The 72089-nt window shown below is 30.3% G+C and overlaps 1 protein-coding gene and 1 long non-coding RNA gene across 2 annotated transcripts; one reads left to right on the forward strand and one right to left on the reverse strand.

Moving 5' to 3' along the window:
* The first annotated feature begins 7893 nt into the window (after positions 1-7893).
* Positions 7894-17742, forward strand: LOC142327645 (uncharacterized). The gene is made up of 2 exons (XR_012757048.1): positions 7894-7936; positions 17503-17742. It is a non-coding gene; the product is annotated as an uncharacterized LOC142327645 (long non-coding RNA).
* Positions 9751-20759, reverse strand: LOC142327644 (uncharacterized). The gene is made up of 7 exons (XM_075370862.1): positions 20668-20759; positions 19358-19424; positions 17578-17880; positions 16479-16702; positions 15743-15944; positions 13436-13730; positions 9751-10200 (listed from the first exon to the last, which is right to left on the reverse strand). The coding sequence occupies exons 2-7, from the start codon at positions 19422-19424 to the stop codon at positions 9891-9893; spliced, it is 1401 nt and encodes a 466-aa protein (XP_075226977.1). The 5' UTR covers positions 20668-20759; the 3' UTR covers positions 9751-9890.
* Between the last annotated feature and the right edge of the window lie 51330 nt (positions 20760-72089).

Raw genomic sequence — 72089 nt, forward strand, 5'->3', positions numbered from 1 at the left:
ATGAATGGTTTGAAAAGAGAATCATTAGATCTATCGAAATTTATTAGTGACATTTCTTCATTTGTCTAGTCACTTGAAGCAACGAAACTTCAAGTTTACATTTTCCAATTCATAGTAATTTAATTTCTAACCTCAAAACTAGATTTTAATACTGCAAACTAAGGAACAAAAGATTATCAAAGAAGACCTGTCCAAATTTTCAAGAGTTCCTAGAATTTCATGAGACCAACCGACATATACTGAGAAAATTTAGATTAAGTACTACAATCTCACAATTCAGTATTGGAAATGAAAAGTACAACATTACAACAATGCATATAAATTTCATCGCAACATCCCACTTCAAACGTCAACAAGAATCATAAACCACATAATGTTAGTTATTATTCTACATCTAACTTTAAACATTGTTTAATTTGTAAGCTCATTCAACTGTTAGAAAAATGTTATAAATTTTTGAATTTACTAATGATGAACGAAGAGACTTTTTAGACAATAATAATTGTTGTCTCGTATTTTATCACAAAGGTCATAGTAACAAGCAATGTTACTCAAATAACTTGTGTGTTTTACATCAACAAAGACACAAAACACTAGTTTATACTGATAAAACTGATTTTAAATTAAGTAATCATTATTGAAAAATTATGACTATTATTTACAATTAAACAAAAATTAATTTTGTCTACTGCTGTATGTAATGTAGATAATGTTTTGGGCCATTCTCAGTTATTAACTTCCAGATTCTTGTTAGACTCTGGCAGTCAATAAAACCTTTGCACATATATGTTTGCTCGCAAGTTAGGACTTCCAAATCAATGTAGAAGAATTCCCATTTCAAAAATAAATATTGCATTAGTCAAATTTGATTATAGTGTAAAATTAAATTCACGATACCAAAAATTTTCATTCAAAGTGCATTGTTCTGTTTTGCCAGAGAAAACAAATAATCTTCCATTACAATCATTTAAAACTTCTCATCTTAATCTACCCCACAATATATTCTTTGCAGATTCCAAATTTAATATATCAAATAATATCGATATTTTAATCGGAGTCCAATTTTATTTAAATCTTATTTTGCCTTGTAAACTTATTCGATATTCAAGATATCCTATTGCTCAAGAGACTAAGCTAGGATATATTCTTAGCGGTTGTCTTCATACCAAATTTAAACATAGGGATGCTGGTACATCCCTTTTTAGAAGCAACAATAACTTGGGTCATTCAACTATATTTTATTCTGATGTTACAGCATAACAAAGAATATGCAACAATTCTAATCTTAAAGGAGAATATTCCGCCTTTATGCAAGAATACTTAAGATCATATGTCATTACTTAATTCTGACGTTATATTAACTAATGAATCAGATATGCATTACTTATCTCACCAACCAATATTTAAGCTCACTAATTAAACTAATAAAATGTGACTTTTCTGGATTGTCTTTGATGGCTCAGCTAAAACTTTTAATGGTTTATCTCTTAATGATTCTCAATAATACTTAGAATTAGAATAAAAAACTATGACTTCTGACATAGCAAAAATGTGTTGTCAAATACTAGTTAAACCTGATTGACATTAAATTACAACGAATCTTGTGGCGTGAATCTCCAGATCAACAATAGTATTTTGCACTTAGAAGTATAACATAAGGAACCGCATGTGCTCCATACTTAGCAACTAGATGTCTAATCCAAATATCAAATGGAAACCAAAGTAAAATTATTTCAATGACCCGATTTCTGGATTACTTAGGACTCTTACGTGTGGGAGGTAGATTACAACACTCATTATTATATTAATCTAAACATGATATTATCCTACACTCAAAGGCAAATAAAACTAAATTAATTATTATTGCTGAACATTTACGTCTTTTACATTCTGGTATACAATTAACGCATCATTAATTATAACACAAATACTGTAAATGCTAAACCAAGCATTTCATCAATCATTAAGAATTATTTGAATTGTTTTCGTTTTAACGAAAATACTCAAGTGTAACAATTAGGTCAGTTACCACCTTTCAGAGTAGTACATACTCTTTCCTTCTCTGTCAGTGTAGTAGACTATAGAAGTCCACTTCCAATTTGTCATGATAGGCAGCGGTCCAAAGCCATAAGTCAATCTTACATCGAACTTTTTATATGCATCAATACTAACACAGTTCATTTAGAATTAAGTCTCTGATTTGAATACAGTCATTCATTGCAACTCTCAAGGGAATTAATTCACGAAGAAGTCTTCCTACCTAAATCTTATCCGTTAATGGTTCAAACTTCCGTCCTGCCAAGAATATTTAGTCTGACCTATTTAAATTCATGGATTCAGAAAATCTAATATCTAACATTCAAGTCTTTTCACCCAAACAAAACACATCATGGTCATTCATTCCACTCTCTTCGTCCCATTTTGGTGGCTTATGGGTGAGCGCAATTAAAAGCGTGAAATATCATCTAAGTCGTTTTGTAGAACACACACTTGTAGAACACACTTGAACTTTGAATAATTGTCTAAGATTTTAACACAGGTTGAAGCCTGTGTTAATTCTTTTCCCAGTTTTACTGTTTCTACAAATCATAGGGACCCAGAACCAATATCGCCTTGACATTTTGTTATTAGTTGTCAGTTCTGTCTTTACCTGAACCCGATTACAAATAAATTCAAATTAACCGCCTAGGTCGTTGGCATATACTCCAGAAATTCGTCCAATCTGTCTGGAAACGATAGTCTAAGGACTATCTTCATTGTCTCCAATAGATAAATAAATGTCGTTTTCCTTCGAGCAATCTGTCTATTGGAGATGTAGTAAGAAAAACTGTTCAGCAATGCAATGGAAAATAGAATTATCACTAAGGTTTTCCAGGTGCGGAAAAATTAGAGTCGTTGATTTAAAGATTGCTGACGGTCAGCTCCTTAGATCTGTGCATAAGTTGATTGCTGCCAGTGTCTGATAATTAATAGAATATTATTTATTTGAAAAAAAATATATAAAAAAAATACTTCATGAGTTACTAATCGAAAATATTGATAAAATAATTTTGTTAATTAACATTATACTTATTATTGTAATTTATTTATTGTATTTTATTAATTTGCTTTAAATTGTGATTTATATTATGTTATTTATTATTAACGTAATATTCTGTATATTTATATCTTACACATATGCTCTTCTAATATTCTACACTGCAGACTAATTATTATAATATATTTACATGTACATCTACACTACACACAAACCCGTATGCAGAACACACAGACATTGTATGTATGTTAGATGCAATACGTCAGTAAATGTGCAATAAGTCATCATTATTTAAACTGTAAATCCAATGAAACCATGGTTATTCGGAACAACACATCTATTCCTGCGTCACGAAAAAACATTTAGGAAATCCTATTCAGTATAGATTGTAAATACAAGAGTGCAAAAATATATATATATATATACATATTATTACAAAGTTACTAATATTCTGAGCATTATGAGGTTATTCTTATATTCTTATTGTATTGATATTCTGATAGATTCAGATGATCACCATTATTATACATTATATTGATAAAATACATGTATACAATTGTATTATAACAATGTACTTAGTTTATTTTCTATTACTGAATAATATTAATCATATTTATATTTATATTAGGGTAACATTTATATGCCTCATCTTATATTATGTACCTTATTGATAGTTTCATGTTATAATAAGAAAAAAGAACCTCTTTTCTGTCGGGCAGTATGTTCATGAAGTGCCCCTTCATCCGCCACTATGTCCTTTCAGAAACCTACAGTAGGGTGGAAAGGACGGAGTTCTTGTATTAAATAAGGGGCCATAATACGGATGTTTTAATAGACCTTTTAATAATATAATAACTTATTCTCCGCACAATCTTTCCAACCATCTAGTCGGAAGCAATTGTCGTAACTTTCCTTAAACCTGGTAGAAATAAAGCTCGCTCCTCAGACTTTTGACCTATCCGTTGACGAGCGTTTTGTGATGCAAAGGTTTGGAGAGAATAATGAACCGAAGGCTCAGCTGGTACTAAGGGAAGCACACTCTGATATCTCTAGAATAGTGTGGTTTCCACCAAGGACGATCTTCCATTGATCATCTAGTATCACTTGAAACAGCTATCTAAAATGCCGTTTTATCTACCTTCAACTCGTCCCTATTTTCTTTGGCATCAGTCGTATTCAAATTAATTTCGAAGCATTCTTTTAATGTTGCTAGAGAAAGAAGAACAATGGACAAACTATCCATTAAATAGTAATTTAAAGGATTTCACAGTGGCTCTTAGAGATAACATAAAAAAAAATACAAATAAAATGTGAAAAACTAAAAGGAACATGTTTGTATTTTTATTTTTACATGTTTAAAATAAAAGTTAAACTTAAGGATAAACGTTATTAACTTTTAAAATATTAATATTTTTATTCGTAATTCATCAATTTCTAATTGAAATAATTTTTTTTTTTTGAGTGCGTCATTTCTTGTCCCTACCTATAGCCAGACACAAAACTAAGCCTTATCAAACTCCAGAAGTGCCTTCACCCAAACAGCCTCATGGAGAACTAATATTACCCCCAGGCAGCCGGGACTTGGTCTTGTGGTGATATATCATGCCTGTAATAACGATACCCCAAAGGAATCCCCCACCAGGACTACGGTCTTACTTTACCCCCAAAATCCGAAGCCTAGTTGAAGTCCCCGCCAATCATCGAGTGTGGGACACGTAATCGGCCCACCCCTCCTGGATGGGACAAAAGTGAAGACTTTTGTGATGAAATGAATCGCCCGGATTCATTTCCGGGCGCCGGCCCTGCAGTCACGTCCCACAAGAGCGTGCTCACGAGCATTGCAGTACGAACAGGATACCCGCCTTCAAAAGATTCATTTCACGTAGAGGTATACCTACTAAAATATATTCTGATAACTACTAACGTTCAGACAAATTTGAAAAAGATATTAAACCTTTTCTACGTAACAAGGAATTAGTTGGTTATTATTTCCTCTAAATCTCCTCATTTTGGTGGTTTATGGGAAAGTTCCAGACCCGAAACCAAGCATGAACATTGCTCCAGAGGCTGCCATCGCCAAAAACAGCCTAGTCGAGAAAAGACGTTTCCCCCAGAGAGCCGGAACTCGGTCTTTAATTAGTCGCCATGTTTCTAATGAGGGAATCTCCTGGAGAACTCCCCACCAGAACTCCGATCTCTCCGCCACACATCAAATCAGGAAGCCAAATAGGATCCCCTACAGGAACAACGGCCTTATTTTGCTACCCTCGTCAAAGTTCGATCTGAACACTAAGGGAATCCACTCCCTCTAGTAACTATGGTAGGTTCAGGCCCGCACCGTAGACAAACATAAAGGACATGGTCCCAAGTATCATCGACCCTACAGTCCGGGCACAAGCCCGAATCAACCAAGCCAAACCTAGGTAAACTATTCCTAAATCCTCCATATCTTGAAAGGAATCAAGTTGTTTACCGATTGGGGGACACCCACCCGATTACTCTCAGCTTCCTAACATTTGGAAATATATCATGCGTGTATCGACCAGTAGAAGAATCATTCCACTAACTTTCCACGAGTCATAAAAACTTGGTCTTCAATCTATAGCATACGCTCAAAAGTAAGAAGACCTCTCTTCTTAGAAACATAAAGCTTGCTACATTCCGTAGCCGTAATGTCAGTGGGTTTTATGTAGGCGATCACAGAGACTGCATCTCTCGAGATCTATTGCCCCCGACGACATCTAACAATAGAAGACGCTGAGCTCACAATAAAATATCATCATTGGAATTACAGACGATGAGACCAGATGGGCGCAGCGTTCAACATTATAGCCTCACAGATACCATTGAAAAGAATGCGCATGGTACGATAATTCAACCCCCCAATCAGAATGAATGACTCTATGAACACCAAAGAAGGTATCATAAGCCTTCCTTGCGACAAACTGAAGATGCTTCTGAATTGAAGCCTCTCATCAATGATGACATCCAGATATTTCTGAACGGTGACATACCTAATCGGTAGGCCATCCATCTGAACCCACCGGTGAACGGGCCGTGGGTAAACGGCCTTTAAGAGACATCATAGTGGTTTTATTCGCACTGAAAACCATATTATGCTGAAGAGTCCACAACATTAGTATCTTGCATGCCTGTGACGCTCTGAGTTCTAACTCAGCCCGCAATTCATCATCGTCGGAATTATCCACGATGCGGCAGCCACTGGAAATTCGTAACCAATTAGAAAGTCGAACTCAACAAACCAGATGAGTGGACCTAGAACTCTGCCTTGTCAACCGCCTTATGAGAGGGTCTTTCCTACTTCAGAGCCAGGCACACGAAGGGCGACGGTTCTGATGCTAAAATAGCTCAGGTGAGTCTCAATCTCATTTTTCGTGCAAACACGGTGTTGTAACTTAAACAAAGTTGAGGTCCACCACAAGCTATTGAAGCCCACAGATAACCAAATAGACGCCTAGTACATACATGTACTCGGTTGTCGAAGCCAAATCCATTACCATAAGAATAGCGTCCTCTGTGCACTTGCCGGGGCGAAAACCATACTGGATGTTCATCAGCATATGGTTAGAAGTCAACCTACGATTAATGAGTAAATACAAGACCTTCAGGAAGACCTTACCTAGTACAGGCAACAACGTCAGAAGCCAGTAAGAAGAGTTAAGAGATTTCACCAACCACAGTATCATTTGGAAGTAGATCGATCATCAGAAAGTTGAGGACACGACCTTTGTCTATTACAACTCCATCCTGGATCGAGAGAGCCGACAGAAGAGTGTCTTTTTTCATCTTATGACCAAGAACTCTATAGATGACAGCCCTTGTTTCATTATTTCCCTCCTCTTGTACAAAAGAGCGACAGGAATCACGATTTGAAGATTTTGATTTTTATCCCTTCTTCCCCATGAGACCAGACCAAAGCCGGAGAAGCACGACTCAATCCCAAGAGTGTCTTTATCTCAAAAACTTGTGAGTTAAAATGCTGGAACTGGCTATGCCGTACCCAGCACGGGGTACCATCCGGTGGGTCGAGACTGGGTCTTTTCTAATGCCTTGCCTCTAAGCGAACGTCCCCAAAGATTGACCTCCACCCGGGACTCTGGTCTATAATTTTAACTCCCTAACAAATCCCATGGAGTCCTGTATCACACATCGTCAGTGAGAAATTTAGGCATCCCACGCCAAATGAAAGGGGCTTTTCATATAACACCTAATTTATAAACCCCAAATCTCCGTTTTTGACGTCCCCCCTACTATCCTCATCATCTTCCACATCATCCCTACCCTTAGTTTTCATAACACGGATGACCATATTACTAATAGCGTCTCAATACCACCGATTGAACAACATCGTTGCCACCACGAATTTGCACAGTAGATGAAATGCTTCCTCGTTTTCTTGGTTTTGATTTTACTAGTGTACCGGTACCAGAAGAATTGCTAAATTACCATATATTTTTTGTCAGTACATTACGAGGTAATACAAGAAGATTCCACGATCGTTTTCAGTGTCTAGAAAGAATGAAGTTGTATATTCAAAATTTTCTTTACACCGGAAGAAAACTATAGTTTCTTATAGCTCAAAACAAGGAAAAGGCTAAACGACTAAACAGATGTCTACCGACGGAACTGAAGTCAGGTACAATGCAATCACTCACTGTAGAAGAATTCGTAGAAGAGGTTTCGGAAAGAAGAGAAAAACAAGGAAGATTGTCGATTTGTCACAGACATAAAATAGGAAAAAAAATCGTTGTGTTTCACATTAAAAATAGTCCGAGTTAAACTCAAAATAGACAGATCTTTGTATTAAATGTTTAAAAAGTTTTTTTTTTTTTCAGCGTCAAATGACAATCGCTATGTTATAGGTATTTTAAATAATAGGTAAGCTTAAAAATCAATAATTTTATTAATAAAGTTTGTTTTCTTTAATAATTTGGGTACATAACTTTATTAAATACTTCTTGGGTGCTCATTCACCCCGCTTTGCATGCATGTGTGTCAATTTTTCCTTTGCGTTCAAAGGCCAATTATATAAGTCCAAATATTCTCCCGATATTGAATGTTTTCCAATTCGTTAGTAGTAAATCAAGACACCCATTCATAATGAGCAATGCGATACGTGTATAATTTTTATGTAATAATTGTAAATGCCTAATTTTTACAAAAACAGAAAAATGTTAGATGACATAACTCGCAATAAAACCATGTCTTTTTCCATTGCATAAGTTTAAAATGTAGACCCACAATTTCTAAAAGACAGTAATAATTATATTTTCAATGTTTTTAGTATTGTGTTATAAGGAAAAAATAAAATACAAGTGTAACAATTTGGACTACTCTAGTAGTTGGATAAAAGGGCTGGTGGTACGACTACAGGTGTTATTTTTTGGCAAAAATTTGTAAATATTTACTTATTTTTCTTCTTTTATGCTCTTTTCTGTGTATATCTCTGGTGTTAGTTTAAATGAGTTTGCTGTAAACATAATTAAATTTCGATTAGTCTCAAGTTCTTCCCATAGATCTATTACGTGAAGAAACCGACCTGATCATTTTTCAAATATTCAAGGTTGTCCCGTACTGCGGATCAGATTATTCATGGTTACCGGTTCACAATCTTTAGCTTTATTTCTTGTAAATATTCGTCTGGTGGACGATGACACAACAAATGACAGATGATAGAACAGGTCATTCTCGATTCACCTCTAATTACGACATGCAGTCGCGTTTTCTAAACAACGTAATCATCAGATATTGCTTCAAAAAAACCGGATTTTCTTGAACTTCTATACGAACGAATTACGGTTTCCTTTACTGTCCGGACCTTTTGACTTTTTAATTTGGCTCTAAGCAAACAGTAAACAGACCATTTTCCCTAAATTTCTCTAATTTTTCGTATAACATCTCCCCCTTGAGAGGCGGGCGCGATAAATGTTTCTAAGAACTCTCATTGTTAAGGAACTGACTCGTTACCGCAATCGTGAATGTTACTACGAAATCCAAGTTTTTCTGTTATATTTTCGATGCAATGCCATTGGTTTATTCTTTTGATTTATTAGTTAAATGATTAATCCGTTTTAATATTATTGTTGTATCTCACATACGGGAAAACATAATTTTCTCGGGGTATAGACTAGATTAGTTGCACACTATAGATATTAATGAAGTAATATTATTCTTCATGAAGAAGAAAATATGGGAAGAATTCTACATTTGCTTCTTCTGATATTATTATTTTTAATATTCTTATTAGTATTTATATTATTATGTTTTTTTTTCTGCATCACGGTTTTTTTTTTTGTTCTACCAAGACATACACTACCGCAGTCACGGTTTTAATCACCTTCCAGAAGCTTTCATAATGTATATTACATTTATATTACAACTTTTTAGTATATTTAATTTTCAATTCTTATATTTTTTATTTCTCATATCTTCGATACAGAGCATATGTATTTATAGTAAATTTGCAAAATTGATCTATGAACATACTTATATGTATAAATATATATATGATTAATCATAAACATTATTTTACCAGAAATAGATTCAGTTATTTGAATTTATCTTCTATAAGTGTTTTTTCCTTTTTTTTAAACACATGTGTTAGTAAGGAAGGCAGAAGAATTGAGATACCAGTGAATGCTGATTTCTATTATTTAAAAGAGGCTCTTTGGTAAAAGAAATGAAAAAATAAATAAATGTTTTACAACAAATACCAGCAATTTTATTCCATGTATTTGAGTTACACCAATAATATAATAATTTTTTTTTCACCAGTTTCTAACAAAAATAAATTAACAACATAAATCATTACGTCTTTCCATCAAAACAAAAATTAACGGAATATAGTTTGATAATATTCATCATTATTAATATTAAATTTAATACATGTTTTATCTGGATATTCGTTCTCTGAATTAAAATAATATTTACCAATATTCCATCGAATTGCCTGTCTTATAGTTCCCATGGCCTTGTAATCGTTTGTTACTAGTATATTCATTTTTAAACCTATTTCTTTTCTCATAAATATACTGTATAATGTACTTTCTTGAGGATGTATTTTTTTTAAATAGTAAGAATACTTATCATTATTTACGGGAATGAACAGTTGTATATCCACAGCGTGAGCAATATCTTTAAGTCTGCAAAATAAACCACCTTTTAAATTTACATGACATATACAACAATTAAATAATGCTTAATAATTTTATATATATATATAGAAATAATATACATTCATATACATGTACGGTATAACAATTACTTAACAGGTTAACTTCTAATTAAACTTCCAAATAAATGAACGAATCAAAATAGGTTCATTCATTTATATAGTATTTTATTTCTAATTGTGGAAAAAATATATGAATTCCTTTAGTATTTTATTAGAAAAATTATGAATGAATATAAACTAAGAATGAAAGAAAATAATAACTCTAAAATTAACAATATTAAATAAAAACAAATTTTTATTTCTTAACCCAAATTTAGTCGAAGTTTATTGTGAAGAATTCAACAGATAAACGATCGGAGATAAACGATCCCAACCAAGTTCCTGACTATGGAGAACCATAGGCGTCAAAAATCTACGCCGAGAAATTCAGATATGTCAAAATCCCTTCAGTGGAGGGTTACTCGTATCGAATATACTGTTGTTAAGTAGCATCCCATGAGGGAACTCGAATATTTTGTACCAATTGGAATCCTTCAAGCCTCCACCGATCAAACTCTACTTAAAGACAAACGATGTGCTTACAATGTGAACAATTAATTTGTGTCTTTGAGTTGAAGTACAAAGCTAACTCCAACGCGTTATTCAAAATTCTGTGAAACCCACAAGCCTCATGCAGAGCATTAGATATGAATAGTACGCTACACTGGAAACAATATCAAGAGGTCCTACCACTGACACTTATGTAGAAAGCCAAGGAAAAACCGATTTCCTCAGAACGGACAGGAACACATCTGCAACCTGTGGTTTACAGCAACATGAACATCTGGCAAACTAACGGGGTTGCAGAATCTACGAAGAGATATTAGAGAGAAAACAAAGGGAAAAGCTTATTGAAGTTCAGCTTACTATACGTGTCATTTCCTGTGACCGTAGAACATCCGTTGATGATGACAATTACCCCACCTTAGTAGATGGAACACCTTTTAATGTCGGCATGAAGCCTGACTCTCTCTTCCCGAACAAGATGCGGCAGATGGCCGGAGTGATGAGAGTACGTGGACAAATTAGAGAAGTTTTCTTTAAATAGAGATTTCCTAGTTCACCAGATATGAAGTCTAATATGTTTTCTTACTCTGGTACTCTCGGGAATCTGTCAGTAGCAAATTTCTTGGTGTCCGTCCGTGCAAATATAACGGAATAATTTCTAAGTGACTAGAATTTAAGACATGGCAGTTACTGATTCCCAGGATTTTTGACTATAATAATAACAAATGCTTCTGACCACGAAACTGGAAAAAACTGATCAGAAAATATTCTATTACTGATATACAATAGATGTCGTATTGCAGTATCCGGAAGATGTGGCATCATATTGATCCCCATATTATCATTTTCGGGGAAAATGTACGGGAATTATTCAAGTAATTTCTTAGCTAATCAAAATTGAAAGGTATATTTAATTCTTTTCCTGATTCCTAAATCACAAATTGAATGATATATCTATTATTCCTCCAACTTATACCTCCTGAACGACAGCGTGATGATATAAGTGAAACTGACATGGACGGGTCTCCAAAAGTGTTCGCCACGGCAGTTGGTGTGGTGACGAAGATGCCGATGCTTTCCAATAAAATTGGTGACTGTCCAGATCCACACGCAGCCTGAACTTTTCTCCACACAACCGATGATTGAGTTTTCCGAGAAATGGTATCAACATAATTCAGTCTTGATTTCCACTTAGCTTACCGGAACACACCATAGCATATAGCTTTCTCATTGCGTAAAGTATGGAGTATTTCTGTCGTAGGTCGTCGGTTGAATCTAGTAAAGTCTTGCGACGATCCCTTAGTATATTCCTGGAGTCTTCGTCCCATAAGAATAAAAGGTCCCATTGGTTTTCCAGATGTTAGAGGGATAAATTCATTTGTATTGTCGAGCGCCGGATGTGTAAACATGTCATATTGGTGAATCACGCTACTAATTCTGTAGTATTGACCTAATGAATCTTAGTATACTTTCAATCCGCTTTCTCAACTACCTATCCTTAACAAAAGGATAGATCGATACCCAAAATGTACCTCACGAAGATAACATAAATGTGAACGATCCATCTTTCAATAGGCAGTTATCCAATTTTTGTCTCAGTCGATCCATTATAATACCTGGAGAAGAACATCATTATTTACACGAACATTGATGGTAGTTGAAATCACCAATTATTAGGCAGGGCAAAGTAATCTGTTAAAACATATTGGAGAGTATATCTTCACTGAAATTAAAATTTTGTGGAAGGTTTAATTAAGTGGAAGGTTTAAACGGTGTTAATCCCTTCATTCATATCGCTGGGATGTTTGTAAACAGTGAAGCCCGCGTAGCTAATACAATTTCCTTCTGGAAAACAGCCACTGCTTTACGTCATCTTCAGTTCGGTTCGATAGTCGTATGTCTTGCAGACGTAGCCACATAAATATCTTTCATCCTTGAGACGGAGATGAGTTTCCTGCAGACACAATTATAATGGATTTTCCTCTTTAATAAGGATTTCGAAATACTCACGGTGAAAACTGAGACCGGAAACATTCAACTGAATAACATGTGTACCCATAAGAAATATTTTTTCAATTACATATAAAAAGCTGCGTGTAGAATTTTTATCAATTACTATTCCGTTTTTCTTTGTTGATTTTATAACCTTTAAAAGATGTTTTGCTTCTTCGAGCAATGTCCAGATTCTTGTGTTTCCTTCATGCTCTTGATAAACGTAAACGATATCCTGTCATTTTCATATTTCTTATTTTTTAATAAACAACCAGCTGTGAGCTTAAGCATTATTAAGCAATTAATAACTATGACTTCACTTTCCTTTAAAAATTGAAATAAACAACGTTACTAATTTTCTATCTGTTCTAGCTAGACAGTGTGTTTAACATATATTTAAAAATTTTTATTTAACTAAAGTATTAAATTATTGTGATTTAATGTAATGATTACTTAATTGAACTAAATTTAAAAGTAAATAAAGGAAGCGTATAATTATCCATAGTTTATTTATCCGTTTAATTACGAGGTATGCTATTACCACAACCAACGTATTACACCGCGGCTGGAATGAATGACATTTTCATTAAAAATAAGATACTCAATAATACATGGCCGATACTAAAATTTACATAAAATCCATTAGAAAAACGGTATCTACTTACTGGTTATTATTATTGGTATATAGATCTTCTAAACATGTTGTTAGCTTGTTAAATTCTTGAATGCCATAACACAAATGCTTTACAGGATTCCAAATTAAACCATCATTTCTAGATAGTTGGACATAAATATTATTATACGATATTATTACTTTTCCGTTTGTCGCATCCTTTAGTATATCTTTCATTTTAGTTGTCCATAGTTGTCGTGGCACCAAATATTTTCCCGACCGAAACAAAAATTTTGCCTTTAAATATTTTACAAAATCATCGTGATAAAAGTATTTATCATTTTCATCTGTGTATAAACAAAAATTTATTTTAAAATGCATCCAAACAATAATAAAATTGTAATAAATAAAGTACGTAATGAAGAATTTAAATCCAGTACATGTGAATTTTTTCATATTTTCATTTGCAGACCACTAGTTCGTTACAAATTCCGATGTTTTATATAAATTTACTATATCTTTGACAAACTGGTTTAATCGGAGTAAATTAGAGTTAAACATATACAAATTGATAAATGTGTTATTATTTAGTAGTAATATAAGAAAATGAGCTTTAAACATGTTGATGATTGTGTTAATAAAGAATTTCAGTCGATTAAATATTTAGTAGCAACCACGGCGAAACAAGAAAATAAAGTAGAAGACGTTAGTAATATGCTATAACTCGTACGAGTATACAGAAAATTTGATTTTCTTGTACGACCAAGAAATGTTATCCTCGCTATTGAAAATGATAAATAACAAATATTCTGAGAAGTGACTTGACTGATTAAAGTCTATGAGTTAACAAGAAAAAAAGAAAATAATCGATCCCGATGGAATTTCCTCAAGAGAATATAATAAAATCAGAAAAAATAAATTATAATTATTCGTTTAAGAGGTTCATTATTTCTCAAAATAATGTGTATTTTATAGCTGCCAAATTGATATCAAGTTTAAAAAAATACTGACGTGTACACCACATCATCACCTTGTACGCCTATTAAATTACATACACACATTTTTTTTTTAAATGGAAAGTACATAAGGTTTTATTTCAATTACAACTTCTGATAATTTTTTTATTGTTATTATTGAATTATCATTTATTATAATTTTTTTACAGTCAGAGTTTATATAATAAATTAATACATTTAAATTAAAAATAAGTTAAATAAAGAAAAGGAGATTAAGCCGGACTCGAACAGATGTGACGCCGAACTAGTCAAAATGAATTAATGGATGGTCAAAATGGATACTTTCGTTTAAATCTAATATCATAATACTTTCTTTACTTTGTACAAGGAAATCATAGTGCAACAATCATATACCCTATTCATTAACACTGTATGTAAAATTTTTAATTGATAATATCAAATTTTATCTTTTTTTTTTATAGAAATTTCTGTAGAATGAAACTGAACAAAATCAAAAATAGGATACACCTTACAGTATTTACATGTAATTTTAGGAAGACTATTTCAAGTTAATATGATATAAAATTTATTTTTTCTTCGTAATACTTCGTAACACTAACTCTTGAAGTAGGATAGTCTTGTTCATTTATTAAAATTAATTTATAATAGTAATATGTTATTTTGTTTTTAAAATATACATATCAGTTTTCTCAAACTGTGACTATTTTATTATCTATAAGACATAATAAAATCGGTTTCGTAGTCCAGTAGTAGATAGAACATCATGATTTATCAGAACTCTATTCCATTCAACAAACTGTCACGAGATTATGCGTACCACTATCTGCAGACACACAAATATCACTTGATCATCCCACATGGGATAATGGAAGAAGACTGAGTTGACCTCTTCGAATTTCTCGACATTCAAAAAGATGACTTAAGTGTAAATTATAGATTGCAACTATCCACGAATGCATAGGTATATGTTCTGACGACCAAATATATTTGTTAAACTTTCGAACTGATAAACACTAATAATAAAATATAGGTAAAATAAGCAGTACAAATGTGTTCCCGTTAAGTAAACGTAAACTCCCTTCAAATATTATTCAGGTATTCCTAGGACGGATCTAATGGGATTTTTAAAAAATGTTATTATACTAAATACAGATTTATGAAGAGATGAATGCAGAAAATAAAAAAAATTAAAAATTTTTTTCTATAAAAAGTGAACAAAACTATTGTGGAACTGTAAAACATTACTGCAGAATCATTTTCGGTGATCATAAAACTGGTAATTTTAAATTAAATATTATTAATTGTTTTTTTACCGTAAAGACCGTGAGTATAAAGATTTAATTTAAAGTAATTAATATTGATTTATCTTTTCTTACACCCACCTGCACTTTTAAATGAACGCAAGTCAAATATAACAAGTTCTTTTGTGTTATTGAGAAATTCTAAAACTTGTTGAATTACAGAATCCATATTCAAAGAATCATTATAATCTCGCATAGCGTAGTAGTTTCCATTACTTGATTGAATTACTCTTATATCCAAGTATCTGATGCCTAACACAAGTTGCTGAAGTATAGACGTGTCCTAAAATATTACATGATTGATAGTTAATTTATCTAATAGTTACTCATTTATTATTAAAACTATTACGTTGAATTAAATAAATGTTGAAAGACATTGTTTTAGTACAAATTAATGGCTACTATTTTTGAATCTTAACATAATTATTTAAAATATTTGAGAAAAATGCGATAACAAATCATAAATTTATTTACCAGTTATACTCATATTATAATTATTTTACATTAAATATAGATAAAAATTTGCATTGTTCTTTTCAGGTATTTACCTACTTTAAATTGTTCATATATTTAAATTAATATTATTTCATGTTTTTCTTTTTAAATAATTAATATGGACTTTCATCCCACCTATTTTTCATTTAATATGTTTTGTTATATGTGCACTAGTAATTTTCATGTGAACGTAAGAACGTGAAAAACCATGTATGATTGTGTATTTATCGACATTAAAGATTTATTTATTCAAAATTTTGTTTTCGTAAGATCGTGTTTACATTACTTATTTTTAATAGTTTTAAAAAAAATATATACATACCTCACGGAAAATAGAATATTTATCGTTGGTAGTTAGTCTTTTCTTATTTCCATCATAAAGCATTTGTTTACTACGTTTAAACTCATTAGAAAATTCAAGATAATCTCTGCTTGCAGAATCGTAACTACCTGGGATAAATATTTGGTTAAGTGGAAGATCTTCAATTTCGGGCCGGTAATAATACATCCAGTTTGGATACGTGCGTAATCTTGACATGATGAACGCTGAAAATAATCATTTTATTTTTTAATTTCTTAAATAATGAATATATTTGAAAATATAAATATAATTTCAAACAGTAACGTTAACGATTCTAACAATTTAAAAAAAAAAATATATATATAATTTTTTTCATTAATTCCTTGAAAAAATCCCATTTTCTATGAAATAAACTTTATATTAGAATATAGGTATGGTGTGGGATATATGGGATAAAAGTACTTTACATGACAAGTATATGTGCAATATAATGTAATATTGTAGTATTCTTTACATATTATTTTTATTTACACTGTAATTGAATATGTATTTAACGTACGAACTTTAATATTATTGTTTTTACTAAGATAATAATAACTATTATCTCTTCTGCAAAGATCAGTATAGTTTTTATGCTGAGTATTGCTTATCTTTCTTAGCTTCGTTCTTTTATCAATTGTTGACGCGTTTCGGAACCACTACATGTACTCGCCAAACTAAGTCGTGTATCTAGTTTTGACAATTGAGTGATCCAGCACACGTCTTCTATAGATAAAAGAAAAAGCTAATAAAGATAACCAGTATTCAACATAAAAAAACCATTAATATAATTTACAGTAAATAGAAAAAATTAATTTTTTTTATTTCTTACATTTTATTATCAATCTATATATTTTTTTGAATTCTATACCTTATTATAAAAAATATATTACATTTGTTGTGTTTCTGTGAAAGAGCTTTCTACAAGCTTTTAATCAGGTTTTTTGATAAAATGTACTGTTATGAAATCTGCTCTAATCTCTTGTTTTCTTTTCATGTAAATAAGTAATTGAAAAAAAAAATATATTAAAGCAAATCATGGAATAAAAAAAAAATTAATTGAAGAGATGAGATTAATTACGTTTGTAAATGTTATTATGTCGCCTCCAGTACACTGCTGAATATTGTAGTGGTTGCGCAGCGGTAAAGTCAATAGGAATATCTTTAAAAAACATTTCATCAGAGTATAATTTATTTTTTTTACTTTTTACATTTATGTTTAATAAAAAGTTTTTTGTATACAGTCTGTAAATTTCTCTTTTTGGAAAGTTTATATTATATAATCCAATCCAATCACCCTCCTGTACTTGATCAACTTCCCAATATATTCCTATATAACCTTTATTAACTAATCTTATTTCCAGGTTAATATCCGTACAATACGCTGCAACAAAATAAATATTTGTATTAATTTAATTTCATCATATTATGATTTTCTATTTATTAATAACAAACAAATGATTGTTTTAATTGACATTTTGAAACGAAAAAATAAATGTTACAAATATACTTATATTTCTTAAAAGTTATTTCTATGATTATATTACAATTGTATTACATATAATTACATTAAGATTTTAGTATTTAATTTGAAAATTTGTATATGTACATATTGCTGCAGCTGCTGCAAAAAAAAAATGCTTACAACACCGTTGTAGGTATTTCCATAGCCATAACTCTGCTGTAGCCACAGGCGGGAAAATAATAATGATAATAATTTCAAATTTTGTTATTATGATTTTCATTATATTAATTACACAGAAAATACTGTTTCAATTAAGATTTTGAAACGAAAATATATGTCAGTAGTTGATTTATACACAAACACAACATAAACATTCCAACAAGCCTGTATAAGTTTCTTCCTACACACGCGTATGTATATTATGTTTTCGTAATTCAAGGTTAAAAAAACAAAAGTTTAAAAATATTTTTTTTGTTATTATATGATAAATTGTAAGTAAAATATAGGATATGGATTTTTCGTTGTGTATTTATATTCTTAAAAAAAAATAAATAAATATAAATAATTTTTAATTGTCGTTGCATTTGGAAATTAAATTATCAGTAGTTTCTTTTACGTTATTCTATCAAGATAAATGAAATTATTTCTTGCAGCATAATCTAATAATTATACAAAATATGGTATGGTATATTAAAGAAATTTATTCCGGTTTGCAGTTCTGTACTAATTGTATACAAAGTCATTAGATTTGTAGTATACGTGAGAAGTTAAATATTATTAAGGTAAACATTATAAATTAAACATTATTCAGGTAAAACTGATGACCCACTGGTTGGTCTAGTGGTGAACGCGTCTTCCCAAATCAGCTGATTTGGAAGTCTAGAGTTCCAGCGTTCAAGTCGTAGTAAAGGCAGTTAGTTCCTTTAAAAAGATTTGAATAAAATATAGTGGATTCCTGTGTTGTTTGGTGGTTGGGTTTCAATTAACCACACATCCCAGGAATGGTTAAACTGAGACTGCACAAGACTACACCTCATTTACACTCATACATATCACCCTCATTTATCATCTTAAGTAATACCTAAACGGTAATTCCCGGAGGTTAAACAGGAAAAAAGAAGAATTCATGAAAATAAATTAGCCAATCGTATGACATAAAAAACCCAACAGTTTTACATGACATATTGATAAAGTAAAATTTTTACTAGTCATAAACCAACTATTACGCCATTACGAATTATACAATCCTTGTTCTATAAATAAGCTTATTTATTGAATTACTGTTATAATATTATTATATCTTAAAATGTATTTAAAATATACATTAAACAAATATATTTTTTTTAACAACATAATAAATTTTAAATAATATTAAAATTATAACAGCGAAGTTTACCTTCTTGAGTATTACAAACATCGTATAATAATAGAAGACAGAATAGAAAAAAAATGGTTTTAGTCATCTGAAAGTAAAAAATCAAAAACATATCGCTTCATTACTGTTTTTATAACAACAGATCTATGTTAAACACAGATTATGATGTTCTAAATGAATATATATTTTTTCTCGCAATCACGCACATACACACCCACAACCAACCAACCAAAACACACACACAGTCACAAAGAATAAATGAGCTACAAATTATAATTCAGATATGACTATGTAAATATTGTACACGTATTTTATGTGTAGGTGGATAGGAAAGCACGCTAAAGTATATATATATATATATATATATACACGTATAATGTAAATTAAACGTGCAAAAACAGAGAATTACTTAAAATATTGTATAAATGATACATTCTTAGAAGAAAACGTGTCTTAAACGAGACTTATTATCAAAAAGGCTGGTATTAATCATAGAACTTGCCGCGATTTCAAAAAGATCGTAGATACCCCCTTTTTCTTCAATAAATGCATGTGTACTTACCGGTTGAGTTAGTTACAATGATAGTATAATTTTACTTAGGTAAAGTGTTTTTTCCGATATTGATAATAAGAAAATGCCACTGTTAAAAATAAATTCTTTAAAATCAGTAAGCTACGTCCGTGTAATAATAACGTATTCAAACAATACGTATATGCGCAAATGTCTCAACTAATATATGTGTTCACGTGTTTGTGTATGAATTGAAAAATTGTGTTTTACATAACATAACAAAAATATCCAATTTTTTTAACATAGTATAAAATTTATGGAAGCATATTTATTTTTCAAAAAATGGAAATTTATAGAATTTTATTTTACGAGATCAAATACTTATAAAAAATAATTGAAAATTAACTCCTATTTTTATTCAGTCGGAATTATGCTACAAAAATATTTATATATTTTACTATTTTGATCCTACAGTGGTTTCAATCAATATATATTTTCTAAATGATATTTTGAACCATACATGTTATAAAATATGATTTAACCGAATTATATTAATTAAAAACAACTAAAATCCAATCTCTGTTCTTCGTATAATAACTTTTTTTTGGTTTTCTTTATTTAATTATTTTTGATAATTTTATATAATAATGGAATGTTTTAATTGTAAAAGAAATTGTGCTACAGTACGTTAAGGTACTATTAATTGTGCTGGCAAATTACATTAGGAGAAAAAATTATAAATCACTTTTAATAAGGAATAAAATACTTAAAACATATGCTACTGAAGTAATAAAATACCTTGCATAAATTTATGAAATACCTTGATTGATGAAAGAAGACAGATTATTTACAGATCAAAAGTTAACTTGAGAATCACCTAACGTAGAACCACTGCTTTATATACTCAAAAAAAAAAAAAAATGTCAATGGAAATTATTATTATGATTATGAAGTGATTATGAAGTGTAATATATTACTGATAATGAATACGTGTTTATTACTTTTTCTAAAATATAAAAATTATTATGCATTCACATCTACTGCGAACTTTATGAATAATGATAAGCATTTATTTCATGTATTGTCATTCGAAATTCGTTAAGAATTATGAAAAAAATTCATCATAATACCATTGTTGGAATTACGTTTAAAATTTTTATCTTTAATGTATTTCTTTTCATGAAAAAGACAAAAAATATATATTGCCATTTTCTAGAACAACAGAATCCCTTAGCTATTTCAAATAAAATTTAGAATTTTTTTACTTCTAAACTAAATAATGTTTGCACATTTTTATCGGTATAGATTTGGATCGAACGACTAAATGCAGCTGTAATTAAAATAGTAAAGCTATCACGGCGCTTCATGAACATCATTTCCTGAAATGATGTATATGTTTAAATACTAACATCATAGTCCGAAATTAAATATACATTAATTAATCCTCGCTCCGCGTATCAGTGCAATAAATAAATTTATCTATCATTCGCCAGATTCTGTCACATGCTCAATTGAAATAACATTTTCTGTACAACATTTTTCTAAATGTTGTGATTCTTGATAACTGAATCTTCTGAAATATATAAATACCGCATTAGTGATGGTAAATACCTGGAAAAAAGACAATATAATTTCAATTCTCCTTTGGATAACATATTTAAAAGTTTTCCCGTCTTTTGAAATTGCTTTAAGAATTAATTTTAAAAACTAAAACGTTAGGAACAGTCAGATATAATTATAGGTGATCCTTTCAAATACATATTAAGTTTATCATAATTCAATTACCCAAACATAAATGTATAAATTTTAATCTATATGAACCTGTTCAACTAATCTAGAATTTCTTGAATCATAATTCCAACATTCTCAGTTGAAGAAAAACGTTTTTTACATCGTACAATTTCATACGTAATCAAATATAAGTTTTTTTTCAAAAGGGAATAATAAATAATATGAAAAAAATTGATTTTATAGTTTACACCTAACGACTAAGTATTCAAATAAAAATTTGTAAAACAGGTAAGCTTTACTAAAATTTATATGAATGTAGTAAACGCAAATGACAAAAAAAATCTTAATTCATAAATGCATTCATTTGCTGTTTATATGTTATGAAAATTTATTTATCTTTCATAGACTACATTTTTAAAATGAATATAAAATTCATGATGCCAATGAGAGAATTTCTTTTTCGTTTCGATAACAAATTGAAAAACATTATTAATAAAATATTCAGGTTTATTTACGACACCCTTTATATAGGGTCTCGTAAATATTCGTATTCATATTCGTTTAAAAGTATTCAATAAAATATTCTTATTTCATAATACCTGATAAATTATAATAACTACAGCTGTATCCTGTAATGAATCCATAATTACATTAAATATCGCTAGTTACATAGAAAAAATAAGCTACATTAGCATTAAATGTACATTTTTTACAAGAGAAACAGAATGATATAGGCGTAGAATTAATAAAATTTCAAAATAACCGATTTTATTGTAGTTACAAATATTTATAGTTATATTATAAAGCATTGTAATTATTAGAAACATAACTTTTGTTTTGAACTGAAGAATATATCTGGCTCTGTTTAAAATGTCGGAGTTCAAAGAATGTTTGATGAATTTGTGATTGTTATATCATAATAGTGTATCATAAAGTGTTTTCTGTATATATATATCATTCATTTATTATTTATCTATCGTACTACAGTAAGCTTATTTTTGAAAGGTCAGAATGTACATATATTAATAAACGCAATTGCGCCACACTATTTTTTCAAATTTATCTTCTTTTATCGTTGATGACATTTTTGGTACTAATTTTGTTGTCATTGATCTCGGTAATGTAAAATTTAATGCATAATTTTAACAAAGGCAATTTTAATAATACATAATTTATACAATAATACTTTACAAAAAAATTAAATAATTTTTCATTTTTAATAAATTTTTCATCTGTAAAAACCGTATTAATATAACCTAACCAATCGTATTTGTGGCCTATTTTTCCGATTTAACCATTCTACAGATATGTACTGATGTAAGCGTTTGTAAAGAATTAACATGAACATATACTGCCATAAAAATTCATTTTTCTTATTAACTGCACGCATATGCTTAAAAAAAAATCGTTAATCAACAAATATAATTTGAGCTTTATCTCCATGTTTCTCGATACGTATAAGGATGCCTTCAGTATAAAATATGCGTTGCACCTTTCCACGAATGCATAGATATTTGTTCAAAATATCAAGTCTAATCATTGAAGTTTCGAATGAATACACGTTAATAGGTACAAGTTCTTTCGAACGTGTTCCTTTTTAAGTATACTTACTTAAAATATTATTCAACTTTTCCAGTGGTTCGTAACCCTATTTTATCTGCATTTATAATAATTATTTACCCAGTACTACTGGGATTTATAAAAACAATAATTATTTTAAATACGAAATTATATTTAGAGAAATGCAGAATAAAAATAGAAAGAAATGATACGATAAAAACACTGGAAAAAAAAACGGTGGAACGATAGAGCTTTCTTAAAATAGCTAATCTGAGCTTGGAGAATAGGTGCGTAAAACTATTAATTATAATAAATTAACTATAACAAATTTTTAGAACACCTTACACCTAATTTTTATAATACACCTTTAACTGTGAGTATAAAGTATCTAAGTTAAAGTAATTATTATCGATTTACCTTTTCTGTACATCCTTACCTGAAAATGAACGTTTGTCAAATAGAACAAGTTCTCCTTTTGTATTTCTGAGAAATTCTAAAACTTGATCGATAACAGAATCCACCTTGAAATAATAATTTTAAGATTTTCAGCATAGTATATTTTTTATTTTTTTTGCTTTGAACTACTCTTATATTCAAGTATCTGATGTCTAATACGAGTTGCTGAAGTACAAATATATCCTAAAAAAATTTCATGATTTTTACTTACAAACATATTATCCAAAATGAAGTAAATTATAAACCACATTATCTCAGTGCTAACTAAACACAACTATAATATCTGTATGTAAAGATTATTATTTAAAAAGAATTGTAAATTCTACGGTAGCAAATCATAAATTAATTCATTAGATGAACTGTAATTAAGAAAAATTTAAATATAGATAAAAATGTGAATTGTGCATTACCGGTATTCACGTGTTCGTATTTAGATAAATTATATATATATATATGGACTATTTTACATGTATTTTTCATTTTATATCATTTGTTTTATATATATATATATATATATATATATATATATATACTAGTCGCGTACCCAATAAGAACGTGTTACTATTGCCTATCTCTAATTAGTTTATAAAAATACATACCTTGTCTACAATACCCAACACTTCGTTCCTTTGTCGACTTTATCTTTTAAGTTCTGTTTCACGATCTTCAGAATCGTATGTTGTTTTTGCTTCTCTCACCTGAGGAGGTAGTTCAATATATTATCTATCTGCAGAAACAGAAGAACCTGGGATGAATAGTTGGTTAAATGGAAGATCACAAATTATGTGCCGGTAATGATACATCCATTTTGGATACATGCTTAATTTTGTCTCACTGAAAGCTGAAAACATTAATTTTCATGATTACTAAATACATTTGAAAACATAATTAGAATTAAACAAAAATAATTTTAACAATGCCAATCATTTTGAAAATTAGGTTACGTAATTTTTACATTAATTCACAGTTATGTATATATATATATATATATATATAGAGAGAGAGAGAGAGAGAATATTCGCTTATGAATATTTAAAAAAATTTTTTAGTTAACTTTATTTCTTTTTTTGTGGTTTATTTAATTTATATTTCCATTAATTAATATCTACTTTTACATCGATATTTAATACATATATAATATTTATATCTTCTTAGTATTTGTTTTTTATCTGGAATAAAATTTACGTTAGAATGAATATTGTAACGGAACGGAACGCAAGAATGGCGGGAGTTTCAATATTTCTCCCTACAGATCGCAGAGCCTGGACAATGTCCCTTGCTGCTGTATCTTTCTAATATAGGGCGGGTTTCATGGTTTATTTAGTGGCGGTTATAAATTTTAAGTTTTATTTATGGACAGATTTGGTAATTTGCGTTCCTATCCGTATGGACCATCGTGAAATTTATTTACTGGTTCTGACCGTGAGAGACTAAGCTTTTGAGCCTAGTAAACCCGGCGTGATTCCCCTTCAGGCCATCCGCTGAAGTTCTTTCGGTACCAGCACCTATGGCCTACCGGAGCCATAGTTATTTTGAGGGAGAAATTCGCCCCGTTCTCCAGAGGGAGTCGCATATGCTGACTGAATTAAATTGTGATCTCTTCGTGAGATTGTATGTGGTGTTTTCTAGGTTTTTATAGTTTTAACAAAATTTTGTGAAAACGGTCACTTTCATGGCCGGAATTTTCGCGCGGTTTCCATTTATAGGTTACGCGATATACAGGTTCCTAAGCCTGGTTTATCGTTTTTTGACTCCCATACCGCCTCTTCACGGTGGTTCATTTAATACGGCATAAGATCGTCTCCTTATACCCTGTGGAGTAGGTTCGGGAGATGTCCCGGAGATGGCCGTGTTCGGACAGGATTTTAAATTCATTATAACCTAAACGTTTCCTCTACTACACTGCTGTAACGAATAACGGATTCGCAGCCTTAAATTCAAGATCAATATTTCCAAAAATACCTGGAAAGTGCCATAATTCCATTTTTTTACACGTACATAAAATTCATTTGGAATTTGATCTTGAAAATTCACTTATATATAATATAGCCCGAATACAATGCAATAAAATTACCTTCCTATACTCCATCAGTTTCTCAGTACATTCGTAAATGTTTATTTATTTATTTTTTTTCACTAATCTTATCTGCAAATTAATATCCGTACATATTGCTGAAAAAAGTAACAACAAATATAAATATATGTTAGCATGATTTTACCCATATTAATAAAAAGAAAATTACTGTTTTAATTGAAATTTTTAAACAAAAAACCAATTTGTAAAAATATATCTATAAAGATATTCTATCTTTGTTTTATATAAAGTTTTTTGCGTTTTAGTATTCCGTCAGGAAAAATACGGGAACTTAAATTAACGTAATTAAAAATTTTCAAGTCCTTTATCCGAAATAAAAAAAATTGAAAGAATAACGAATTTATTTTCAGAAGTTTTTTATAATATATCCCATTATTACCCGTGAATATTTATAAATACTTATTTGTTAGAATATTATGGTTGCAAAGTAGTCAACAGTATTCATAAACAGTTTTTGTTACCATAAATTAATAAATTAATTACAGGATTATTTGAAGGTTAATTGTTCGGCCTAAATAGATCCACATCAAATCTAATTTTATGTATCGTAATATTTTTGCAGATGTCAAAAGTAGGAATATTAAAATTAAATATTCATGTTTAAAAATCAAGCTAACAAACGTTTCAAAAATATATATTTTGATCTTAGAATCATATATTGAAAATGATTTTTTGTTGCGTATTTTTTTTTTTGTTTAAAAAAAAGAAAAAACATATATAACTTATAATTGTACTTGTCTTTAGAAATGAAATTATCGCAAATTTCTTTTATTTTATTAAAATCAAATGAAGTTAATTCTTGCACCATAATTTAATATTTATTCAAAATATGGTATATTTAAGAATTTTCTTCTTGATTGCGAGTTCTGTACCCTTGTATTCAAAATGATTAGATTTTTAGTAATTTTGCGAAGATATGGTCACCAAAAATTTAAGTTAAAATTGCTGAAAATAAATCATACAATTGTATGTGATGTAACAACCACAACAGTTTTACACGTTATATTGATAAAATACAAAATTTTACATGTCATTAACAACATTTCTGGATATACGGTGTTAAACAGTCACTGTTCAATAAATAAAATAATGTAAACGTAGATAAATTTGGTTTACATTAACGAAGAGAAAAGAAATTATTTCAATATGTTTGTATTGACTATGTACTTTCAAAATTTATTAAAATACAGTAATATTATTGGATTTGATTGCCAAAGCGATTTTATACAAAATTAATTACGTTTCCCCCAAGGTGATTGGCAGGGGTTTGTCCTTTCTTTAACTACTAATAAAATAGAATCTATTTTATCATTAAAAAACATTTTTCATTTACAAACAACCCAAGATTTCATTTAAATATAAATTTATCTTACTCTCTTATCCACATAAAAATAATTATTCACTATTTAAAATGTTTATTCTTATTTTCTATGTAACCATTAACGAAAGAAATTTAAATTTACGTATTAAAATTTCAATTTCAAAAACATAATATCTATAGTATTATTTTCTTGAACAAATCTAAATCTCTTGTAAAGTGATTATTCTGTACGTCTTTTAAAAAAAATTAAAAATATAACTACCATCCTTGTTGCCGTATTTTTAAAATTCAAATATCTTAATGTATACATCAACGTTCTGCGTGCAAGATGAGCGGTTATAAAAAAAAATTAAATTGAGTTATGTTTGTAAATCTTTAATAACAAAGGTTATTAAACCAGATCTATAAGAAGAAGAATTTTTTTAATGAACTATGTGTTTTAACACTAACATTATGGTACGCACATAAATTCATCATCAACACTTCTTCCACGCATCTCCACAGTGAATACGTTTTGCTAATGCAAGCCGAATCAGTCACGTGTTCAATCAAAATACTGTTCTCTTCACAATATTTTTTCTATAATATTAATACTTAAATTTATGAAAAAATAAAAATATTGCATAAGTGATATTAAATACGTAGTTAACGTAAAATGTAATTTTACATTCTACTTATAAGAAAAGCGTAATTAAAAAAAATACCTATTTAGTTGAAACCAACATTAATATTATTTCAAATGGTCAAACAGTAAAAGAAACGCCTTCAAAATACATGGTCTTTAATTTTAAGTGTTATGTTTTAAATAAAGCCGACAGCAAGATGTAATAGTTTCTTGGCATTAGTTATTTATTCTTATTCAGTGGAAAAATAATTTATTATGCATGAAGAAAGTGACCTAAGATTTCCTTTTGAGGGGGAGTAATTTGTGATGAAGTTTTACGGTAAAATTATCATTATATGTTTAAGTTAACCAAAAAATGGTTTAAAAATTCTGTATTTTTCTAATTTTCTTATTTTCTGGTACTTCCAAAAATATCTTTTGAATTTTCTACGTTTATTATCTAAAGTGGAAGAAAATAAAAAAAGTACTAAAAAATGTACAACTAATAGAAAGTTACAACTCACCTCTACGCCTTTATTTTGCAAAGAGGTGAGTTGAAATGAAATGTTATTGTGATACTGTTATTAAAATTTACTATTTAAACGTTAAATAATATTAAATTTTCAATAAACCAATTTTTTTATCGGCTTCCCCCTAACAATATGCGTTATATATATAACTTGAACTACTCTATATGCAGGAAGACATAAAAAAAAATTCTGTTAAAAATTGTAACTTATCGATTACATCAACCATCTTCATGTAAGAATTTTCAGAGGATTCCGCCCAGTATTCCGCATTGCTGTATCTATCTACTTTTGTATCCAAGTGTCTGATGCCTAATACCAGTTGTTGAACTGTAGATGCAACCTAAAAATATTGTATAATTGATGGTTAAAAACCTATTTTCTAAAATGAAATAAATTATAAACGATATTATTGCAATATTTAGTATATTTTTTATTCAACAAAGAAAACGCATATTAAAAAAATGTAAAACATTATTACATTTGTACACAAAATCGTTACATCCCGAAATAGGGATACATTTATATTAAAGTATTAATTTAAATATGCTACGCTAATATATTCATTGAAGATAATTAATTAAATTTTATGTACTATTTAACAGCCTATAATTATAAATGAAAAACCCTTATCACTTATATTGCTGATGCCTAGCTGTTATATTGTAGAAGCTTATAAGCCTAACGGTGGAATTGCAGTTTAATAAGGGCTGAATAGGGGCGGAAAATTCTTTCTTAGTTTGCTTTTAAACATAAATCGTAAAGGAGATTTAATTTTACGCTGTGCTCAAGAAGAGGTAATAAAAATATATAAAGATGAGGTAATATAATAGCTTGCTTTGATTTCATCAAATCTAATAAAATTTTCTTTTACGTAAATCTATTACTCACACACTCACTCACTGTTCATAATTATATTTACTATAAGACTGAAAAGAAAAGATACGATTGTTTTGTTTAAAATTTGCCCATTGTATAATAATGAACTAAAGTTTAATTAGTTTAAATTTTTTAAGTAATAAATTTAAATTTGTTGAATAATTTATTATTTTATATTATTTTTGCAGAATAAATTCATAATTATAGTGAATAATGAGAAACTAAATAATTACTTTTTATCCTAATATTTTCAAATATCTAGTTATCTAAATTATGTAAATACTAATAATATTTTTTTTAAATTTTATTCACTGATATACATCTTTAATAGATATAAATTTTGAGAGAATTATGGAATTAAAATAAATACTGATACATATATATTTTCATTTTTCATCTTTACTTTTTTTCTTATTAATCTGAGCGATAATGCTTTTAAAGGTTTATCATTTTTTATGGATATGTTTTCTTCAACGCTTTCGTTATCATTTAAATATATTTTCTTAAGATAACTATGGAAAGATATTAATTTATTGTATCACGTTACTGAATGAATCTAATAGATTTTTTCTAAATTATGTTATGAGAAAACAAAACAGACTGCAGTAGTACTGAAATTTATAAGTATCTCTCAAAGCAGTACAGAAACGTGAGATTCGAACACAAATTATTTCACTAGCAATCATGGCGAAATTTAGGAAACACTATGTATTATCCCATAATAGGTTGATATTATTATAAAACGAAGATCAAGTTTTAAAGCTGGCAACACAATTATAGGACTTTCCCACCACGCGGCTTTTTTCTGATGCAGGACTTAACACACACAACTTAATTTAAAGTATTTATCATTTTATTTAAATATAATATTTTTTTAATTCAATGACTAACTAAAGCGCGTGCGCAAACCGTATTTCATTCGCGCGGTTGTGGCGGTACTAGCGGCCACTTTATGTACTTTTTTACACTTTAATATATTATTTATTTTATTCTACCGCTCATCTTCGACGTTACTACATAGAAAACGACTACAGTGCTGTACCTCAGTACTACACTAGCGCTCATGGCGGTGAGTAGGGGTATTAATGATACACTCTACCCACTTACCTGCTAGTATACTTAGAGAATTTTTGGGGGGCGGGGGTGCGATCTCGTAAAAAAAAACCTTTTTGGAAATATTATTATTTTTTAATTAACAAATTTTCCTAAGAAAAATAAGACCTTAATTAGGTGAAATTTCGAGATACTGAGGGTGACCTTGCTCTACAGCCTCGCCTCCTTGACCTTCTATGTTGAAAATTTAATGCCATCAATGCCTCATATATAGAAGTAATCTGACAGTTTGGTCAAAATCGGTCGAGTTTTTCTGGAGATATAAGGTGATTTAGGGTGCGATATCTAATATCGAACACACATGTGCATATGAACATCTGGAAAATTTCCATCCGGTTTTTTGATTCCTTAAGTGTCAAAACGTAAAGATCTGATGAAAACCGCATTTGCCCAAATTGGACAAATTATCATATTTTCCTTTCTATTGCTCTGCTGTCGCCCTAGGTGGGAAAGTAAAATTATAAAACGGAAATCAAATTTTATTTTTACTTTAATTATATAATAATTATGCGTTGGTAAAATAAATTACGAGTACATAACCAGATATAAATACATTTACTGTTAAAATAAACTAAAGGAATAGATTCATTTACCCAATATTATTTTATTACTATCGTCTACATTTTCTCTATATTCTTCAGAAAGTGGTGGAGTTTCTTGTATATACTCGTATTTCTTATATTTCACAAAAAAAAAGCTATTATGGTATATCGTTAATATTTGAAAAATAAATAAATATATATTTGAAAAATCAGTTTATTTTTTAATATGCAGGGAAACAATTATGTTTGAACTGATATTCAAAAGACTTACTATGCTATTGATTTTAATTTAGTTGAAGTTTCTTCATGGTGTTGATGAAATATTAAAGACAAAATTTATGCCAAAAAAAAATGGTTCTAATCTAGTTAATTATTTAAATAATTTTTAGATAACGATAATAGCTTAAATTATATTTCTCATAATCATTTTTATACAGTTATCAGTCCTGAGACAGGTAAACGTTTCATGGAAATAAATATCTACCAAGATAACTTTTATTTTCCTCTATCTGTAGATACCTTTTTAAGTTCCAGGTAAACTTTTAAGATCTTGAAAGCTCTCACTTCCATTTATAGTATAAAATCTTTACTCATTTCCAGCTTACCTTTTTAAATTTCTGTACATCTTTCTATCATTGCTTTATTTAATCCTTCACCTCTTTATTATATCTTCCAGTAACTTAAAATGTTACACTTATTAATATCCAGAAACCAAAAAACGTTATTACATTTTAATTAAATAAATATGTACATACGTTTTTTAGAGTATATGGGGGGTCCGTTGAAAGCGGCAAATATAAACATCTTTTTTCTAGTAACATTTAGTAAGAATTTATTTTTCTTTTTGGAATAATTACTAATGCTTTAGCTATTGACGGATGTTAAAGAATGTACGATAGTTATTAAAGAATTCCACATAAATGGTTACAGTTTTACGGCTGTATATTGATTGTAACGAACAATAACACCAAAACAACCACCTCAATATCCATCAGAATGATGCGGTGTTATCAGAGGGTACCAATAACATGTGATGTACAATATTGAAATAACTGGTACAGTGTTGAACCAGAAAATTCCTGGTAAACTATGAAATGAACGTACATCTGCATACATAGAAACCTTAAGAGCACCATGCTCCACATGATCTTTGGATCGTCATTTAATTTTACTAGACTTGAAGAATAACAGAGTTCAAAAGATTCAATATAAGGATTTAGACTTTCATCCACATAAAATTCATTTAGTGCAAGCCATATATGTTGTAGTTGAAATAAATTGTATGATTTTTTTGTCACCAACTTATGTTACGTTTTTTAGCAACATTATATAGAAATATGAAAAAATTTCGGTATCGGGCATTAATGAAATCACAGTAATAAAATTATCATCTGGAGTGCTAAAGCACCTTATGAATTAATCGGTGATTATTTCTTTGTGGAATATGATTTGATGCCGGCCTTGGTAAGAAACTGATAAAGCCTCGGCTTTCTATCCGATAGGTCTGTGGTTTTATGCCGGTCAAGCTTTCAAAATTCATAACATGTGATCGGTAATCTGTAATTGAGCAAAGCTTATAGTTCTGTGCGTCGATAAATAAATAAATGATGTTGGTGTCATTTTCCACCTATACGTCCGAATAATTAAATAATTTTTCCTTCAAATTTGAGAAGAAAATGACAACTAACCAAGGAAGTAATTTTTACATAATGTATGATCAATAATTCAGTTAGTTTACCAGTGAATAAAATTCAACGATATCTTCCTTACCAGGTTTTACTTCCAGAGATATCGACGATATTCCTTGGTCCCAAGATCACTGGATATCACAACTTGGAATCGTCTCTTGAGTAGCTGTTTGAAGAGTAAGTGATCCTCATTAAATATTGGAAAACCCAGATAAAAAATCGTTCAGTTGCTGCGGATGTGCGGTGGAAAATTAAAAAGCTGACAAAAAAGTAACAGTAATACTTTTCTAGCATTGTTTATTTATTCTTATAAAGTGTAAAAATAATTATTTTTCTGGTTTGGCTAATTTATGATGAAGTTTTATTGTAAAATTATCACTATGTGTTTAAGTAAACCAAAAAAATGTTATAATTAAAAAAAAAAAACCGATATTTTTTTCTGGCCCCTACCTCCAAAATTACCTTCCAAATTTTTTTTTGAGTTTTCTAAGTTTGCAATGTAAAATGGAAAAAACTAAAAAAAGAAATTCCACCATAAGATATTAAACCAATAAAAATTTAGCTATGATTTCTCTTTTGTTGAAGGGGGTTGAATTCTGATGAAATTTTATAATAATAATATTATTAAAAGTTTAAATTAAAAAAAATATTTCAAGAATTGAAAAAAAATCTATATTTTTTAACTTCAATCAACTCCCCACCCCAATATTAATCCTCAAAGTATTTTTTTTGTCGGTCACTTGCACTACTACTATGCCTATGAAGACAAAAAAATTCGGTTACAAAATACAGAATGAATAAAAAGATAAGTATTTTCGATTTTTGGTGAAGGAGAAATTTTGAGGCCATTTTTTTTTTTTAAATGGTTAGATATGTATGCATGCATGTATTCAGCTTAATATAAAGTGGGGTTATGTTTGCAAAATTTTTAAAAAGTGACCACAAAAAACTATCAACCCCCAATCACTGTAGTTATTGGCTTCTCCAATGTTTTACCAACCAATTGCACTTATCCAAATCTGTGTAAAATATTTTATCGAAGTCGGATTATTCAACCAAAATTTATTAAGCTTCAAACACCCCCAAACACGTATATACGAAAATTACCTGTATATTTTTTTTTTGGGGGGGGCTCCCTGGGTCATAAAACGCCAAAGAATGAAATAAAACCCATGTCCTATTTTTGAATGGTTATCATATTTTCCTTCTTGCAACATAGCTATAGAACTATGATGCTAAAAAAGTAAAAATTCAACTTGAATGTGTAAATTCATATGTGGCTGCATTTAGGTTGTAAGTTCAGGACAAAGAATGATGTACAGCACAATTAAATAGAATTAAAAACACTGGTGATTGTAATAAAATGTTTTTATAAATTAAAAAAAATATATTACATTTTTAACATAATCTATCTTATTAAGTCATCTATTATATATAAAATTAATCAATAGTTTGTATTAAATAGCATTTAATAAATGTTTCCTTCCGATACGAAAATAAGCATATTTTTTCATTGAATTTCTATAATAGTAACATGTCAGAATTTTCATTTATTTGCAAAAATTGAATTTGATTCAATTCACGTTTCTGAAGCGTTAGTGAGGAGGATTGTCTATGATAGACAAGAAAAGTAGGCCAGTGACCACAACCACTCACTGGTTGATGCTATCGTCACAATTTTAATGAGCTAACGGGTTGAAAGGAAGGCGATCAAGAATGGGATTGGTACAGTTGAAATACTAGTAATAGTACGATGGTGTCGACAGAAGGCTAAGGGTTGAGTTGACATTGATAAATGACCCTTGCGCAAACTGCTCTGCTCTTTCATCCGTACAGAATATGCATGAGATGTTGCCTCCTAATTAATTTCGGCCGAGGGACGATCTCTTCTCTTCAATGTATTATTATTACATATAGACTTCCACCTTTACTATATTTTCCATTAACAGATGTAATATGTTTAAAAACAATATCTTAAAAATAAATTTGCCTTTTTTTTTCTTTAAACAGTATTCACCTGACCACAGTAACCTTTTTTTTTATTTTGTAAAACATTTATTTTGATATCTTTATTAAAAATATACTTTACACAAATAAAAAAATAGTCTGAGCTTTATTCAATTGCTAGGAAAGATTTTCCCAAGGGGTTTTAAAACTAAATTATTCGAAAACACGAATAGTATTTTTTTTTTTTGGATGGGGTAAATTTTAAGGATTTATTTTATAAAAAAGGACCACGTTATAAAAAAAAACATACTACTACAGAGAATATTTTCTTATTTCTTAATTTTTCGTAGAATTCATAATTATGAAAAATTTCACGAACGTTTATTTTGTAGAATTTGTTTAGAGAGCTCTCTACAACAAATATTTTTAGTAAATATCTCTATTTCTATATTTAGAGCAGTGTAGTCATCAGATAACAGTAGTTAATAGAAAACTTCCTATTATTGTAGTCTGGCAAATTAAAGGCAATAAAGTAGCTGAGAAGTTTAGATCGTATTTTTTTTTTTTTTATAAACGACAACAAAACTCCGCAACCGTAACAAATCCCGTACAGCACATGAACTGTTCAATTCTTACCTGTGGAAGTCTCTTTTGAAGCAAAGATTTAAGAATGTAGACTTATTTGTTGAAATGCAGCCCAACATACTCTCTTATTGGTCTTCATAATAAAATATTACAATGTAAATTTCAATAGTTTCGTATGTAGGTTAGGTTATATTATTAATCTGTAACAGAGCATATTATGTTTAACTGACATTAAAAAATATTAGCTAATTTTTATTAAAATTTTCTTAAAATTTCCATTTAAAAAAAAAAAACATTCTATTTACGGCCCTTATTTAGAGCTTTACCTAGGGTAAATTAAGAAGTTATAAACGCGCTGGGCAGGGAAGGCTTTGCTCGCCATTTCCATTTAGCCTGGATCCCGCTGTGTTCACATTTATGGATTAAAAGAGAAGGTTATGTAAAATAAAAGATAAGTGAAGAGGAACCGATGAAGAAGGAAATTTGTAGACTTTACAGATAGATGAAAAATAAATTAAATTAGAAAAAAACAACAAAATCGTAGTACCTATAGTAACTAAATTACACAGATTCTTGAAGAGGAGAACTTCATCTCCAACGAGTTAGGGCTTCGATTTATGACTTAAAATGTTCCCTGGAATAACGTAAATGTATTCTGAAAATTTTAAACAAATCGGCCGGTTGGTTCTCGCGTCATTCTGTTCCAAACGGACAGACAATCTTTTCAACTTATATATTAAATTTATTGAAAAACGGCAGAGCTATTTAGTAGTTAGCTGTTCATTATAAGAAGTAATAAAAGTGAAATTTGTTAAATAACCAAGGGACTTCCAAACACATTTATTCCGTATTCATTTAATGACTATTCACGGAAAATTATAATTTGTTTTTAATTTAATATTTAGATATATTTTCAGTTTATAAGAAAATTAAACTATTGTAACAGTAATTTGATGAAATAATTAAAAATAAAAGGAGACCCTACACACAAACACCAAGTTTAACTCACTGCATAAGCGCGTATGAAAAATACACCGATACAAAGTCATCATAACCTCAAATTGAGATTGTCTTTATAGTTGACCTCAAATTGCGCGGAATTGAAGAATGACTCAAAGAATCTCATCAAATTTGGTTATGTACAACTTCAGATATACTACTGTAGCATCTCTAAATTTCAATGGAATTGATCTCGTAGTTTTAGAGAGGATTTTATATATAGGCCTATAAATATATAAGTATATTTCATTTTAAGTGAATGGAATTTTTTTACTCCTCAAACTTCAAAACGTAAAGAAAATTCAATTTCACCCCCCAATCCCACCGTACGCTGGAATGTAAGATCATACTCTTCTTTGAAAAGTTGTAAAAAAAATATAATAAAACAACACTTCAGTAAAAACTGTTGAACAATTTGTTCAACCCTTAAAGTCATATTTCATATAATTAAATTTACCCCTTAATTTGGGTTTCACAAATAACATTCTGGTTTACTTTTAACGAAGGTGCAGAATTCAGGACGAAATGTTTGTCCAGCCGATCCTGGTTAACCAAGCGTTTCCGAATTAATATTTATCAGAAATTTTTTCTTTATTTTCATCAGTGGAATACTGAACATTTATTACATTCTTTGTGAATCACTCTGTATATTTGTTCTGTAATTATTTTTTCAGAAAAAAGAAATGATTTATTTGTATATTATTATTGACAGGAGAAAACAAAATAAATTCCCCCGCATAAATATCTCGAAAGGATAGAAAATTATGCGTTAGTACGAACTTAATTATTTTTCTGGATTATGTTTGAAGTTAATTTCAATATTTATTATATTTTAATATTTTTTATATCCTCCTCTATGAGTCATGAAACCTTGCCGTTGCTGAAGGGGCTTGAGTGCTCAGGGAAACAGAGTAGCTGGACCGAAGGTGCAACCATATCGGAGAGGTATCTGTTGAGAGCCAGACTAAGGAATTATTCCTGAAAGAGGGCAGCAGCTCTTTCAGTAGTTGTTAGGTGCGTGAGTCACAATGACTTAAATGGCCATATCAACATCACTCAGACCTCTCCACTGAGTCCTGCGCAGCTGAAAGCAATGGAAAACTACAGCTGTTTTTTTTCCAAGAAAATATGGCTCTCTGCATTTTCACATAACAATAATGGAGGCGCCTTCCTTCGTAAAATATTCCGGAGGTAAAATAGTCCCCCGTTCGAATCTCCGGGTGGGGACTACTAAGGAAGGGGTCACCAGAAAACTAAAAAATAACATTCTACGAGTCGGAGCGTGGAATGTTAGAAGCTTAAAAAAGGTTGGTATGCTAGAAAATTTAAAAAGGGAAATGGATAGGATGAATGTGGATATAGTAGAAATTAGTGAGGTTCGGTGGGAAGAGGAAGGCGACTTTTGGTCAGGTGATTTTAGAGTAATTAACTCAGCGTCAAATAATGGGCAGGCAGGAGTAGGTTTCGTGATGAACAAGAAGATAAGGAGGAGAGTGGAGTATTTCAAGACGCATAGCGATATAGTCATTGTAATAAGGATAAAATCAAAACCTAAACCGACAACGATTGTTAACGTCTATATGCCTACAAGCGCCCATGATGATGATGAGGTAGAGTGTGTATACGAAGAGATTGATGAAGCAATTAAACACGTAAAAGGAGATGAAAATATAATAATAGTTGGAGATTGGAATGTAAGCATTGGAAAAGGCAAGGAAGGAAATATAGTGGGTGAATACGGGCTGGGCAAAAGGAATGAAAGAGGGGACCGACTTATAGAGTTTTGCACGAAGTATAATTTAGTAATTGCCAAAACCCAATTTAAAAATCATAATAGAAGAATATACACTTGGAAAAAGCCAGGCGATACTGCAAGGTATCAGATAGATTATATCATGGTTAAGCAAAGATTTAGAAATCACCTCGTTGACTGCAAAACTTACCCTGGAGCAGACATTGATAGCGACCATAATTTGGTGATAATGAAATGTAGATTGGGTTTTAAAAACCTGAAGAAAGGGTGTCAGATGAATCTGAAAATTAATTGTAATTAATAATTAAAACAAACAACAATTTGATTTTAAAGTACAACTAATTATTATTTATGTAATAAATGACGTTATCAGTTTTAGTTCATTTTTTCCATTTTTTTAGAATTTAAAAAAATGGATTTATTAGTTTTTGTTTGATGATATCGCCACATAAGCTTGAAGCTTGTGCGCGGAATATGGAAAATGAAAAGCTTGTGAGTGGAATAATAATAAAATAGAGAGAAGTAAAAGTTATTTAATGAACTTCTCCGGAAATCTGAAGAAATTAATTTTTGTTGCTTCAACATAAAATTTTTTTTCAGTTAATATATTAAAGAAATTCATAAGTAAATACGATCACATACAAACAAATGCAGAGAAGCTTCCATTGAAGACCTCAAAAACTACATTCTAATATTCCTATACATACTATTCAACGTAAGTACACACCTAAAGTTTAGTCAGAGAACACTTTCTCCATTGATATCTGAACACGAAAAAAAAATAACCAATAAATCTAAAATTAATAATGAAAGAATAACTAAAATAGAAAGAAGTGAAATAATGAACTGATTGGTAACACTCAGTTGAAGTTCCACCTCAAATCACATAAAGTCACAAAGGCCCAAATCTGGAGTCGTTTTAGCGTTTTAACGTCTTCACTATTGTCTAGAAGGCTAACAGATAAATTATTTACGTGGTTGTTTTGGCACAGTTTACACTTTATACCGAATCATTAGAAAATATGGAAAATCCAGATATTCGATGATCTCAGTGTTTCTTACTAATCAAGGCGCCTCACTTATGCTATTCAGTAATTTTTTTTTAGAATCACTGTATAATTTCAACGTTTCTGCTGCTTGTAGTACCCTAAAGCTGTCATTCTGTAGGTCAAAATCGGTTTCATAATAGTCGTGTACAACTACTGCTAGCTGTGATCTGCTCAGCAACCAATACGTTTCCTTAAACTTAGTATTCAGTTGTTTTCTCTTTTCTCTTACATGAACCTTCCATGTCAAACGACGATCAAGATGAAGAACAAGGTACCGTAAATTCTGAGAATGGGGTAGAGAAAGCAGCATCGAGGTGAACCTGTGGGCAGCCTCCTCTCCTTAGTGAGAATGTCATATGACTTGACTTCGCACGATTAAACTTAATATTCTATCTAGATAGCAATCCGTTGATTTGGTACTATACAGATTATAGTTTATTTGAAGGTAGAGTTGGGTTGAAGAAATTAAATGAATCAGAAAATGTAATATTTTCAAATATAGTCATGCGCTTGAAAATCTAATTAACAAGAAAGGTTTGTAATTGAATAATTACTGTTGAAGATTTGTTTTCTTAGGAAGTCTAGAAAGTTTATTTTCCTATTTGCAGAAGTCTTTGTTTTTTTCTTATTCTTCTTTGGTACTTCAACCCGCTAGAGTATTGCCTTATGCATTCCCTTTCCATGACTACCTCCATCAAATCACCCACATCTTTTTTTTGTAATAAAAAAAAAAATTAACATTAAATTTGAATTTATTAAGGCCTTTCGCCTATTGGTTTAACTTGATGTAATCTGTCTGTAGAAAAACATTTATTCATTGAGAAGATAACTTATGATATTCACCAAGCACAGGAACACACAACTGTGTGTGTGTGTGTGTGTGTGGTGTATGTGGATGTGTGTGTTTTATTATTGCTTTATATTTTATTATTGTTTTATATGTATTTTATTGTTTGATTTGTATATGAACACAAATCATTCCCTGCTTGATATAGTGATAAACTATACCAAGAAAGTGCTTTAAAAATTTTAACTAGAAGAGTATTAGGCATTCCATACTAATATACAAAAAGTACATTAAGCCTTCACTACTAACGCTATTGAATCTTTACAGTGGTTCCATGATAACAGACATATGCATATATTTCATTCAATAGGCACAGCATTAAGCTTACTTTACATTGTTTAGACTGACAGGGCATTACAACAAACATCATTTCATGAAATAATATCTGATTAAATTACAATGGAAAACAATGAGTACAAAATCAAGATTTACAGAAAAATAATAAAAATTATTACATAAGATTATACTGCTGGATTTTTAACAGTTATTCATTTTTTCTTTATTTCTTTAAATTTTAATAATATTTATTTTCCTGTAATAATTATTAATAATGAAAGATAACGGTTTATTCGGTATTAAGTAATGTTTTTAATTTAAATATTATCATTCCGTGATATGATAACTTCATTAAAATAATACTTTATTACTACCTTTCAAAAAATAAAAAAATAAAAAATGAGTTAGTGTTAGTTTAATCATAAAACATTATTAAATACATTTAAAAAAATGCATCTAATTAAACATTTTGTTATTTAATTCATGCTTTAATATAAATATTAATAATAGAGTTAATATGGTAACAGTACTTATTTAGTTCATGATTAGTGATTAATTTTTCATTTCATAAATTACTAAGATGGATCTAAAATAAAATTCTCCGTGCACTTTACAATGTATAAATATTTATATGGATATATCTGTATATCTGTGTATGTTGTTTTTAAAGCTTATTTTATTCAATAAACTGAATTTTAAATTGGTTTCTCGCAAGTTTTTACTTTTTGAGAGCGCAGCTGCAACTTTGTATATACTTCTTAAGCATACAACGAAGTGTTATAATTAAAATTAAATAGATTTAATTGAATTTAACTTATTATTGAATATTATATAGATTTAAGAACTAAATAATTCTTTCACTCTCCTTTCTTTTCCTGTCTGTAATAGTTGTTGATCTGACACATTGCAAGTTTTCACACGGTAACAATCCACTTTGTCAATTTTTCTCGTATCGGTCTGTTCATATCCAACGCAACAATCACACCGATATTTCAATCCTCTGCAGTTTTATTCACAATATGCAATCTTCTGCATCCGATTCCTTTTTTTTCTTTTCACCACTTTCTATAAAACATTTTCAACGGGCAATCTGTTTCTCACTGAGAAACTAGTTTATTTTTCCGCTAATATGACGTTCCATACTACCTTTTTTCTAAATTTAAAAAAATTTTTCATGAATAATGTACAAAAGGATTTTCGTTATAATGCGGTTTCTTTTGACATCTTTCCTTATAACCATGCTTCTACTCTGTATAACTGTACGCTGCATGAACAGTATCATATCATTCTTTACACTTCCTTCCAAGACTGGTACATGGTATGATATGAACAATACAGTTTGTATCAAAATTGACGGCCTCTGTGGCGCGAGTGGTAGCGTCTTGGCCTTTCATCCGGAGGTCCCAGGTTCGAATACCGGTTAGGCATATCATTTTCCACGCTACTTATCATTCATTTCATCCTTTGAAGAAATACACAACAGTGGTCCCGGAGGTTAAAATAAAAAAAGATATGTTAAAGAAAAATGACCCGATTTCAAACACATATATTTCTTAATACAATATGATAGTATTTTACATTTAAAATCTACAATTTTCCAAATTATAAATCCTTCCCGTATCCTGCAAGGATAACATCAATACAATATTGTTTGTAAGTGGATTTAGTGGTTTTTTTTTGTGTTTTTTTTTTCTAGAATATTTAATTCTTTTGCTTTTTCTATTGAAAATTCTTTTTCATATAATACCGACTTAAAATCTACCAATTTTTGATAAGTTTTGTTTTTAATAAAGTACAAAATTCTTACGTGGTATTTCTTTTTAGTTTACGTAAGGTTTATTTATATGACATTTTACTCGGAATCAAATTCTCTACAAGTTTGATTAACTTTTATGTGTTTATTACATATTTACCAAAGTAACTTTATACCAAACATAATATAATGTGTTTTTCGAACCTAAATTTCTAAAAAAGATACTAAAAAATATAGTTTTGGAATATATATATATATTTAATTCTACAAGTTAGATTTCATATAAAACCACTAAATTTAACCCTTAATTTGGTCCCAAAAATTGCAATCTGGCTTAATTTTACTGAAGGCGCAGAAATCAGCCTGAAATTTTGTACCAGCCGACACCGCTAACGAAGCGTTATCGAACCTATGTTTACGTAAACTTTATTCTTTATTTAAGCCATTAGAACATGGCCTAAAAGTTTCATACATTCTTCGTTCGTTTATCAACCTCTATTCGTTTATGAAATAATAAAAAATGTTAGTATAATAAATTCATCACCTGTAGATCAGAAGTAATAAATGTATGAATTATTTGAATCATTTTAATTTTATTTGCAAAAACAGAAAGTACAGAAGAAATATAGTTATTTTTCTATAAATAAGAAAAGTGATTTTTATAAAATAATAACTTTAAAATTAAAAAGTAAAAAATATTATCAGATTATGAAAGGAAAAGTCAACATCAATTAAAAATTATTTTTAAGAAACTGCACTGGAAAAATTAAATACCTGATGAATTAACAGAAAGAAGTGACAAAAACGGCAGTTAAAAGTTAAAAATATAAAAATTAACGTTCCTATTTGTACAAAGTATGAAAAACCTTTTTCCCAAAAAGTATCCGTAATATGTAAATATGAAAGCTAAATAAAACAATTAAGTGCTGTAATCATTCATGTTCATTTAGGTTGTTTTGTGTATATATAAATAGGGGTACAAAAAATGTACTTGATGTTTGTAAATAAATAATATCTTAACAAAACCACTAACACTCATCAGTCTAATGTGTACTCTAGTGTAAGGTATTAAATTTATCGTAGTAGTTGGAGCTGGCAATTTATGCCACGCATGCGCTGGTGGTTCAACGAACCAGTCATATTAGCCAATGCAGCAGAAGACAGTCGAGTAGCAACAACGGTTGATGTTCGCTTACCGTTTATTCAGAGATACAACGGCAGTGGCAGAAAAATTTCGGAACACCGCCACCAATACGTCGAACAATTGCCCGCATCGCGATAAATTCGAAGCCGACGGAACTGTCAAAGGTGTGTGCAAGGAAAAATCACCGCAAAAATGGAAGACGCATTCTGAAAAGTGCAAAGTAGAATGTGTACATTCCAAGACTGCTACACGCGATGAATGAGGACGACTCAGATCGAAGGATGGAGTACTGTGAATGTTTACAGCACATGGTTGGTGAGGATGAAGAATTTTCAGGTAGGTTTGTGTTGACTGACGAGGCGCACTTCAAACTTAACAGTACTGTGAACCGCCAGAATTTTATCTACTGGGCTCCTGAAAAGTCTCACGCTCATGTGAACAGGGCAGTGAATCTACAGAGGATTGCTGTGTATTGTAGTCTATGAGTGTGTGGTTTGATAAGAAGTACCCTACAAGAAGAAGGGTTCCCTTCTTCTTGTAGCCTACAAGAAGAAGGGTTCCCTTCTTCTTGTAGGGTATCGTAACTGTTGAGGCGTATCTTGATAATACTTCACACAAGGATTTTGCCTGCCATCCAAAACCTGTATGGTGATGAACTTTTTTACGTGCAATAAGACGGAGCCCGTCTCACTACCATCGAGATGTCAGGTTGTACCTCGATGAAACTACCCGGACTGCAGGTGGATCGAGAGGTGCTGTTGACTACCAACCTTGGTCTCATGATTTAACACTTCTGGAATTCTACCGTTGGGGGACCGTCAAAAATGACTTGTATTACTGACAAATATCAGCAATAATATCGACAAGCTATGTGAAAAACTCATGAGGTGCCATTATGCTAGATTCGCTAATAGCCGTAGTTGGGGTGTGCAGTTCGGCGCCATGGGCATTTTACAGAAGCTGATGGTGGTTATTTTGAACACATGTCATAACCCTTTCTCAGTGACAAAAATTGTCATGTCAAGTCAAATTTGTTACGAGATATGGACTAGCAAACAGTGAGTACAATCTTTTAGACCCCTATATTTATAAAATATGTCTACATTAAATCAATATAAATTATCTAACTCAAGAAAGAAAAAAAAAATTAAAAGAACACCTGTTAAATACTATATTAAAAAAAAAAAAAAACGGAAAAACGGAAATGAAAAGCCTTCATTAAAAATATAAAAGTTATTAAATTTTATTGGTGAGTTAATTATTTTTAAAGTAATAATGGGAGATGGGAATGAATGACGGAAAATTTATATAGGAAAGGAAGGGTTAGTACACAAAGATTTGTTGATTAAGTGGATGTAATATAAAATACAGTGTTGATGGAGGAATTCTGCAAAAGAGAGAGAGAGTGTGTGAGATAGGAATTTTGTGGTAAACAGATACACAGTTGTAGAAGGTGTGGTAAGAAAACAATTACGGTTGATATAATTCTAAAGCATGTAATAGTCTGAAACTGAAGTTAAGAAGTTCGTTTGGTGGATGATCAAGTACTACATAACGTATATATATATATATATATATATAAACAGTGGGTTGGTGGATACATTGTAGAGATGTTCTTGATCGCTGACTTTAAACCCTTGACAGTTACTTGTCTTAGAAAATGGAAAAAACTTTCTGTATCTAACACAGAATGAGTTTATAAGGTAAGACTGATTTTGAAAGTAAAAAAATTTAATTTCAAAATAATGTAAAATTATTTTTAAATTATAAATATAAAACTATTTTTTTTTTTAAATAAAATTAATTTATAATGTAGTACGTGTTTCTAATAAATAAAAATTTACAAATTCGTAAAAAACGTTTAAAAATCTCTTTAATATGGTATGATATCGTAATTAATAGGAATTTATAATACGAATTAAAACTAAAATATATTTTGGCAAAGTTAATGATATTTCTTTTCTTTTGTGACATCTTCATGAAAGTACTACTATACACTCTCTTAGTTTCTTTATGTTATGAAAGAAAATTATGAACCGGAAATACTATATCTATATTAAAGTTACATCTCCATATAATTTGCCTAGTCAAGTATAAGTGGGAAGCTAAAATAAAAGGAAATAATGCCTTTAACAAATAAATGAAAGGAATTTAAAGGATCTCATTCATAGTAAATCGGTTACAACTGGAGCTGTAGTTTCTTTAATTGTAGTAATTATTCAGTATATGAAATTAAAAATTTCAATAAAATATTACGTAAGAAAATATTTCTATTTCATCTTAATTTTTTCCTATAGTTCTTGGTGAGATCTGCAAACGGATATAAATAAGCCATTATCATTTACTATTTTATTCACATTTTATAATTAGTTATTGTGATGTTTATATTTTATATAAAGAAAGATAATTTTATTTATTTTTCCTGTTCTTAGTTAATATCCTGGAACACGAAAGCGCTATCCGATGTTAATGAAATTTACAGTTCGGTTTAATGTTCACTGAAATTCACTCAGGCTATATAAAATTTCAAAATATAATTTGTTGTTCTGACCTCCTCTTTGTAGAAAACGGTTTAAATTTATTTCCTCACTGGAAAGCAACTTTAGTAAAATCTAATTAGAACAAATTATAAAGATTTATTTTTTATAAACCGTAAAAAAAATTTTGAAATTATTTATTCCCGCTAAGATATTATTTCGTGCTTACAGTTGGAATCTATTTGTACAAAATACTCTGAATCACGAAGGATTATTTAATTAATTGATTCCTATAATGTACTGTATATCTTCAGATATACAAACAGCTTTCTTGATTACAATCCTATAAACAGTTGTATTCATTTTTCGTCCAATGAATCTATCTACTAACTTTATGGGTTACCTGGCCAGTAAGTTTATTGCTACCAGAAATATAGAACTATACACAGAGATAGTGTTAAGGAGCGGTTAGTACAAAAATATTAATAATTCACCTGCATCAAAATATCAACCTTGCAAAGGTTTTATTTATCATATCACATGCATCACTTCGAAGCTGTGTACATCTGCTTAAAAGTAAAGATGACCGTTAATCTCCTTTACTTCTCCAGTTGATATTCAAAATTATGAGACGTAGTTAAAAAGATTTCTCTTGATATTATTTATATTTATGGATGAAATATATAGTTATGAGCTTTGGTATGCTTTAGATTGTTAAGTCTGATTTTAGATGTTAGGTAGCGGTATTTGTAAAACAATTAATTTTAGTATAGTATTAAAATTGAACATCTTCTATACAAAACTTTTCTAATAATATAACAGTAATAAAAGTAAATAAAATCAACAATTAAAACGCGCTTATTATAAACTACGATAAATTTCGTTAGATGAATATAAATTTATTTTAAAGTAACGATTTCTTTCTTTTAGAGAAAGCGTTATGATCAAGCCCAAGTGGGGAATACGGGTGATAATGACATAAATATTTTTTTTAAATTGTTTGAAATTACGTTAACTCTAATTATGAATAATTAAAATATATATATATTTAATTTCCTAAGCATTTGGCACCGTTGCTATTAATACAGTTGTGTAAATTAAAATTCCACTTAACAACAATTTTAAAAGTAAATATCCGAGTACTTTCGGAACCGTTGCTCCATCATCAGGGATTTCCCAAAAGATGTTAATTCAAATTCAAATGTATAATTGTATTTAAATTAAAATTGTTACATTTATAATATTCAGTCGTATCAATAGTCGGTCTTTATAATTTCATATATATTTGAATAACAATAAATTGATGAATGAAAAATCAGATTCGATAATGATATCCTTTATAAACAAATTAATAATAATTAATTATTAATAGGTTGGTAACATTTCATTTAATATTAACTCTATTTCATAATAGTCGCAAACATCTTAAGAACATGACGTTGTAGTCTTATTGACGTACATTTTAATTTTATTTCTTGATGACCGATTATTATGAACCAAAAAATTTTTATTTAAATACAATTATACATTTGAATCTGAATTAACATCTTTTGGGAAATCCCCGATGATGGAGTAAAGGCTCCGAAAATACTCGGATATATAATTTAAAAATTGTTGGTAAGTGGAACTTTATACAATAAATATATTCTCTGATTGTATAGAGAAACATTATAAATTCTAAATAAAATCTTTTATAAATAACTGAAATAAATATTTTTAATTCTACCAGCAGTGAATAAAGAAATTAATATGTAAATATTCATTAATTTAGCCGAAATATATTCAAAATAAATAGCCTTTAGACAATGGTATTTTAAGACAAAGGGTGATTAGGAAAATCATGGTTGAATAATAAGTAGAGAGGAAATGATAATAGCTAAGTTGCAATCCTTAAATTTCCTTTATTGTTCCTTTATATTACTGTCTTGTTGGCTACAATGTTCACAGGGAATATTGTAATAAAATGTCTCCAAATTAAAATAAAAGGAATTCAATTATTCCTAAAATGGTTGATTTACGATAAAATAAAATTAATTAACTCTTTTATCCATTGTTATTAAACATTATTATTATTATTATTGCATTTATACGACCTATGTTGATATTTTATCCACTAATTACAAAAATAATTAGAGTACGCATAAGCAAAAATGTAACAATTTTAGAGTTAATTTCTTTTTGCGTATGACTATTATGGGCAATAAATTTTATAGACGTTTATTATCGCCCATTCTAGGACTATTCTAAGTAAAAGGAATATATATTTTATTAAAAATATTTTTTGTTATAATTTATTATTTGACTTTTTCCATGTAAATTTATCTTACATTTTAAAATTTTAAGCATAATTTCTTCGCATGGATCTCAAATTAAAAGAATCATATGAAACGAATTTTTTTTAATTTATACGTGGTATATTACAAATAGCATAGGTATTTTTAAAGAACAGCAAAAAGGATTTGGATTTAAAATGAAAGATAACAGTTGTAGCGCTCATACATGTCTGTCTTCAAATTCTCTTAAAATAAAAAAAAAATCTGATGTGGACACTACATAACTTCCTTGTACGCCTATAAAATCACATTTACACACTTTTTTTTTAAAAATGAAAATTACATAAATTTTATTTCATTAGCAACTTCTGATATTTTTTATTTTTTTAATATTATTCCAAAATAGCCCTCCTACTTTAGATTTTACTATTTTAAAATACTTTTTTTGATATATAATAATAATAACAAATTCCGATCTTCTTAGAGGATTAGCAGTGTTTCGACCTTTCATCCGGCCGGAAGTCCTGAGTTCGAATCGCGGTCAGACATGGCATTTTTCATACGCTAAGAAATTTGTTTTCCATATTACTATGTACTCTTCTCAATAAGCTTTTGTGGTGAATTGATTCATCAAGAAAAAATTATTTTATTTAACAAAATTTTAAAATACACCTAAATTAATTTTAATATAATCTAGTAAGCCATTTTTTTATTTTGTATGAATCTTTACTCAATGGCTTTTTTAAATAAATATATTACTTATTGGATATGATATTAATATGTACTCCTGGTTCAATGACAATCGGAGGGGTTGACAAGGACAATAATTCTTTTTTAAATAAACGTAGGATGATAATCGTGACAGGATGAATCTGTCACTGTGTAGTGAACGCCATTTTAATAGTCTACAAATTATAGCTACTTCTGTTACCGATGAATATTTGTTTTATTGATATGTATTTTTCATATATTGATATTTATGACATTGTTTTTATTTTTATGTTTTTATCTGTGATTTAATTCTGATGCTTTGTTGAGTATTGAACTTTACTTTAACCACTTATACAAGTGCTTTTTCTATGTATAAGATGTTGAACCTTTGCGTGCTTTAATCAGGGATTCATTGGGGACCTCTCTTCACGTGATTATCAATAATCAAACTTACTTATAGTCTCCTAGGGGATACAGTTTGTATAATAAAATAATACTAATAATAGACAAAAAATGATAAAAAATTAAATTTAAATTTATTAACCTGAAGTATTACAAAAATTAGTGATGCCATTTTACCTTTATAAAAAAGAGCATGCCTATGAAAAAATGTAACATAATATAGTAGCAAACATTAGTTAAAAAAAAAAGAAAAATACTAATTTAATAATCAACTGAAAAATATGTACACTGTTAAAGAATAATCATGTTGGTACATAAATTATTCATATATGAGGCTGCATGTAAACAGCAAAAATTTATAGTGAATATCGTTGCACAGCATTAATATAAAAAAATAATTAAATACAATATAAACAGTAAACATTTACGTTTAAAAACAACCTGATCGTAAACAAAAATGTAGATTGTTATTTCATCAATTTAACCAATTTAATAAGTTAATAAGATCTTATTTAATTATTTTTATTTCTACAGATATGATTATCTTAATTAAAGAGTGATGATAGTTGTAATTGTTCCTGAAGTTAAATTATCTGACTGTAATTGAATAAAGTCCAACACTGATGAACTAACGTTCTAAGCTAACCTTTACGAATTACCAAGTTTACTTAGATCACGTATTAGAGAATTAATTAGCATACAGTTAGTTATAAATTGTTAATCATTGTTTTAGTTAATTTAACTGGGTAGTTTCTAACTTGTTTGGCTACTATTAACGAAAGTCAGTAATCATAGCTAAACTGTAAAAATAAATTTTGAAAGACTAATTTTGTAAATGATCTCCCAATCCTAGATTAAAAAGATTAACGTAGATTATATCAAATAAAATCTATTTTTTTCAGATTACAAAAAATTAAATATAACTGGCGGTAGGTAAGTTGGCACAAAAAACTACTTGCATTCAACAAATATTTGGCACTCTAATAAAAGCCGACTGAAAACGTTGTCAGTTTAATGTAGATGATATTTATAACTAAAAATATATATGATGATATTTAATTAAAACTAGCTTAGTGACGCAGTTAATAATATTATTATAAAGTATTTTAAATAATTATTTTTTCTACTCACTTTATAGCTGTAGCTCGCAAATTCCGAAGTCGCTGTCGTCGGTAGATTCTAAAGAGCTCGAGTCCGATTCTGAATTCACATTTAAATATTTAAATACATCAGAAAAATGTTTTTTTTTTTTTTCAATGTTGACAACATGTTCGTAGACATTACTCCACTCAGCTTCAGACACTTTATGAAATTTCTGTTCAGTTAACTTAATTTCTTTTGATTTTTTTTGTGTAATTTTATAATATATAATTCAGTCATCGTCATAGTGGAAGAACAGTTAATTCGTTGTTCGGATAACCATTATATCATATCGCTTTTTAAAGAGTTAGAATTTAGCGCTTATGTAGCAGAACGTTATGATATGATGCGTTATGTAGTACAATGACCGATCGAGGTGGCAAGTTGGGAATACACTTCTCCCATAACCATCTCGTTTACTTGGAATCCACCGATTCTGATTTGTAATAATGTCCTTTCATATTTAACTCATACATAACTATAGCATTGTTAATGAATCCTTTATCACAACCGGCATGAATAATTATTAATAGTGAAAACTGGTGTTTTAAGTCTCTCATGAAGGTTTGTTGTGTCTACCCACGATTTTAGTGTTGCATGACTACTGTGAATGTAGTTTTCATCTGTGTATACAATCGGTCTTCCTTCTTCGCAAACCAGAGAAATTTGTCGTAGAAATTTCATTATTTGCATTTTAATGTCGTGCCGTACTTATCAGTATTTTCCGGGTGTTTTCTCTTTTTTCCCCATCTAAATTTCATTTTACGTAATATTCTCCTTAAAGATCTTTCAGTCCCTTTGAAATTAATTTCACTTTCCCGGCTTTTTGTAGTAATCCTTTTCACAGTAGGAACTCATTTTTTGTTTACATAAAATTTATTTATTAAACGGCTCAAAGCATCTAAATTGCACACAATACTGGGGCGATTTACAGGTTTTCTCGAGGAAACGAATACGGATGGCTTCTTGGTTTCGTTTGAGTATGAGTTTAAAACTCATTGACTAAATATTATATATATTAATTACTATGTATAATAATAATATTATATTATTATATATAATATAATTTAAAACTAAATAATTATATAAATATTAAAATTTTACATGACTGAATTTATGACAAAGCTTTAAATGAGAAAAATAACAAATAGTAAAAATAAATTATTAACAGCTATTCACTTCATTAAGAAAAGTATACACCGCAATAAATGTTTCTATAATAACCACTTCTAGAACATAATTACAAGCGATGTGTGACAGATGATTTTTCATAGCGCAATGATTAGAGTAGATTCAAAATAAGTAAATGAATTTCATAGAATTAGGGCTTCTGTTTATAACAATTCATAAATAGTACATTAGTCATGTATGATTCCTGAATGATTCTACTATTATTGGTTGATATATAACAGCAGTAGGGTTAGATCACAACATCAGTATATAATTTAGAATAAAACTCAACAATTACATATGCTACAGCAAGTTTATGAAACCTGTTTCGTATATATTACCATACCACAAAAGATATGTAGAAAAGTTTTTAGTTTGCTTGTAACAGAGGCTAATGCATGCAAAATGCTAGTACATAGGTTTTCAGTCCCTTTTTTTTTCCTACATCCCTGGGCCAGACATCCACTCAAGTATACACGGCTCAGGAATGTGTCCTTGTGACACTAAGGGGGCCTTCCCACCCACCGGCTGTACGTCCGGCACGGCAGATCAGCCACCCCGGTTCCGGATCTTTTCGTATTGCTGCCCGACTCTAATCCTCCGCACGTAAGGGAAGGTCCGGCTAAGCCGCCCCCCCCCCCCACACGCAGAGAACCGGGTCTCGGTCTTTACTCTTTTATACCTGCCTCAAACCGGCGGCGCCAGCCCCAGCAAGCACCGAAGCGCCCCCAGGAACCGACACCGCCGGCCGGGACTCGGTCTTTTCTTTATCCCTTTCAAGCAACCCCAAGAGTTCCCACCCCAACACCGGAACCCGCATACCTAAGCATACGGGCCCTCCGGGGTGGGACTGTTCTCCCTGCCCTATCCTCGCGCTTATCATCTGTGATGCCTCTCCTCTTCCTCTTTAGATTTGAGGATGGTGCTCGCAAAATTGGAAAATCAATCCCAGTTGTTATTGGATTGCATTAGCCAGCTAACCAGGTTGTCAAGTGTCAGGTTATTATGCCTTATTTCATGTCTGAGACCCTCCCATCTATAGCAGTTGAATACGGTGTGTTCCGCGTCATCTTCTTCCTGACAGTACGGACACCTTGACGTCTGCCTTTTCCCGATTCTATTAAGGTACTTCCCGAACGACCCATGTCCTGTCATCAACTGAGTGGTGTGGAAATTGAGTCCGCCTTTCTCCCTATCCAACCACTCTTTCAGATTGGGAATAAGTCTCCTTGTCCACTCTTCTGCTTGAGCGGATGATCATGCGGTTTGCCAGTTGCTAACGACTGTGTCTTCTACCTCGGCTCTTCGCACACCTGCCGCCCTCATGCTTCGGCCTTTTATCTGTAATTCAACGGGAGGCGTTTCAGCTAAGACACATAACGCATCGTAAGAAATTGTTCTATATCCTGAGAAAACTCGTATTAGTGCTACTCTGTGCACGCTTCTAAGTTTGCGTTTATTGCGTTGTACATTCATTGCAGTGCCCCAGACTGGTGCCGCGTATAAGATAGATGACATCATTGCCGTTGTGATCAACCTTCTGACCACCAGTTTCGGTGCACAGTGGTTATTAAATAGACCTCTTAGAGCCTTAATTGTAGGGGCAACCTTTTGACAAATCATATCTATGTGATAACCGTACTTTAGACTCTTATCTACGAATACCCCCAAGTATTTGACGTTACTGACTTCACGAATAATTTCCCCCCTTATTTCTATATTTATTCCTCTGACCCTTCTTCTACCAGAGAGCAAAATGCATTTTGACTTAGCTGGGGCTACTTGGAGTTGGTTGTTATCTAACCATTCGTCTAATAGTTGTAAGGCCTGATTTGCCTTAATTTCAAGACGGTCCACTTCCCTATCTTCCACCAGTACCGCAACGTCATCTGCATAGCCGACAATCCTCACTCCTTCCGGATAAGGAAGCCTGAATATTCCATCATAGAAAACATTCCAGAGTACGGGCCCTAGAACGGACCCCTATGAAACGCCGTCAAACATCTGAAAATTTACCGTGTCCTTAACAGTCTTGACCTCAGTATGTCTATTGTATAAGTACTGATTAATCTGATTTACAATGTAATCACTGATATTCATGTTTATTAGAGCATCAATAATCGCCGGCCACGGTACAGATCCAAATGCGTTTTTTACATCCAGTAACACAAGTAATGGAAGACTTCTAGATCTCCGAGTACCGCTTCCTGATGCTGTTGCCCATTCCGTAACTCTCTAAATCGCCTGTATCGTGGAACGCCCTTTCCTAAAGCCGTACTGTTCTTCATGTAGGCAGTTCTTCTTCTCTAACTCATTCTGTAGTCTGGAGGCTATAAGTCGTTCAACCGTCTTCCCCATATTATTGATAGGACTTATGGGCCGGTATCCAGCTTGATCTATATTCGCGGCTTGCTTGGGTGGAATACGGTTCTTGCCGCCTTCCAGCAGCTTGGAAACATGCGGTTTTGAAGTCCAAAGCTGGCCACGTCCACCATCTCCCAGGGAACAGCTTCTGCCACACCCTTAATAATTGCTGCTGGTATACCGTCTGGTCCTGGGCTTTTCTTATTGCTGAGTTTCTTGATCGCATTTAACACCTCTTGTTGATCGAATCTACCCCTTTCGCATTCAAGTATCGCTCTGTTTCCAGTATCCTCCCTGGGGAATAAGGTTCTTAGCTGTTGTATAGCTTCATCACTGTTTAGTATGGGAGCTTGCCGACCAAGACGTTTTGCTATGATTTGGAATGCTTTACCCCAAGGGTCGTTATCCAGGTCTTTACACAGTTCTTGCCACTTCTTGTGTTTAGCTAGTTTAATAAGGTAATTTAGGCGTTTTCTGGCGGTTATATATTCTTCCATGACTCTACTACTTTCTTCATTTATACCGAAGTGGGTGCGAGGCCTCTGCGCTTTCCTCTTACATCTGTGCATATAATCTCTTTGGCTAGCTATATCACCATTCCACCAATACACAGTAGTATGTCTTGTTGCATTACATGGGATTCTGGACATTTCATCGGTGATAATGTTTTGAAAACTGACAGGATCTATTTGCGTGCACTCTGCGATTCTACGAGCCGCATTCCTTACGATCCTTTGAATTTGGTTGTTCGACCATCTTGGTGTGACATTTTGTTGAGTGCTTCCTGTAACTTGATCACTGATATCTACGGCTACCGCCTTGTGATCACTCGCCGTCTCTTCCGTCAATACTTTAAATGACTACTGTGTCCGGATGTATTCTGTTAAGGATGATTGCTAGGTCTATTATTGATGTGTGCCCTCTGGCATTGTACGTAGGTGTTCCGTCATTTATGCACGTCGCCCCTGTAGTAGCCAGGAATTCCTCCAGTATTCTACCTCTTACGTTGGATGAGACGGCGCCAACCGCCGTTGTTCTGCTGTTGAAATCACCGAGTATTAATACGCGTTTCCTAGACTGCATGACTATGCGCTGTAGACTAAAAATTCTATCTAGGAATTAATCCAAAGCACAGTTTGGGCTGATGTAAGTCCCCACCAAAATCAAATCGCATAGTTCGACGGCAACAATATCATCCTGTCTGAGATAAAGTCCGAAATCCCTGTTGTTGGTTACTCGTCTGATGGCTACCACACCATTTCTGTCCGGAACTCACTGCGGCCTGGCCGCCGAACGTACATTGGGCTTCGTGGCTACAATAAAGTCAAATTCACCTCTCGTGGCAATTTCCTCTGCAAGTTCACCGGACAGTAAACTCCTGTTGTTATTCAGCAAAAACACTTTAATCATGCGGCTTTCTACAGCCTGTCCTTCCAGTCCTACGGGACCGGCTATAGCAGTCTAGACATTTGGTGGCCTCACGGCAGTCCCTGATCGAGTGACCCTGACCCCCACAGTTAAAACACAAATGGGACCTGTCAGGGCCACTGGGTTTTCAGTCCCTGCGCCAACATATGTGCCCGCGAGTCTAAGAATATTTATCTCGATTGGAAACTGTACATTATTTTCTTCTTAAAATAAAAAGGAAGTGAGAGATTAGAAAAAAAAAGAAGAAAATGTTCATTCTCATCTAAATTATGAGTAACATTCTAAAATATACGTTGCCTTTCTGAGTATTCGCAAGAATTTCTCGCTTTTTTATGTTGTTGTTACTGAATGATTCCGTTGTATATATACTGCTTGTGTGTCATTTTAATACGGTTTTTCTGAAAATGATAATAATACATATTATTAATCACGTAAAATGAAACAAAATAAAGAAACAATTCCATCGTCTTTAAAAATAAGTCCATGTTCAACCAAGAAAGATTAGATTTTTATTACGAGTAATGGTACAGAAAATTTCACCTAAAAAAACATAAACCTAACAGAATTTTATTTTTCAATTTAATATCATTATTTTATATTTATTTAGTCTTCATTCAATACAAGTGAAAATGGAGTATCATAAAGAACAATTTATATACATATCTTGTCAATATTTAATACATCTTCCTACATAAATTGTCATTTCATAATTTTACTTTTATAAACTTTCTGTGTAGATAAAATTATGTGTTTTTTTATATCAGAAAAACATCCTTTTTATCGAAAATATAATTTCAAAAGTAAATATATGGCTTTAAAAGGGAAGAAAAAATTTTGTTAATTTTTTAAAATAAATATACTAAAAAATTAAACTTATAATTCAAAAGATGTACAGTAACTTTTTACTTATTAATTTATAAAAAAAAAATATTTTATTAAATTGAAATACGTGGATTAAGACAGCAAAAACCTTTACAACTCGTCAGTTAAAGAAAACAGATGTAACATCATAAAAAGTTTTTTTTTTTTGTATATTGGTTTTAAAAATTATAATACAGTTATATACACATATCATTCAAGGAGTGTAGAACAGATTAATAAATAAACTTGAAATAATATACCATATGATCTAGTCTTGTGGGTGATTTAAAACTTTTAAGTTACAACATACAACCATTAAAAAATTGTTTTCACTAAAATGTAATATTGATCCATGTGTACCTATTCCCTAAGGAGAACAAAGTGAAAATTTCACTTGTTTTAGTGAATATTGTTTGCATTTAGATGGATTTGTTTGCTTATATACAATATTAAGTTGTATACAATATTAAGGAAATTATTTTACCGCTAACTTAGATTGTAAGATTTTTTTTATATTGTAAGATTTTTCTGTAGTGTGTGAGAATGCCAAGCCTAATCGGGATTTGGACATGGGATCCAGGAATGAAAGGGTCAGACGCTACTACTCGAGCCATAGAGGCCGGCTGTAAGATATAGGTTACGTATATAAAATCTTACCTTAAAAGAAATCAAATAATGATTAAATATAGGTTTTTAATTAAATTATTTTTTTTAGCCGGTCTGGGCGAGTGAAGGACGCTTCTAGCAAAAATTTTCTCCCCCTGGATTATTATTGTATACATGATGCTCATATTTATGATAATTATACTGATAAATAACAATTAAAGAGTCCCATGATTCGATTTCCGGAAACTTTCGACGTGTCTTCGCGTTTCACATTCCCCAGACCACAAAACTACCGTCAGTCAAAAGTTTATATTTATACATATATTTCACTTTTTCTGGATAACGGCCGTAATTTTGCACCAATCACTTTCAAATTGATTCATAAAACATAACGACCCAAATCTCGGTGGAGTTCGTTAATAGGAAAAATCGGACCATGGGGGTGGATATGTTGGGGGGGGGGGGCGCTTTTTCTCAAAAACAAAATATCGCTATAACTTTCTAATGAAGTAAAGTATCTAATTATTTTAAAATTCCTACTATTCTTTGAATAAGGAAAACTTATTTAAGTAAAGTTTTTTAATAAAATCAATCATTGGCTCAGGGGGTGGAAAAACTGGTGTTTCAAAAACAAAAAACATACCTCCCTTATTAGGCGAGTATTGAATCGGTTTAAAGTGGTCGTTAGTCCTGTAAACATTACCTAAAACTTTTTTGGGAAACAATTTTTGAAATGACCAACGCTTACGGCAAGGGATGACCAAAATGTTGCTGTAATTTTAAGAAGATGTGGCTTGTCGTATGCTAAACAAGTGAAACTTTTTTCACATGCAACCATTGTTGTATTGAGTAAATTTGAAATTTTTCTTTACTTTAAGGTAGAAATCTTTTTTACCCCCAACTTAGCACCGGTGAAATCTACCTCCGCCTACCAGCGGGCCGAAAGGGATTATTTCTATTTAAAAATTTTTGTAATTAATTTAAACGTTAGGAAAACATTTTTGAAATTATATGTATGGAGCGTAGCTTTATATGGAAGTGAAACTTGGACGATTGGAGTACCTGAGAAGAAAAGATTAGAAGCTTTTGAAATGCTATAGGAAAATGTTAAAAATCAGGTGGGTGTTTAAAGTGACAAATGAAGAGGTGTTGCTGCAAATTGATGAAGAAAGAAGCATTTGGAAAAATATAGTTAAAAGAAGAGACAAATTTATACGCCACATATTAAGGCATCCTAAAATAGTCGCTTTAATATTGGAGGGGCAGGTAGAAGGAAAAAATTTGTGCAGGTAGGCAACGTTTGGAATATGTAAAACAAATTGTTAGGAATGTAGGATGTAGGGGGTATACCGAAATGAAATGACTAGCACTATATAGGGAATCTTGGAGAGCTGCATCAAAACAGCCAAATGACTGAAGAGAAAAAAATTAAAAAAAATTGTTGTGTTTTTTGTGGAACAGTTTTTGAACAAAATAATGTAAACAATAGAGTTGTAAATATTTATAGATTTTCCTTCTGAAATGAATGTATAAGATTGTTCCCAGAGGATATTATGGAAGCCAAATGAAGTTATCCTTGCAAGTATTGATTTTCCAAATTAACATCAGCCACTTGAAGCCTCTACCCTTGTGACTTATTTTTTTTTTCCACGAAAAAGCAACTTTATGTGGAAACTGGAGGCGCTTCAATTTTGAATGGAAAGACAAGTCGAAGGGAATATTCTCCGTACACCGTCACACCTTGAAAGCTACTTTTCACGATAACCGAATGAGACATCGAAAAAACAGAGATTTTTTTTATAAAATTTAATTTTAAATACTGCAAGTGGTTTCTGAATTTGATCAATCAACGGTTTAGCGATTATAAGCTGAAAATTGGTAAGCAAAATAATCTGGTTGTTATCGTAAGCCATTAAACAGCCACCAACTTTAAACGGTGAAACATATCGCAATGGCATTAGTCCTATGTTCTTTCCAGGTATAAAATCTATGACAGTGCAGAATTTCAGCTAAGTCGGTTGAGTAGTTTTTCCGTGAAAGAGTTACAGACTTTCAAAAATTACTAGATGTTTATATAATAGATAGATATAATTGATTCGAAAGATAAATTTCGAATCACACTTGTAGTTTATTGTAGTGACTTGTAGTTTATCTACAAGTCACCTGTAGATAAACTATAGAAAAACAATGGAGAGATGAAAATGTGGATTTTGATAAATAGGCAGTTGGGATGATTGTTTTTTTTTTAAAATTTCGCAATATAAATTAAATAAATATTATATCTAACGTAAAATTTTGATGTTTACTAATGACTAGTTGGAATCAATTTAAAAACGTTTTATTTTATATTGTAAGCAATAAAGAAAGTTTTATTGTAGTATAACAGTGTCGAAACACCAATAACTGATAAATTTTTAGCTTGATGTAGCCTGTTACATCGGACGTTGATGTGTAAACCAAGGAAATAGGGTGTAGAAGAGTTTGGGGTAAAATGGACGGACCTTGATGTGCCTCAGGGTTTAGACGCTGATTAATTCATTGCAAAGTTATAATCTAATTAAGTGGTACAATAGCCGTGGGCGAGTATACGGAGGGAAAGGTTGTACTGGTACAAGGAGATCGGTCTAGTAGGAGAAACACAGGAAAAGACTTGTAGAAGGGGTGGGGGAAACATCGGTTGTGTTTGAGGAAAGAGCCGCTTGTAGTAGTAATAGTAGTACTGCTGTGACGTCTTGTAATAACTTCACTCGCACTCACGTTCTCTCTTCTCTGTTTTCCATCCCTATCCGCTACTCATCATACAACTCTTCTTCACCCTTTCAACTCTCATTCCACTACTATCTTATTAATTATCAGGCGCCATAACTTTTGCAACTTGTACGTCCTTCCTCTTATAATATGAACTTACTGTACCTTTGTCATGGTTATCCAATTGTGCACTCTAACCATGAAGTAGCGCTATAAACGTTCCCTTCTTTACTGCTTAATTAATGTTTATTGTTTAATTCATTACATCATTTATTATAGTCTTAATATATTCCTATTTTACAATATTCAAATTTTATTATACTTTTATTGTTTATTTAAAAATAAAATTTAAATCTCTTTCACAAATATTATTTTTTATATACGTTATTCAAATTATATTGTAATTAATTTTTCTTCCGTATTCAGCTAAGAGATGGAAAACCTATTGTATCATATGTCATAATGACCAAGAAAATTAAGTTAACGTATAATATCAGAAAATTCTTCATTACGAAGACAGAAGATTTCATATGAAACTATTTTGGCAAGTAAGATAAGCTCAAGTCAAACAAGATTTAATAATACCTAACAAATAAAAATATTTTATTATAATTTTATGTTGCTGATAGCCATTTAGATGAAATGAGCGGAAATAGCGTGATTAATTAATTTTTTACACGTCGAAGGGTTGAGTTTTTTATGAGCATTTAAAAATTAAATTTTTAAAGATTTTATGACTCAGGGTCATTTACTTTTCACTTTTTCAATCTGCTCCTGTTAAAATAGCGTAGATTTATTGGTCTATTCAAGAACCTTGAACTCAAGAAAAATATCTCTTTGTGTAACTTTTCGCTAATTCTTACCTCAATCTTACATTCAATACCACGAAATTGTCATTTTGGTATTAAATAATTTATTTATTCTAGGTTTTTCTTATTACCTAACTGCTATTAATTTTCTATTTAAAATTCTTGGATGAAGTTAAATTCTTAATAATCTATTTTTTTTCGGTAAAAGTCTTAAGAAATATTCTACTTATTACATTTTTATATTTTTTCTCTCATATTTTGTACAAACATACACAAATATAATTTGTTTACATCAAAAATTAATTTAAATGTCAGGAAAAGATTTTTGAAAGTATATGTTTGGAGTGTCACTTTATATGGAAGTGTAACTTGGACGATTGGAGTATCTGAGTAGCAATGATTAGAATCTTTTGAAATGCGGTGCTATAGGAGAATGTTAAAAATCAGATAGGTGGATAAAGTGACAAATGAAGAGGTGTTGCGGCAAATAGATGATGAAAGAAGAATTTGGTAAAACATAGCTAAAAGAAGAGACAGACTTATAGGCCACATATTAAGGCATCCTAAAATAGTCGCTTTAATATTGGAGGGACAGGTATAAGGAAAAAATTGTGTAGGCAGGCCACGTTTGGAATATGTAGAACAAATTGTTAGGGATGTAGAATTTAGGATGTAGGAGGTATACCAAAATGAAACAAGTAGCACTAGATTGGGAATCTTGGAGAGCTGCATCAAACCAGTTTAATGACTGAGGACAAAAAAAAAACATAAATACTTGTAATAATTGATACTTGCTATTAAAATATGTATATTTTAATTAAATAAAACCAAATATGTTATAAAACATGTAGGTTTCCTATGTATATTTCACAAATGTTGGATTTCATGTTAAATGAAAACTAATAAATTTTAATTATTTAATAAATTAAAAATCAAACAGAAAACTTCACAAACATAGGATCATACATTAAATATTATTCTGGTTTTTGTTCTCATTACGCAATTGCGGTCTTTTATCACGTCACAATTAATAACAAAGAAATCCATAATCAATAAACAAAATTTTATTAGACTGAATATACATAGATGTTTGTTATAATTGAAATAAAATTCAATTGCTTTCGGTTTCAAAGTGTTATCTTTTTTAACTAACAAATATTATTTAAACTAAAAATTAATTATTTTTAATTTTAATTTTTATTTAATTATTTTTAAACTAAAAAATATTTTTATTAATAATATGCTTGTTACTTGATTTAATTCTGAGAATGTTTTTCATTGAATAATTAGATAAGTATTTATTCCTGGATTTTTTTATTAATTCTAATTCAATTTTTTGTATCAAAATTAAAAAAAAATATATTTTAATATAAAGAATCCTTGCTTTTAAATACAAAGTATTTTGCGTCTTTTATGCTGTTTGATACAAAGTAATGTTTTTAATACTGAAAATAAAATATTACTAACCTCTGAAACAGACTTAGGGCTTAAGGTATTGTTTCCCAAACAAAATTTAAATATTAAAATTTAAGCAATGGCTACAATAAATTACTTTGATGACTTTTATGTAAAATATAACAGAATAATACAATATAACTCATTAATTATTTCATATCAGATTTTGTACTCTTAAAAAACTTGAAGATCTCAGCTTTTGAATTAAAATTGGTTAAAAATATTCTATTTAGGTTTTTTTTTTGAAGCGTACATGGTTTTATCTATCATCAAAAAACTTATGATATTTGTTTATACTACAAGGTAAATTCTATAATTATTATGATTATATTTTTATTTTTATTATTACAGACCAACAGGTCAAATTGCTATTAAAAATACTAGAAACATATATCTTAAACCAATTAAACAAATACTTAAGCAGAAATAACATTATGAATGATGAACAATATGGATTCACAGAAAAAAAGGTCACGCAAACTCTATTGTATGACTTTGTTAATAAAGCTTACAGTCAGATAATAAGAATAATTGTAAAGTTGTGCTATTCTTGAACGAAACAGCAGCATTTAATACTATAAATCATGACTTATTAGTTATAAACTATAACAGATAGGCACTGATGGGAGGCTATTGAACTGATTTAAAATTTATCTCAGCAGAAGATGGACTGTTGTTAAGACTGATAATGTGATGTTCACACTTGCTGATCAAACATGTAGTGTAATCCAAGGTGTTGTATTATCACCAATGCTAATCAATATATAAAAAACAGACATAAATGAATTAGAAATATACTCCAAATAATTCTATTTTGCTGATGATATGGCCATAAAAATTTGTCATAAAAAACTAGTAAATGCAATAGAAATAATACAAGATATCAATAAAATATTCAAATATATGTACAATAATCAAATCTCTGTAAATCCAGAGATTTACGCAATAATAGAATAAAATATGCAATATTGATAACACTAATGAAATAAAATGAAACATATAGTGTGCGTGTATGTGTACGTTTTATTGAGGGTGTTCGTTGGAAACCCGTTAGCACTTTTCTTCTTTCTTTTTTTTTATAATATGATTTACTTGTGGTCCCTTACTCGGAACCGACTGTTAATAAACAGATTGTGAGGCAAAAAAAATATTGTAGTGTTTTTACTGGCATATTAATTTATTTAGAAATTTAAAAATTGGATTTACAAATTTAAAAGTATTACAGTTAATACAAAGATATTATTGGTTAAAAAACTGACAAATATTATTACAAATTAGAAGGATAAAAATTAACTAATGACTGCTAAATCATATTAATAACATGTTTCAATCCAAGTAACTTCAAAAGAGATAAAATAATGTTAACTTTTATGACTATTTTATTTGTTTAAGGATCAAATTTAACATTTTCAGTAATTGTTGAAATTTTCAGCTACAATTTTGCAAAGATTTTATTTATATTTCTTGTTCACATTTACTTTTTCACGTAACTTACTAGATATTTAAACATAAAAATTACTTAAAATGTTTTAAATTAATATTTTAAGCAATCAATATGATAATAGTAGTTTATTAAAATAAATAAATGATTAAATTACGTATTTACCGGGTTTTTTTTTTTAATAATAAAAGAATATCAAATAGGCAGGAAATGAAAATTCATTTTAAATTTAGAAATTCATTTAATGTTGGTTTTAATTCTCTTTTAACTTTTCTTACTTATCATTTGTTCTTTTTCAATGAAAAAAAGGAAGTAAAAGACTACGTAACTAAAAAACAGATGGAGGATATACAAAACGAGAAAGAAATAATGGCATAGAAGTGAAGGTTCAAAGAACAAAGAAGTTCAAGTTAACCAAAATAAGCGGTCGGGTATATTAGCATTTTATCACTTAAAGTTTTCTTATCAACAGATATCTCCCACTCCGTCTTTCTACCTCTCTATTTATTCCGTTTTAGTAATTAACATTTAAAATTTTAAAGTAACAATGAAGCTTTTGATCTCAACTCCCAACATATTAGTTTGAAGTATTTCTTATTTCTTCCTTAATTCATTCGTTCCTTTATTTTACTCCTTAAGAAATAAAGAATATTACGTATTTAACTATCGAATAAAGTTCAGTTGAATTCGTTTTGTAAGAATTAAACACTTTCTAGAATTTTACAATTTCGTATTCAAGAACAAACAACAAATAAAATTCAGTTTACATTCTTTTGTACTCTTAGACTATCTCCATTCAAATACTTCCCTACTTTTGAAAGACATTTTATCAAACAGATCTATATAACGTTTTTGTTTTCTTTTTGCATAGAATTTTATTTTAATTTGTTTTTATCCTTTTCTTCCTAATAAAAAAATTTACATTATGTGAAGTGGTGTGGGAAATTTTGTAAGTATTGATTATTTGTTTTTTTTTCGATTGAGCTTTAGGGACCACGTGCTCGTTTTTAAAATCAAACAGAATTATTATTTTTGTTCTTTCAGTATTCTCTCATTCTGCTACTTTTGTTCGTTTTCTTTCTTCAGTCCATTTTATAGCTGGTTTTTTTCTTTCTGTGAGAATCTACCGTTTTTTATAAGGTTTTTAAATTGATCACAGTCTTGTACTGTGTTTTCTTTATGTTTATTTTTTAATGTCTTTATCGACTTCCGAGAACCACATGAAAGTTTAGTTTTTGCTGCATTAAATCTATCAAAAATGTGTTTTATAAGTCTTTATGGATCCATAAAAATGTAAGTGGCCATAAAATTGTAACCTTTTTTTTTATTGCATTTCTGTAAATTTCGTTTTCTCTTTTGAGTTTGTGGATTCCGTTTTTAAATTTGTGCCATAAATGTTTCTTAGGATTCTTTTTTCCAATTTGAAAATTTTTTTATCTGAAAATGTTTAGAGGCATTCGGCTACATACAGGGCTTCGGGTAAAATAACTGTATTGTAGTGTTTTGGTTTATTAACATTGTGGTGATTTTTATTGTAGATGTTTCTTATTGACTTAAAAGCGAGATTCATGTTCTTGACGCTTTCTCCCATTGCTACATTTTCTAAAACGTTATTGGTTATTTCACTGAGGTATTTAAATTTTGAAACTCTTTGGATTTCTTGATTTTCGACTATTTTGATTTTGGTTTCTTTATTTTCTTTATCGTTTGTGAGCCATTATGTTTTTTCGAAGTAGTTCTGAAATCCTATTTTATTTGCGCATTCGTTTAATTTTTGTAGTTTAATTTCTGTTTCTTGACTGTTTTTATCGAAAATGGCAATATTATCTTCAAATTCTAGGAGTCAAATTCTAGTGTGTTTATTTTAGGCCCATTGTTTCTAATAAGTAAGATGTTTGCGATGCTTACTTTCTCAAGTTCTTTGGCCCATTCCCTGACCAATTTTTCCAGTACACCAATGAATAAGATTGGGGACAGTCCATCTCCCTGTCCCCTTCCTGTTTTGATTTTAAAAGGATTAGGAAGTTCTCCCAAGAACTTAACTTTGAGTTTTGTGTTTATTAGAGATTGTTCGATTATGATTATTGTTTTCGCATCTATTTTGGACTCTTCGAGGGTTTTAAAGAGGATTCGTAGAGTATGCAGTCGTATACTTTCTTAAAGTCGACGAAAACAATTATTTTTTGGGGGTTTTATTTTGTGATATTGTAGAATTTGTTTAAGGTTAAAAATTTTCTCTGCGCAGATTCGGCCTGGTCTGAAGCCGGCTTGGTATTCCCCAAGTTCTTTCTCTATTTTGGGTAGTATTCGGTCAAGTAGATTTTTGGATAGTATTTTTAGGGGTCTAAAAGCTGTGAGATTCCTCTGTAATTGTATATATATGTTTTTTCCCTTTTTTATGAAGTAAGTGGATTAAGGAAATTTTCTTTTCTTCGGGGATTTTCTTGGATGCCCAAATTTCTTTCAAGGTGTTTTCGCTTAGTTCGTCTTTCGCAAATTTAAGCATCTCAGCAACTATTGAGTCTTCTCCGCTTGCTTTGTTATTTTTGATAGATTAAATCGCATTTTATATTCCTTCTTTGGTTGGAGATTCTGGGGTGTTTTGATTTTGGGGATTAAAGTTGAAGGTTTCTTTCAGGTTTGAGCAATTTAGTAGTTCTTTGATGTATTTTGCTAATCTTTTTAGTTTCTCTTGTTTGTTTACTATTAATCGTCTTTTCTCATGTTTAAAGTTTCTGCAAACACGGCAAAATGTTTGAAGTTTGTTTTTAATGTTTGATAAAAGTCGCGTGTGTTGTTTTTATGCACTTTTCTTTTATTTCTTCGAATTTATTTTTTTCCACTCTATTTTCGTTTTTCTAATTAATTTGGGATTTCTTTTCGGGCTATTAACTAATTGCCGATCAGTTGTTTAACAGCTGATTTTCGAAGTCGAAAGTTCTGAAGTTCAAATCCTAGTAATAGCTTGTTACTGTTTAACGGATTTGAATAATACTCGTAGATAGTGGATATCAGTGTACTTTGGTGGTTGGGTTACAATTAACCACATGTCTAAGGAATGGTCGGCCTGATTCTGTACAAGACTACATCTCATTTACATGTTATACATATCATCGTTAACTCATTGGGCCGTGAGGGGTTGGTTATTTTTCACTAGTGAAACAGGTTGCAACGTACCAATTACTCAAAAAAATCCAGAAAAATGTAGCAAATATAGTGAGTGATAAATACGAAAAAAAAAACATGTATGAAACATCATAAAATAAATTATACTGCTTAAAAAGTATAAGATTTTAGTTTCATTTTTATAGATTTATTATAGAGTTTTTTTAGTCATTAACACTTATTCTACATTTATTTATTTTAATTTAAATTTCGTCTCTACATTTATATTTCTTAACAATAATTTTCCGTTATTCTCTATGATTATTGTTTAACTATCGAAATATGGTTATTTTTTTTTTTTAAATCTTACATTTTTTGTAAGCCAAATTTTCTTTACTTTACTTTTATTAAAAAAAGCTGACAACATAGTTGTAGGACTTTCCCGTCACACGGCTTTTTACTGATGCACGGCTTACACACACATACACGCAACTTAATTTATAATTTTATTTAAATAGATTATTTTTGTACAGCTGTACATTAGTGCTACACTAGCGCTCCTTCTGGTGACAGTGGTAATACTGTAGCCACTAGTTTAGAGAATTTTTTTTGGTGTGCAGATGCGAATTTTGAAAAAATTTTTTTTTTTTAATATTATTATATTTTAATTGTTAACAAATGTGTTAAGAAAAATATGGCCTTAATTAGGTCAAATCTCGAGATACTGAGGGTGACCTTACTCTATAGCCTCTCCGCCTTTACCTTTTTTGAAAAATTAATGGCATCAATGTCCCAGAAGTAATCTGACCAAGTCCAGTAGTTCTGGAGATATAAGATGTGAGACACCGAACGCACACATGTACATAAAAACATCCTAAAAATTTGCATCCGGTTTTTGTGTTCCTTTGGTGTCAAAATGAAAAGATCCGGTGAAAACCGCATATGCCCAAATTAGATCGGTTACAGTACTTTCTCTTCTACTACTATAGCGCTAGACAGGAAACTAAAATAAAATAAAACTGTTTAATCTTTGGTAGTTAATTAATCTTAACTAATAGTACGCAGCAAATGTTTGCTGCAGATTAACAAAAAGTTAAATCGCAAGTATAACTTCGGTTTTCTAACCTTTTATTTCTAACCGCAAAGGAAACCTCAATTAAAAGTTCGAAACAAAACCTTATTAGAAATATTGTTTCAAAGTTTACTTAATAATTTTTCACTGACATCTTAATAAATTTTTTTAAATAATTTATCTGTATCCAGTTTTTTTATCTTTTTTCTAAAATAAAACTAAAAAGTTTTTTAATTTTATTTTTTATTTTTCTTTATATTGAAAAAAAATCTAATTTAGTTAAGATAGAACGGATTTTTATCTTTTAAAATTAAAAACTAAAATATTTATCATATTTTTAGTATAATTGTGTTATCAGTTGCAGCCTTCATTTCATAATTTACTTAGAAATAAGTAATACGAAGACATATGTATTATACATTAAATAATGAAAAGCAATATAAGAATAAAAGAAATAATTAATAAGAAAAGAATTGGTGATACACTTTTAATAAAATTAGAATTAAAAAAAAAAAAAAACAACACAAATAATTATACATTATACAAAAGTGTTATAAGCAGTAAAAGAAATATGTAAAACGTGAAAAATAGTTTATATTCTTATCATTATAAAGTGACTTATTTGCTATTAAAACAATTCATTGTTTTATATAAAACGGTTTGTTGTTTAGTTTGGCACGTTGTCTGCATTGTAATTCTTGATGTTAAAGGGGTTTTGATATTAATTTTCCTCGGTTTTCAACATAATAATAGACATAAACTATAGCTGTTTTGAACTTTAAATTGACATAAAGATTAAGTGAGACATTGTATCCCCTGTTAAATCCACAATCCTGCTCGGTAAGGTATAGCGTATATACTAAGTTTCCTCTTGCAGCTGTTTCTCTTTTACGCTTCCACTTTATAAAATCTTCATTGTTTGTATCTTTATTAAACAAAATACAGATAATCTAGTCTCATTTTAATTAAAATGTTAATAATTATGTTTTTTTCCTTTTAAAAACCCTTCTATTTACTTATTTAATTTACTATTAAATATTTTATTTTACTTAATAACAATAAAGGCAAATTCTTAAAGTTTAAATAAATTTTTTGTTAAATTAAACAATTTTTTAAATGTATAATTTTCACTGAAATCCTTAATATTAAATATACATTTGTTTGTAATTTTTTTATTGTATTTATTTATAAGGTATGTTTTTTTTTTTGAATAGGCCATGACTGGACCGCGTGAACCAAGTTTATTTCTCCTTTGAGGTGTTAATCTTGTACCATCCCTATCATCATTTTTCATAATATTTCTCTTTGTTCATCTGTGATTCTCCTGTTGTTTTTTCTTCCGTCTTGAGTTACTTAAAATCTTTTAAACTCATGTACTATTTTCTTGAAAATTTCCCCTCTAAAATTTCTTATTCTGTCTAAGGATCTCTTGGGGATCCTGTCCAATCTTTAAAACCCAACTGTTTTTCGTTTTGAGATAATAATGAAGTTGAAAAATGTTCAGATCTATTATGTTTCTCCCCACAATGGTTTTTTTAAGAATAAGTATTTAAATTCAAAAAGTGTTTTTGGGGAGAAACAGAAAAGACCCAAACTATATTTGTTAATGAAAAATAAACATTATTAAACACTTCATACCATGTTGTCTCCGTACACTGACGAATCGTACGTATTCAACATAATTTAACTAAACATAACCTACGCTTGCTTCGCTCGCTAACCTCGTCTGATTAACGTTAAGTATGCATATTATACGCTATTTAATGTTAATAAGACAAGGTTAGCGAGCGAAACAAGCGTAGGTTATGTTTGATTAACTTGGGTCTTTTTTGTTTCTCCCCAAAAACCATTATGGGGGAAAACAGAAAGGCCCTATTTTTTTTGTTAATCTTTTTCATTCATTTCTTTAAACGACTGTAAAATATTGTTCTCCTTATTTTTAATTTTCTTGATTAAATTTCTTCATTGATCTTGAAACATTTTTATTGTTTTTACATTTCGGACCACATAGTCTTACAATTTTTCTTTCTTTTTTAAAAATATTCTTAAGTCCTACTTGATTATTATAGTTAAAATTTCTGCCACGTAAAACAACACGTTTTTAAAACCTTGTTGTAATGTTTGAATTTTGCATTGTAAAAAATTGATTCTTCATTATAAAGATTTTTGGTTAGTTAGAAAGCCATTTTCGTTTTCCATTTTCTAAAATCAATTTTTTTTCCATTTCAATTTTCTTAACACAGTGTCTTGTCCCTTTTTTGGATTACCTTGCCTAAATTTTTAAATTTTTTCACGACTGTAATTTTCATGAATTTTCTTTCTATTTCTCTTGAATGTTCTTTAAAATTCGTTGATAGTTTTATTTTTATTAAATGAAATTTGATGTTCAGTTCTTTCGGCAATGTGACAATGTTCTTCAAAATTTTTATTGGTTTTGGGCTGTATATGGGTCATACACAAAGAACCCTAGATTGTCTGCAAAAAAAACAAAAACAAAACACTACGTTGATATTAATTTGTTGTGTTTTGTTCGGAATATATCTTTTTTTTCTTAAGTTATAGGGACATCGATTGCTATGGCCATTAGTCCCTTCCACATCAAAAAATAACGATAGAAAAAGATACCTTTCCCTCCCTGTTAAAAACACGAACGACATAGTCAGTAGACTAATTAATAGAGATCATTTAGATGATCTCTATTAATTAGTAATCTGTTTATTAGTAAACAGATTTGTCATGGAATTCAATCCCCAAAGGAACACAAAATGGCAAGGCTGTAAATGGTCCTTGCTACTTAAAAAAAAACCATTTGTTGTGGTTTCAAACAATCAAATTCACATCAAGTAAACACTGCCCCATTCACCATTATGAAATATTAAAAATAAAAAAAAATTATGGATATAAATATTGTGTTAAACACATTATGACAAGAGTGTAAAGGGCCCTTGCCACTTAACACCACACAAATCACTTATAATAGAAGATGTTCAAAACAACATAAAAAACACATATTAAAACTCTCATCTTATTCAAAAATAAAAGCACATTATTTAATAAAAGAAATTCATCATAGAAGCATAAAATCAATCTTCTTAAATTCTATCACTTTGGTTTCTCTTTAGGCCATCCTTTTTTGCTTCTTTTTATCATCTTCATAAAGGCCTTAACATCGAATTCCAAGGTATCTGAGGCCTCGGAGATGGAGTCTTCAGATCCTCCGTCGTAAATCTTAGAGTATCTCATGCTGCCGGCATCGGATGACACCGGCTCCGCTGACGCGGTCAGAAGTACATCACAATAAAGACTGGCTGCACTCACAGCTACAACATGTGAGGCGGCCGAAGTTCTCACCCTCTCGGCTAAAGGTCTCCGTCCTTTCGGAGACTCCATTGTTGGTTGTTTAAAATTTCTCTTTTTCAATATTTTCACTCAATGGTTTCGCGGATTCCTCGATGAGGATTTTTTCTTAATGCACTTTTACTTTAGATGTAGGTGGCTCAGTCTTTACGCTCAAATTTAGGCTATACGGAGCTATTTTCCACGGAAACTTCTGCATTCTTCTACGATGGCTTTCTTCTACGATGGTTTTTTCTCCTGATGGTAGACTCTTCATTTTATCCTGGATGATGCGTTCGACCATCTTAGCCAAAGCTGGTGCCAATTCTGTGAACACATCTTGTATTTTAAAGAAGCTGTATGAGTTGCAGGAGCGGCCGCAACTTACGTATGAAGCTATCTTTGGCGTTCTGCCAAGCATAAATTTCCTTGCGTCAAAGTATGTGACTTTCTGTATTGTCTTGATCTCTTGGAGAGCTACTCCTGTTTATAAATAGGAAAATTCCTGGACCATGCAAAATGGTGTTCATGACAGTTGACACAGACAGGAGGATCCCTGCACGGATCATCTGGGTGTAATGGTTAACCACACACACATATTTGCTTCCTTGTACAACGAGCCGCCGTATGTCCGAATCTTTGACATCCAAAGCAACGCAACAACACCTTGTTCCTGAAATTCATCTACAATCTCCTCTCCTGTGCAGTTTAAAAATGACTCCGATTTTCTACATGACTCCGTTCAATTACGTGACTCTTCTTCTTGGTTTTTAATAATTGCAACAAATGAACGTCATTGACAGTTTCCATAAAAAGTCCCACTACACTTTTCTTTGTTTCTTTAAACTCCAGCAGCTTCCGTGAAGCCACGAGCTATTATGAAAGGGCTACTTTTCGAAAAAATCGCAGTCTTTCTTCTTTATAACTAAATATTTTGGTACCGAACCAAAATTGTTTGGTTTAAACTTAAAAGTTTCTTTCTTCCCTTCCAGATATATCTATAACCTCTTCTTTATCACTAAATATTACACTCTTCCCTCTCTTCGCCTGCGAAGACAAATATATCTGCTGATTATTATTTATTATTATTATTATTATTGTGAAATCTATAGAATTTAGAAAAATAGTATTTATATTTATTTTACTTTTTCTTCTAATTTATTAATATACACCGATTATTAATTTGTTAAATTATAAAATATTTACAAATATAGCTGTAATAGGCTTATTGATTTCAAATCTTTATTCCGTAATATCAGATAAAAAGGATTATTATTTATTCAATAATAATCAGATAAATATATTATGAAAAATTATGTTAAAAGACAAAAGAGCTTCCCATGACATTTAAAATCTAAATAGAATTTGATATTTAGTTCAAAATTACAGTTAATAATAGATTTAAGATTGAAATGAGTTACACAATCGTTGGTAGCTGATTAAAGTAGAATATAAAACAAAACAACGAAAAAATTGCTCCAGGTGAGAAAGATTGGCCGGCCTCCGTGGCGTGAGTGGTAGCATCTTGGCCGTTCATCAGGAGGTCCCGGGTTCGAATCCCGTTCAGGCATGGCATTTTCACACACGCTAAAAAATCATTCATCTCATCCTCTGAAGCAGTATCTTACTGTGGTCCCTGAAGTAAAACAAACAAACAAAAGGTGAGAAAGATTGTGTTGTAGGATATAATTTATCTTTGTAAATTTAAAGTATTGGGAATAATATTTTCCATCTCCGTGGTAGAGTGGTAGCGTCTCAGTCTTTCATCCAGGGGTGGCGAGTTCGGATCTCAGTCCAGCAAGGCATTACCCATTATTCATACAAATTTTCATATTCCCACGTAAAAGTTTCTCTCAAAGCTTCTATGATGAATTATTTCATCAAGCGCAAAAAATGAAAGAATGGAATTATATTCAAAAGAATAAAATTAAATGTGTTTAGATTCATTGAAAATATAACATCATTAGTAGAAAAA

This window comes from Lycorma delicatula, chromosome 7, assembly GCF_047948215.1.
Source record: "Lycorma delicatula isolate Av1 chromosome 7, ASM4794821v1, whole genome shotgun sequence".
Taxonomy (NCBI): domain Eukaryota; kingdom Metazoa; phylum Arthropoda; class Insecta; order Hemiptera; family Fulgoridae; genus Lycorma; species Lycorma delicatula.

Excerpts from the sequence above, each read along its gene's own strand:
- LOC142327644 (XM_075370862.1), bottom strand. The coding sequence starts at position 19,424 with ATGACTAAAACCATTTTTTTTCTATTCTGTCTTCTATTATTATACGAT. Across the intron at positions 16,703-17,577 it reads ACATAATAACATTTACAAAC|CGTTCATCATGTCAAGATTA; the intron begins GTAATTAATCTC and ends GATTATTTTCAG. Across the intron at positions 13,731-15,742 it reads GCGTTCATTTAAAAGTGCAG|ATGAAAATGATAAATACTTT; the intron begins GTGGGTGTAAGA and ends GTTTATACACAG.